The sequence below is a fragment of the Artibeus jamaicensis genome, unplaced genomic scaffold (genome assembly GCF_021234435.1).
Source record: "Artibeus jamaicensis isolate MK-2021 breed Jamaican fruit bat unplaced genomic scaffold, CSHL_Jam_final contig_685, whole genome shotgun sequence".
NCBI classification, from domain to species: domain Eukaryota; kingdom Metazoa; phylum Chordata; class Mammalia; order Chiroptera; family Phyllostomidae; genus Artibeus; species Artibeus jamaicensis.
This window is the reverse complement of record NW_026521924.1, coordinates 4326970-4399058: the sequence shown is the minus strand read 5'-3', so window position 1 is coordinate 4399058 and position 72089 is coordinate 4326970. Positions and strand designations below refer to the sequence as shown.

The window sequence follows — 72089 nt, the reverse complement described above, 5'->3', positions numbered from 1 at the left end:
TGCTGGGCAAAGAGAGGAATCACTTGGACACAAAAGGCTTTGGCCTGAATAACTAACTATAAGGATAGTGTTGTCATTACCTGAGAAGGGGAAACTCAGACAAAGCTTAGGGTGGGGAATAACAGGAGCTCTTTTTGAGTATTCTAAGTTTGATGTCCAAAGGGAAGTGTTAAATAGAAGTTTGAATATATTAACATCTAAAGCTGGGATGGGTGCCAAAAAGAACAGGATGCTGATTTTAATTTGGATTCTCCTGCAATTGATCCTGGGTGAAGCTAGAATCTTTATGGAATCATTCAGGGAATGACTCTGGATAGAAAGGAAAACAAGTTGAAGAACCAAATTTTGAACCATTTCATATTTAGGGGTAGGGGAGGAAGGAGTAAAGCAGAGAAGCAGATTTCACTCATATTTGGAATCTAATGAATAAAGAATGTAAGAAGGAAACCAAGGGAGAGTGGTGTCCTGGAAGATAAATGGAGAAAATGTGTCAAGGAATAGAGAGTGATCAGCTGAGAGGTCAAGTAAGATTTGACCTTTGAGCTTAGCTTTAGTGACACAGAGATCAGTGGTGATCCTGACAAGCACAGTTTCCAGAAAAAGAAGTAAGGAAACATGTGACTGGAGTATGTTTAAGAGAGTTTGGGAAGACATATTTTAGATTAGCAAGGATAGATAACACCACAAGGAGTTTTGCTGGGCAGATAAACAAGAAATGGATGAGCAGTTGAAGAGAAAAGTAGGTATCCAGAGAGAATGTTTTTAACATAGGAGACATAACAGGATACATTTATGTGATGGGAATAACCCAGCAAAGAAGTATATATTGAATACCTGTGTTAACCAAGGTTCCCAACTTCAGGCACAAATATTAACAATAAAGTGGTATTCAATGAGGAGGCAAAGATTTTGTTTAGACCAACTGAAGCTATCCGTATTACAAAGCAGCTACACTAAATTCACCATTTCAAAATGGCTACATCAAAATTGCCAAGTCATAATGTTTTGTAAACCCAGCTCCCTCATATCCTTTTCCTTTCTATTCTTTCTGAGCACCTATAATTCCATAGGACTGTATTTCTTGTAATATGCTTTCTTGCCCAGAAATTTTTGTGTTTTGAGTCTTAAATCTAAGTTTAGAACAAAAGCTTCTTTCTCTTTCGATAATTTCAAATACTAATAACTATGTTGTAGGAATATTTTGGAAGTCAAAGGGACCATTTTATTGCCTTAATCCTGAAATCATACAAGGAAGTAAACTGATGTGGAGAATGATAGTTCTGGTGGGGTGTTGCATAAGATTGGATTGAGTGGAGGGAAAGATGTATTTAATAAAAAACAGCTTCACTTTTCTTGGTAAGAAAACTCTCTGCTAGTAATTTGTAATCTCGAGCTCCTCTTGTTTTTAGGGTCTAAATAATTGTGTAAACTTCATTAGTTCCATTTGAAACTTGGCTGTCATTTCCTTTCAGGAGGAAAATAAGAGAAACTCTAACTACAGATTCATCCTCTGATTACCTGTCAGCCTCACAGGAACAAGCATCTTGCAATTTGTCCCTGCCCAGGAACTTCATCTTCAAACAGAAACTGCATCTTAATTATAACCTTTAATGGGCTGTTTCACTCCAGGATCAATATGCCTGACAAAAACCAAGCCCCACTAAAAGCTCATTAATTCACATCTGACTAATTCAGAATTTGTGGTGATTTTGGCAGGAACCAGGATGAAGTTTACCTCATGTATTGCTGCTTACAAAGGTGTAGGGTGGCACATTAACTGAAAAAAAAAAAAAAACCACAAAAAACCAAAAAACAGAATTGCCAGGGAAGAATTTACAGAGCATCTATTTGCATGGAGATAGCAGGCTGATTGTAGCTTCTAGATGGCTCTGTACCTACTATGCAATCCCAGTTAAAAACTATTTTCTATTGGCACCCTGGTCTTAAAATGACAAAGTACAGTGCCTCAAAAAGTGTTTACAGGACTTACTAATTTTCTCTCCTTGTGCTCAATTCCTTCAGTATATTAAATCACATCCTTCATCCCACCTCTGACTTCAGCCTCAGCTGCAGTGGCCATTTCTATGTGAGATCAAACTCATTTCTGCTGGCAGCATCTAATCTCCATTATGAACATGCATTTCTCATTGCTCTTTTTTGCTCATTGACTCCTCCGAACCCATTGGGAGGGCAGGACAGAAGTGTAGAGGGTTAATGACTGGAAAGGATAATGCTCCACCACCAAGAGCTGGTAGATATATTGATGAATACTGGAAGGCATTCTGTGAGATGCTCAGAAATCCTGGTGAAAGGGAGCTTCTATGGACAATAGCTATGACCTTGATCATGTGTACTTGTATTCGCCTTTCCTGCTCTCCTGTTTTACTCTCCCTGCTTCATAGCATCATTTCATTAATAAGTTACTGGCTTCCACACTGCTTTTAAAAGGACCCAAACTAAGGCATCCTCTCCTTCAAAATTATGTATGTATTTGAGATGCTTGCTTATTCCTTAATCCACTTATTCCTTGGTGAATACATATTTTCTTTGCAATTCCTATGTTTAGAGCTATCATTTGGCAATAATGTTGAATGGGCAATGTTTATCTTCTTTCTCCTTTTATCCACTTAAAGAACTTTTCACCTTTTCCCTGATGTCCTTTTCATGGGCTCTCACAGTATCTTGTGCAACCCTCTATCCAGCTCTGATCTGTTTCTGGTAATATTTCTCTGTCTCCTCCTTCCCCAATATCAACATAAATTATTTCCCCTTCCATTCTTTACAACCAGGTCTTCTTCCTGGAGAAGACTAGGAAGTCTCCTATAAATGTAGAATCTTGGGTCCCTGCAGCATATCTACTATCACAGAATCTATATTTCTAAAAGGACCTCAAGAGAATCATATACACATAAAGTATAACAAATAGTGCAACTCATGATGATTTCCTAGGTTTCCAAACTCATTGTTTTCCTCACTTTCCAAACTGTCCCAAGAAATGTCTGCCTCATAGCACCAGCTATGAGGTGAACTAATGACTACAACCACCTATTTCCAACACAGATCTCTACTCTAAGCTCATGCTCAGCTGTGCAACTGTCCACTGGACATAACATCTGGATATCTCATAGGTGAGTCCAACTCAAGATATGGAAGTGTAGTGACTCCAGTGAAGCAGTTGGTGATTGGACTGGCCTAGATATTAATTGAGACCAATTCAAAACTAGTTCAGGTGATTACTTGTTCTTATGGTAAAAAAAAATGTTCTTTCTTGAATTTGGAGACTAGACATATATTATTCTAAAAAAAAGTGATGACTTTTTTAAAACTCTTAGACTCACCAAAACAAAAACAAGAACAAAGAAAATACAACCTAGCCCTGGCTAGGTGGCTCAGCTGGTTGGATTGTTGTCCTAAACATCAGAAGTTTGCAGGTTACATCTCTGGTCAGGGCACATACCTAGGTTGTAGGTTCAGTGTTGGAGTACATATAGAAGGCAATTGATCTATGCTTCTCTCTCACATTAATGTTTATCTCTCTCTCTCTTTGTTCCTTCATCTCTCTCTAAAATCAGTAAATATATCTTTAGGTGAGGAAAAAACATAAACTTGTGGTGGATAAGGTGGTACTCTTCCAGGTTCAATAGAGCTGTTCTCTTCTGGAGGTATCTACAGCTGAATCCCGTACTGGAAATTGTCTTAGGCTGCAGAAAAACTCATTTTCTCAAAGATATGCCACATCTTGGAAGGTGACCTGAGGCAATTAACTTGCTGATATGGGGAGATAGAGATCTAGTGCCCTGGTCTCAATTTGGAACAACTCTGAAGGGCTCATTCTAGTTTCAGAGCTTTCACATGATCAGCTGGGGCCTCAGCTGCAACCACATTGTAAGGCATAACCTACCTCTACTTAGTACTGCCATCCTCAGTTCCCCATAGGTCTATCTCCTGAGATCACTTCCCACTACAATGTCTGCATGAAGTACACCTTCTCAGAGCCCATTTCTGGGGAATCCAACCCTAGACACTGCTGCTCCTCCATTACTCCCTGTCTTACTGAATGCACCAATATTCATCCTGGTTTAAGCAAAGCCAGACAACTAAGAATTGTTTTTGACTTTCCGCGCTGTCTCAGGTCATGTACCAGGGTGTTGAAGTTGCTTCAATCGCTCCTTTTCATCCTTAGTGACTACTGCTTTAATTGAAGCTTTTATGCATCTGTTACCTAGATAAATACAATAGCCTCAAAACTTGTTTCCATCATAATATTTTTTTAATTTAAAAAGAATTAATTCTAAAATATACAATTATGTAATACCTCCCATTTCTTTAGCACAAAATCTAAACTTTTAAGACACCATATTACACCTATTTGGTTCAGCAAATACCAGGCTTACTTCTCAGAGATCCACTTCATTATGTTACCACAGGTTATCAGATTCTCTCCATAAAAGTTGCTTCTTTGGTGTAAAGATGTGTTTTTGTATCTCAGTATTCCTTCAGCCTTGTTTAAAGTGTAGGATCAAGTAGAAAATTGAATGAAAGTTTTCTGTATACATTTACTCAATTCTCCTTTGCGAATTATTCCTCCCTACCCACCCATTCTAAATTCAAGCAATGAAATGATTTCACTGTTTGCTTATATATCTAACCTGTCACTTACCTTTACTTCTTAAAAACAACCATTTAAATTTGAGGGCATGATGGCCCATTAGGAATTTCCTGGAGTGACTGGGCAGCCAGGATTTATAGCACTCTTCAGATATGATTCATTTTATGCATCCTATAAATTTTACTTATAGCTACACTTGTCTGTGTCCAGCATGGACAAGGCTGACTCCTTTTTGTAATTTCATAATCACAATAAGTCATAAATCTCAAGTTGCCTTTTTTAGGGGGTAGCCTATTCCTGAAGCAAGGCAATGGACTTTCAAAGGAAAATGCCAGCATTAATAGACAGCCACTCACAATGACCCAGGAGTGCTGCTTCAAGGTTAGGGGAAGTTTGTCCCTATCTCTTGACTAAAGATTTAAGATTAAAAAATTTCTAGGATTTTCTTGAGAACCAAGTGTCTCCATCTTTCCAGAGCTGAGGGGTAGGTGTCCAGATACTAGTATCCAGGCATTGGTGATATCCTTATGCCTCACCCAGAGAGTCACTAGTTTTTAGAAGAACCATACCAAGCATTTGACAGCATGGAAATTTGCTCAGTCTTCCTGGAAGTAGTAGCCATGTATTACTTCATAATTATGTCAATCTGTCCCAATCTTGCAGTCTATACCCATCCCAAAAATTGATCTCACAGATTAGGATTATTATTTTTTAATAAACATTGCAGTTATAGATTTAAAGAAAAATGGGAAGAAAACACAATGAGTTACCACAATCTTTATGCCAGTTTTTCTCATTGTTAATCTTTTAAAAATATTTTATTTATTTATTTTTGGAGAGGGGGAGGAAAGTGAAAAAGAGAGGAAGTGAAATATTAACATGTGGTTGCCTCTCATGTACTCGCTACTAGGGACTTGGCCCACAACCCACACATGTGCCCTGACTAAGAACTGAACCACCGACACTTTGGTTTGCAGGCCAGCATTCAATCCACGGAGACATACCAGCCAGGACTTCATTATTAATCTTGATAAATTTGTTACATATAATAAACCAATATTGATACATTGTTATTAAGTAAAGTTGATGATTTATTCACATTTTTTAGCTTTTTCTTCTTTAATTTAATATTCTTTTTCTGTTTCAGAATCCCATTGGTGATACCAATTTTTGTTCACTTGTCATGTGTCAGGCTCTTCTTGGCAGTGACAGTTTCTCAGACTTTACTTGATCTGATGACCTTGAAATTTTTGAGGAATACTGGTATTTTGTAGAATTCCCTTCATTGAGATTTGTCTGATGTTTTTCTCATGATTTGGTGGGATTATGGATGTTTAGAATGATGACCACAAGGGTGGGGCAATTCTAATCACATTATATAAAAGTACATACACTTAACATGACATCACTATTGATGGTAAACTTGATCACCAGGCCAAGGCAGTGTCTATAGGTTTCTTCATGGTAAAGTTACTCTTTTTCTTTTTACACTACATCCTTTTGAAGGGAGTCACTATGTGCAGACCACACAAAAGGAAGGAAAATTAATCTCTATCTCCTTTAGGGTCAGGTATCTACATAAATTATTTGGAATTCTTTTGTGTGGAGATTTGCCTATTGTCTTATTTATTTATTTATTTATTCAGATATTTTCTTATATCAATATGGATTAGTAGATTTTTATACTTTAGGTAATAATGCAATACTACTTTACTTATTTTGTTACACAAATTGTTTTGAACTTGGCCATTGGGAGCTTTTTCAGTTGATTCCTTTGTCCCTTTAACACATTGCCATTATTGTAGGGATCTTTTTGTTTGTTAGAGCACTTCCTTATTTTATGACCATATATATATAATATATATATACACATACATATATACATATATATACATACATACACACATACATATATATGTATGGATATATATATATGGATATGTATATATGGATATATATATATATATATATCCATGCAGTTATATATATGTTGGGAACTGCTCTGCCTGGTTTCAAGAGTTGTAACTGCCCCCCATGGCTAAGACTGAATGAGCGACCTCTAGAATGCGAGCCACTAAGGAGACAAAGCTTGTCTCTGCTTCATCCCCTGCCCTCAACTCTTGGTCAGTTAGTCTATGATGGATACGACTGCTCAGAGGGGGGCAACCTAAGCCATACACAATCACTTGGGAGGCCGTCATGGAAGGACTTGGGGGGCTGCAACAAAAAGGAAGCGATGGACTCTCCCTGGCTATTCTGACAGAGCCTGAGTCCCCATTTCCATTTGGGAGAAGTGCTTCCAGGCTCTCATCCACTTAAGCCTAAAAATATATGATGAGGGAGGTCGTGCAGCCCTGTGCTAGAAAGGGCAGGTTCCCCAGGTGATCAGGCCTAAGAAAGAATATGTAGAATTCTGTGAAATCTGCTGTGTTTAGAATGCTCTCATTTAAATGATAAGGGTCCGAACAAGAAGTTTATTCCTCAAAGTTTTATGGCTTGTTAGCTATCTGACCTTGACTAAGAATAAGCCCTCATAATTCTTTGAATGATATCTATCGTTTGATCCTTATCTGTATTCTTGTGCAAACAAACCCAATAAAAGTCCCTTGAGGAAAAGGTTCTTGGCCTTTCTCCTCTGAGAGATTGGCCACCTTTCCTCCCCAAGCAGATCATATCTTGGTAGTTTCACTTTCATCATCCATGAAGGACAGGGGTGACAAAAGTTGCCCTCATATATATATGCAGTTACACACATGCACACACACATTCAGTTGACATGTCTTACACATTTTTGTCAAAAGTATAATTTATCAGTTAGCAGGAACTGAGTGAATAGACCTTTTATTGTGAGGTTTTAATAGGGCTAGAAGTGGTACTGTTTTTAATGTCTGCTGTAGCTATATTGTTTTAATCTCCACTGTTGACTTTGGGCTTTCCTAAGCCCAAAGGCTCCTTCTCCAAGGGCTCCTTCTCCAAGAAACTCTGCATCTTAGAGCTCTGTTATTACACGGGCATACTGTTGTTGTTGTTGGTGGTGGTGGTGGTGTAAAATGTGGCAGAAAGAAAACCTTTTATAATCTATGATTAAACCTCAATCTTTCAGTAGGTCTGTGTCCCTAGGCTGTGATCTTCATAATTCTTCCTTAGCTTTTCTTTTTCCCTCTTTTAGATGAAACAGGAGGCTGGAGGGCACCGAAGTGGGAGGAATGTCCCTCACCTAGGTAGGACTAGCTCTGGCAAAGCCTTTTCCTGCACAGTAGTCTTTCTTACGGAGAATGTTATGAGTATATTGCACAAGGATTACCTCCCCCACCCCCATCCCAGATCAATTAGGGGATGTTTCCTGAATGTTTACCGTGAGAACCTTGTGGGGTTCCTGGAGGTAAAGCCCATGAAAGTGCAGAGTCTATCCTAAGATCGTAGCTTCCAGGAATTTTTCATTCTCATACTAGTCTATAGTCAGTTTCCAATAGTTCTTCGAAATTCCCATTTAATTATTTCTACCAGCTTGTGGCTCCAGAAGCTTTGGTTCCAGGTAAGCAGATGTGGGCTATGGCTTTCTAGATTTGCCTGTCTCTCCAGATTTTGGTGTGGCAGTTTGCCTTGGTCTAAGACCTGAATTCTCTGATGGCTCCAAGTGTGGTTGATTTTAGTTTATTCATTTTTTTCTTGTTATAAGGATGAGACCAATGATTTCTAAACTCTTTACATATCAGAACTGAAAGTAGGAGTCAAGAATGGGATTTTAGGCAGAGCATAGCAAAGTCAGAAAAACCCAAAACACCTTGATGTCAATTCTATGATTTGTTATGATCCAATCAGACTTACACTGAGCATGCATGAGCACACATGCACACACATATACAACACAACAAAAAACCGAGCACCATCCAACTTTATAAAAAGCATTTGATAACTGAGTATCAGAGAGTTTATAATCTTATAGTAGATGTTTTTTCCTTTTGTATCTTTGGCATGAAATTGCTTTTAATTACTTTTTTAAGCTATTAAACTGACATAGAGTTTATTTTCAAATGTTTAATAAATAAACATTTTTAGTTAACTATAAAATTCATAAAATCGAATAAAATGTGAGGGAGAACACTTTCAGGTCAGTATATTAACTGATAATTAGTAACCAACAGTTGATTTTGGAAGTCACAAGTGAGACCAATCATCATTACTACTTTCCTGAAAATGTTGCCACACCAAAGAAAAGAAATGAGAACTGAAATCATCATAATTTTCTGTCTCCATATTAAATAGTAGTAAGACGGGATATTTTTACCTCTCCTTGTTAAATAGTTCTAAAAACAAGCAACATTACTTAGCTACTTGCTCCAGAAATACTTCTTTCAGGAAATAAGACTGTGAGCAACTGAAGTTACTTAAATGTCACGACTAATAGTGTGCTTGTCAAGTCTTTCTTCAATATAATTAACAGCTTTGCTGAGCAATCCAAATCTATTGTGTCTATTTCCAACCAATTCTCTACCTTCCAAAACTCACCATAAAATGGACTTTGCCCAGCCCTAAATCCCCATGTGTATATATGCTCCCTTTATTTCCCCCTACTTAGACACCACTAAGACCTATGAAGCTGCTACTCTACTTTCCGACAATAAGTTTAAGAACATTATCTTAGCTTGATCAACAGGTTTTTCTAATCAACTTTTGGGCTGAAAGGAAACTGAATGTACTACTTTTGGAAGCCTTTAATATAGTTTACATGGCAGAGCATATCATACCCCTTGAATTTAAAAATGTTTATGCAGAAACTCTCTCTAGTAACATAAACTTTATTAATTTTTTTTATTTTCTCCATAGACAAATCTATCAGAAAGTTTTTCCTATATTTTGGCTAAATTCCATGTCCTTTTATATTAACCACTGTAAAGCTTATGACAGACTCATGAATAATCTACAATGGTTTTTGCTTCTTCTGTGCACTTTCTAGGAACACTTTGCAATAGTTTTTCATTTGAAAAATTTAAAGAGGAAGAAAACTTATGACTGTTCTAACATTAAAAAATATGGATGACTCCCTAAAGACCTCAAATTGACAACTCTACAAAACACTTTTAACAAAATCTAAAGAAATATTTAAATATGTTATTTATTACTAAAGATGTAAATTTTAGTAACAGCCATACTAACAGTTACTTGAGATTTCTGTAAATTAAGCAAGCAACTCACAGTCAGGCACTGGTGAGGTCACCCCACATCTCCACTTACTTTTCCTCTGCCACATCCTCTCGAACATAGCGTAAAGATAGCTTGAGAAATAATTTTTCTGTCAAAAAACGATTGTACAATCTTATGGGATAGTGAGTAAATCATATTTTCAAGCTACGTAAGTTGTGTTATGTTTCTGATCAATAGTGTTTGCATTTCTTTTTTTCTTTTCAAATTGTGGTAACGTATGTTACATAATTTTTTTGTCTGCATGTCTTAGCCACATACACTTGTTAACAGGAATTCAGCTCTACATGTCATTCTGTTGCCTTTTGGCTTCTTCTCCCATGGTTTCATTTACCTGTTGGGTCACCCTCACAGCTTAGCTCCCATAGTCCTACCTTGAAGACTTTCTGTCATATATGGAGTCAGGTATCACATCCTCAGCAAGTCTTTCCTGATCCTCTCTTATTTTCTGCTATATCACCAGTCCCAGGCAACTCAATACCTATAGCTGTATTCAAACAAACAAAAACTGTGATTCTACTCCACAGCTTTCTAGATGCCTGTCATTTTTTACCTCATTAACTGCAGTTAGGACTATTCAGGTTTCATGTCCTGACAGGTCCTTTTTGTATAGATCCCATTATAAAATAATAGAAAGATCAGCTTCCTTCTTCCTGAGAAGAGACATTCTGATTTATACTCCTGCCTTAATTTCATCCATGGATGGCAGAGTTCCACTCAATAAGTAGACTACCATTCATTTTAGGCTAATAAAGTGATAAAACAGTACTTTTTATTACATTGCTTAAAGAATTCTGGTTCTGCCCTGTGCCTCAGTCCCCTTTCAAAGGGTAGCTACCTTTTGAGAAAAAACAAACAAATGACTTATATCTGAAACCCTAATGAATTCTGGAATTCAACATGCCCCAGTCTTGGTATAACATGGCACTCAAATTACAGAAGTAATTTAAAAACACCTCTATCCCTTACTCAGTGGCCCTTCTCTCTCTCTGAGTCATCATTTCACATGCCAAAACTCTTATAGGATAAAAACTAATATCACTTATGTATCACGTTGGAAGAATGCGTGGTATATGTGTATGCAAGTAAGTGTGGAGCTTGTTTTATGTTCACAGGTTTGTTTTATTTTGTAGTAGCTAACTTATTTTTTCATCATTAGTTAAATTCTGTTTCCAAAAACTAACATATCTGTTGTTTGCAATACAGATGGTTTTTGTATATGTGTGACAATAAGGGCTGTAAGTGGGGACAGGGAGTGAGAAGTTCACTATTTCACTATGCTCCTCCTTATTGATAATTCAGAGAGAGGATCACTGAGGTTTTACCAAAACATTTATATATTTACATGGCACTGACTCTTTCTTTCCCTAGGATTTTGTTGTGTTACAATCAGAAAAAGTTTCACTTTGAATAAAGTCAAATGAAAGATGAAATCAACTAGTAGCTGAACCAGAATATGGAAATCAATAGTTTTCTATAGAGTAAGGGAGAAATCAATAAAAATTGGTGGAACAACTCATTATGTTCAGAGTAATCAGAGTTGAGAAGAAATTCTTCCATTGGTTAATTGACAAAGGCAAATGTTATGTCTCACAGATAAGATCGTTATTTACAATTTGATACTTGAAGGAGCATAACATTCAGAGCTTCCAATTTTAAGAAAGCAGCATCAATACACATTCTATTTTAATTGAAAGTAGTGGTCAAATCGAAAATAAAAATGAGTTCAATCAAAAGATTGAAATTCTAGGTCTTTTGAGACCAATAAAGGAAAAAATGTGTATTTTCCTTTTACCTTATGTTTTGCTGTTACTTAACCACAGACTGTATTTGTTCTTAATTCTATGCAAATAGAACAACAGTTTCTACTTTTGTCTAAGTCTCCCCAAGAGTTCATCTGCCAGGAATTTCCCAGGCCCATGGCCTGCCTCATCTATCTTCTAGACAGAGGGTGATAAAAAGTTGAGTCACACAACCAATGGAGCCGCAAGCAGGTTTGTGCTCTTAATTACTTTTGAAACTTTGAGATCAGGATAACCTTTTCAAGGAGAAGTGTCTTTCATTTTAAATTATGTTAATATTTTTCCAAGATACTACACTTCATTTATGTCCTTAGCCCCAAAAACAGAAACCCTTTGATAAAGGAAATGAGAAAAGTCTTCTGCTTTCATTCCAGGAGTTGGAGGACAGCGATAATGTCATTTCTGCTAACTGCTAATATAGTAAAAGATTACACCGTAAATGATTTTGATGAAATAAAACTGTATTTTTTAAATCATTGCCCAAGGATGTCCTTTTTTATTACTGATTTGAGAAAGAGAGGGAGAGAGAGAAATATCAATGTGAAAGAGAAACATGAATCAGTTGCATCCAGCATATGCCCTGCCAGGAATCAAACTTGCAGCCTAGGTGTGTGCTTTGACCAAGGATCAAACACTTATGTGTTGGTGAATGGGACAATGCTCCAACCAACTGACCCACCCATCCAAGGCTGATGAAATAAAACTCTTGATACTTGGGTGTATATAGCCAAATGTTATATTAGAATATATATATATATGTATATGTGTATATATATATGTACACACACATACACACACACACATACACACATCATTTACCATTAAGAAAAATAAATCAACACCATAGAAATTTGCTACTAAAAAACACTGTGGGTCTCCTCCTTCAATAGTGGGACTGGTCTTTGACCAAATGAGAGGATTTTCAAGTGTAAATAACAGAAAATTTAGAGCAAGAAAACCCAGGTCAAACACTCCCTTTTTATAATCTGTGTATTTTGGCATAATGAGCCTGTTTCCATTTCTTTAAAGACAGGGAAAAATACTTTTACCTATACTATGTTAGGGAGGCCAAAATACGTAATAACATACATGAGTTGTATATGTGAATATTTCTATATTTTGCATCAAAAGTTGAATAGTAATAGTAGATTTTGCCTTTTGCCATTAAGACTCTCTAATTTCCTTCATGACTTTTCTAGAGTTTCACATTTTATTCTTCCTTCTCTTATGGAGGTTTCATTCAGTGTGAAGAATTAAGACTGTCTTAAATTACAGGAAAACTCTTTTTTTTTTAAACACAGCATGACTAAAAACTAAAGTGACTTTTAAAATATTTGTACCAGAATATTAACTTACAAATGCATATTCCTCTCTTGGAGAATTGTACACATGTTTTAGTGAGATACCAACCTTAACATTCTTGAAAATTTTGTTAGAATAGAATTCTCAGCTGTGGCTTGGCCTTTCAACAAATAGTTATTGAGGGCCTACTGTGTGCCTGGAGCTATATCAGAACAAGTTTTGTGATTGGAATATAATCAAACTAATTTTTCTTATTTAATCCAAATTTAATCCCAGACTAAGAGAAAAATAACATTTACTGAGTGCCTAGTATGTTCTAACCATTATATTTTTAAATTTTATCTTGGAAAATTCCTTCAAAAGTCCATCATCTATACCTGCCAAGAGACTTTGTGGTTTTTGTAAGATCATATTACTAATATGAGGCAGAAGCAGATCCAAACTCAAGTCTCTTTGTCAAGGGGACTTCCAGCCAGTTATAACTGTTTTGTATCCCTAGGGGGTTCAAGTGTTTTATGAGCAATGGTAATAAAATTAGAATATTTACACAGATTCCCAAGGGAATCTCTTAGAAATAAGGAAGCTTTGGGACCAGTAAGTTTAGAATCATTTGCCAGAGAACACCAGTTTTCTTAATAAGAGGATCTTGTATGTCCTTGCTGCATTAAGACCAATTTCCATTCCAGCAAGAGATAGCAAATTCCAATGGAAGGATGATGAGATGAGATACACAATGGCTTACCCAATGGACATTGCCAGGCATTAGTTCCAATGTGATGAGGTCACAAACTCTAACAAGCCTCAAATCTACTATTGTTGCCACTTTAGTGACTTGACTTGTACGATTGCCAAAGCCTTACCCCAAGCAACACTATGTAAACCCTATTTGTTGTAATTCAGAGTTTCCTAGCAAAAGCACAAAACCCCCAATTAGGTTTCTTAGCTCCTTCATAGCACTGTCATCACTAAAAACCAGTTAGCTAGCCTCCAAGGTCATAGCCTCTATAATCACAGAATTCAAGTTCAAAAATCATGCTGCGTGGGACCATAGATCACATTGCTGAAGTATGCAGATGATTTGGCTGAGACACTCTTGATTGACAGAACTGTTAAGAACACAAAGAACTCAGTAGGATAAACATATTAAGATTAGTCTTTGCTTTTGTTGGAGCATTTTTCTATAGGAAATGAGTTTCATCCATCATTTTTGTCAAAGTCAAGGACAGCCAGTGTTTCTGTCAACTGGCCATATTTATTTAATAAGCAGCATGGTGTTGCTTCCTAATCACCAGAACACATACTGTTTCTAAGTACCCTTGCTTATTTCTCCCATCTGTGTATTGTTATGCCCTACTTACAGCTGACTCTCTGAATTAGAAAATTTCAGATTAGAAAGCTGCAGCTCCTTGGGGCTAGAAACAGGATTCATGCACATCTTGGTATTAGGTCCACAGCAATCAATCAGCAAACATTCACTGGGTAGTTTCTATCAGTACACTCCTCCCTCAGCTCTGAGGGTGATATATGGCCATATGTTTACATAGGAAAGGTTCTTAGAATAATATTGCAGAGAAAATAACGATAGCCACTGTCTATTATCTATTTATTATTGAAATTTGTATATTTATTTTTTAATTTATTTATTGTAATTGTTGTTCAAGTACAGTTTTCTGTTTTTTACTCTCATCCCAGTCCACCCACCCCAGTGGTCCCCACCTCCTCCCCATTTCCACCCCCTCTAGTTTTTGTCCATGTGCCCTTTATGCTTGTTCTTGTAAAACCTTCCCCTTTTCCCCTGAAATTCCCTCCCTTCTCCCCTCTGGTTCCTGTCAGCCTGTTCTCTATTTCAGTGTCTTTGGTTATATTTTGCTTCCTTGTTTGTTTTGTTGTTTAGGTTTCTGTTAAAGGTGAGATCATATGGCATTTGTCTTTCAATGCCTGGTTTATTTCACTCAGCATAATGCTTTCCAGTTTGATCCATGCTGTTGCAAAGTGTAGGAGATCCTTCTTTCTTTCTGCTGCACAGAATTCCCTGTGTATATGTACCATAATTTTTTGATCCATTCATTTACTGATGGGCACCTAGGTTGCTTCCAGCTCTTGGCTATTGTAAATTGTGCTTCTGTGAACATTGGGGTGCATAGGTTCTTTTGGATTGGTGTTTCAGGGTTCTTAGTATATAAGCAGAGGAATTGCTGGGTCAAAAGGCAGATTCATGTCTGTTCAAGTCCTTTGCCCACTTTTTAATGGGGTTGCTTGTCTTCTTAGAGTAAAGTCGTGTGAATTCTTTGTACATTTTGTAAATTAAACCCTTGTCTTAGGTATCATTGGCAAATATGCTTTCCCATACACTTGGTTGTCTTTTTAATTTAATACTGTTTTCTTTAGCCATGCAGAAGCTTTTTATTTTGATGAGATCCCATTTGTTTATTCTTCCCTGTATATTCCTTGCTCTAGGGGACATATCGGTAAAAATGTTGCTGCGTGAAATATCTGAGATTTTCTTGCCAATGTTCTCCTCTAGGACTTTAATGGTGTCACAACTTACATTTAAGTCTTTTATCCACCTTGAATTTATTTTGGTGTATGGTGTAAGTTGGTGCTTGAGTTTCATTTTTTTTGCACGTAGCTGTCCAGTTCTCCCAACACCATTTGTTGAAGAGGCTATTATTAGTCCATTTTATGTTGCTGCACCCTTTATGGAATATTAATTACCATAGTGACTTGGGTTTATTTCTGGGCTCTCTGTTCTGTTCCATTGGTCTATGTGCCTGTTTCTATGCCAGTACCAGGCTGTTTTGATTACAGTGGCCTTGTAATACAATTTGATATCAGGTATTGTGATTCCTCCTACTTTGTTCTTCTTTCTCAAAAGAGCAGCTGCTATTCAGGGTCATTTATGGTTCCATACAAATTTTTTAAGTGTTTGTTCTATGTCTGTGAAATATGTCATTGATACTTTAATAGGTATTGCATTGAATCTATCTATAAATTGCTTTGGGTAGTATGGACATTTTGATGATATTAATTCTTCCAATCCATGAATGCGGTATATGTTTCCATTTGTTTGTGTCTTCCTTGATTTCTTTCTTCAGTGCTGTGTAGTTTTCTGTATACAGGTCTTTTACCTCCTTGGTTAGGTTTATTCCCAGATATTTTATTTTTCTTTTTGCTATATCGAATGGGATTTTTTCTTGATTTCTGCTTCTGCTGTTTCATTGTTAGTATACAAAACTGCCTTTGATTGCTGGATGTTGACTTTGTAACCTGCTGTTTTGCCAAATTAATTTATTAGTTTGAACTGTTTTTTGGTAGACTCTATAGGAATTTCAATGTACACTATCATGTCATCTGCAAACAGTGACAGTTTTGTTTCCTCCTTTCCAATTTGGATGCCTTTTATTTCCTTTTCTTGTCTGGTCACTGTGGCTAAAACTTCTAATATTATATTGAATAGAAGTGATGAAAATGGACAACCTTATCTTGTTCCCAATCTTAGGGGAAAAGCTTTTAGTTTTTGCCCATTGAGTATGATGTTGGCTGTAGGTGTCCCTTTATTATGTTGAGGAATGCCTCCTCCATTCCCACTTTGCTGAGTGTTTTTATCATAAATGGGTGCTATACCTTATCAAATGATTTTTTCACATATGATGATGTGATTCTTATCTTTCCTTTTATTTATGTGATGTATTACATTTACTGATTTGTGAATATTGAACCATCCTTGCATCCCTGGGATGAATCCCACTTGGTCATGGTGTATGATATTTTTAATGTATTGTTGGATGCGATTTGCTAATATTTTGTTGAGGATTTTAGCATCTATGTTCATCAGAGATATTGGCTTGAAGTTTTCTTTATTTGTTGTGTCTTTAACTGGTTTTAGGATTAGGATGATGCTGGCTTCATAAAAAGAGTTTGGGAGTCTTCCATCATTTTGGACTTTTTGGAATAGTCTGTGAAGAATAGGGGTCAGCTCTTCCTTAAATGCCTTGTAGAATTCTCCTGTGAAACCATCTGGTCCAGATCTTTTGTGTGTCAAGAGTTTTTTAACTACTGCTTCAATTTCATCTGCTGTTATTGGTCTGTTCAGGTGTTCTGCTTCTTCTTCACTGAGTTTTGGAAGATTATATGTTTCTAGAAATGTGTCCATTTCACCTAGGTTTTCAAATTTCTTGGCATACAGTTCTTCATAGTAATTCCTTACAATCCTTTGTATTTCTGTGGTATCAGTTGTAATCTCTCCTCTTTCATTTCTGATTGTGTTTATTTGGGTTCTCTCTCTTTTTTTCTTGTGAGCCTGCTTAAAGGCTTGTTGATTTTGTTTATCTTTAAAAAAACCAGATCCTGGATTTATTGATGCTTAGAATTGTGCTTTTAGTCTCTACGTCATTTAATTCTGCTCTGCTCTTGGTTATTTCTTCCTTTCACTTTCTTTGGGCTATCTTTGTTGTTGTTCCTTAAGTTCTTCCCGGCTCCCGTAGCTGGCTCCTCAGGGTCCAGGCCTGTCTCTATGGTGGCGTCACAGGGCCCTTTGGTGTCCCAGCTCCTGCAACTGACCCTTCCGTTGCCCAGGCTAGTAGCTATGGCATCGGCACAAGGGTGTCCCCGCTTTGGTTCCTGACTCCTCTGTCTCCCAGGACCGTCACAGGGGCTTGGAGTGTCCGGCTTCCGTACCTGAGGCCCCGGCTCCCAGGCCTGTTGCTCTGGCGGCAGTACAGGGGCCGCGTGAGACCCAGCTCCGGTAGCTGACTCTGCCGCCGTCTGGTGTTTCAGCGTCGGTCACAATCTCTGGTTTTTTAATTTCATAAATGCTGGGTAACCGATGGTTTATTGTGCTGTTTTTCCATAGATCTGCCAGGATTTTCACCCATGAGTACAGGAGCTAGTATCCGCTCCATCTTACTCCGTCGCCATCTTCCCAGCATCCCTCTGTTCCTTAAGTTCTTATAGGCATAGGGTTAGGATATTTGTTTGAAATGTTTCTGTATTCTTTAGGTAGGCCTGTATTGCTATGAACTTCCCTCTCAGGACTGCCTTCACTGTGTTCCGTAAATTTTGAGTTGTCATGAGTTCATTTTCATTTGTTTCCAGAAACTCTTTGATTTCTTCTCTAATTTCATTCTTGGCCCATTCATTGTTTAATAGCATGCTATTCAATCTCCATGATTTTGAGTGTTTGGGGGTTTTTCCCTTGGGGTTGGCTTCTAGTTTCAGTCCCTTGTGGTCAGAGAAAATACTTGGTATGATTTTAATTTTCTTGAATTTGTTGAGGCTTGTTCTGTGTCCTATCATGTAGTCTATCTCTGAAAGTGTTCCATGTGCATTTGAAAAGAATGTGTATTTAGCTTCTTTGGGATGAAGGGCTCTATATATATCAGTTAAGTCCATTTCCTCTAGGGTGTTGTTTAATGCCGCAATATCTTTGTTGATATTTTGTTTGGAAGATCTGTCCATTTTTGAGAGTGGGGTGTTAAAATCTCCTACTATAATTGTGTTGCTGTCGATATCTTTCTTGAAGTCCTGTAGGATATTTTTATGTATTTGGGTACCCCTATGTTGGGTACATATATATTTAGAATGTTTATGTCTTTTTTGTGGATTCTTCCCTTGAGTATTATGAAGCGACCTCTGAATTTCTCTTCATGGCCCTTTTTTTCTGAAGTCTATTTTCTCTGATATGAGTACTGCTACCCTGGTTTTTTTTCCTGGCCATTTGCTTGGAAAATTTGTTTCTAGCCCTTCACTTTCAGTCTGTGATGGTCTTTTGTCCTGAGGTGGGTCTTTTGTAGTCAGCATATGTGTGGGTCATGCTTTCTTATCTATTTAGCTATTCTATGTCTTTTGATTGGAGCATTTAATCCATTCACGTTTAAGGTTATTATTGATAGGTACTTATTCATTGCCATTTTTGTATTTGTGTTCCTCTTTGTCTCTCTCTCTTTTTTTCTTTTCCTTAGAGCAGTCCCTTTAGCATCTCTTGCAGAGCTGGTTTGGTGGAGGTGTATTCTTTTAGATTTTTTTTTTGTCTTGGAAGCTCTTTGTTTAGCCTTCTATCTTGATTGAGAGCCTTGATGGGTAAAGTAGCCTTGGTTGCAGGCCTCTGGTTCTCATTACTTGGAATATTTCTTGCCATTTTATTCTTGCTTGGAGTGTTTCCATTGATAAGTCAGCAGCTAACCTTACTGGGTCTCTTTTGTATGTTACTTCCTTTTTCTCCCTTGCTGCCTTTAAGATTCTCTCTTTATGTTGGAATTTTGCCATTTTTATGATGATGTGTCTTGAAGTGGGCTTCTTTGGGTTCTTCTTGATTGTGACTCTCTGTGTTTCCTGGATTTGTGTGACTTTTTCTCTCATCAAATTATGAAAGTTTTCCATGATTACTTTTTCAAATAGGCTTTCTATTCCTTGCTCTACTTCTTCTCCTTCTGGTATCCCTATTACACTGATATTATTATGTTTCACATTGTTTTGTATTTCTCTTTTTTAAAAAGTATTTTATTTATTTTTTTATTTTCAGAGAGAGGGGAAGGGAAGGAGAGAGGGAGAGAAATATCTATGTGTATTGCCTCTCACGTGTCCCCCACTGGGAACTCGCCTGCAACCTAGGCATGTGCCCTGAATGACTGGGAATCGAACTGCGATCCTTTGCTTCACAGGCCTGCACTCAATCCACTGAGCTACACCAGCCAGGGCTTGTTTTGTATTTCTCTTAATCCATCTTCATTCTTTCTGAGCCTCTTTTTCTTTTCTTGATCTTTCTGGAAGTTTTTTTCTACTTTGTCCTCCAACTCTCTGATCTGATCTTCTGCTTCATCAACCCTGCTTTTGATTCCTTCCACTGTGTTCTTCAGTTCAAAAATTGTATTCTTCATTTCCTCTTGGCCCTTTCTGATAGTTTGTATTTTCTTTTTCATGTTGATATAGTTTGCAGTGAGTTTATTGTAGTGCCCCCGTAGTTTCTGGTAGCTCATATTGAGCTCATTGAACTTTCTGATAACCAGTGCTTTGAATTCAACATCTGATAGTTGACTTGCCTCTATTTCATTTAGCATTCTTTCTGAGTTTTCCTCCTTTCCTTTCATTTGGTGATTGTTTCTCTGTCTTCTCATTGTTTGTGAGACTCTTCTTGTTGGCCTCAGCTTCCTAAATTGATTTGTTCTGGCTTCCTGGGTTTATGGTGTGAACTTCTGCGGTATAATATCTGTGAGATTCAGTGGTGTAGTCTCCTTGATATCCCCAGCTCACTGGTCTTGGGCTTTCCTTTACATTGGCTTGAAGTTTATCTTTGGGTTTTGGTTGTTTTGAGGTCTTTCTTTTGTGGGTTCTTCTAACCAACTGCTGAACTGATGGTCTCTCTGTCCACCACCCATTTTAATTTGTTGTGCTGGTGAGAGCAGGTTGTGTTGAAGCTATTCTTCTGTGTGTACAAAGTTTTGAGGATTATCTTTTGCTCTTGTTCAGTTCTTTGTACTGGGTAGTTTCTCCACTATTTATTTGTATTTCCACATAGGTCCTTGATTGAGGTTTGTGTGGTTTCCACTTCCTCCACCACCTTCTTCTGTTATTACATGTTGGTTATTCCTTTGTTCTTGGGTTAACTCTTCCAGTGGGTATCCTGGTGTTCATCGTTTCCACCTACTCTTTTTCTGTGCTCAGTTGGAGGGGAAGGCAAAATAGTTTATGACAGCAAAAGAGTATTCTATGATATTTACAGTAGCAGCCAGTAGAGAAAAGATAGAATATCCTTTGACTATGTATAGTGTTAACCATGATCTTCAACCCAACTAGCCACTTTTAAGAAAGGATGAAAAGAAGATAAAACTCTTATTGGGGAGGGAAGGATTGTGAGTTGGATCTAGAAAGCAGTGAGGTTTTTGGAGGTCAGATTCTGAGATGAAGTGAGAGTAAAGGATAATAAATAGGTGTAGTGTGTGAGAGAACAGAGTTAACCACTAAAGTAATAGAGTTCAGGAAACTGTGAAGTGGGCTAAGATCCGGGAGGGGTGTTGCGAATTATTTACAGTTGTATAGATTAGCTATTATTTACAATAATATTAGAGCAACAATCATATGACAGAATTTATGTGATCTGGAGAACATGAATAAAGGGTATAGAACTTTGAGTAGTATGCTAATGGAACACAAGTGGCGTGAAGAATAGTAAATTAGCAATACGCTGTGGAAGAGAAAACAGGAAAAACCTGTCAAATGATACAATATAACCAGCCAAGAAAAGACGACTATACAGAAAGAAGAGGAATACAAAAATATTATTAAAATAAAAGATGTAAGAATAATTAAAAATAATAACACAAAAATGCAGTAACTTGTAGTTTCTCTGCAATAGCAAAGTGAAATTTGTCTGACTGTTTCAATTGCTAGGATGCCCTCTCTTTGGGTCCAACTCTGGTCTTTTCACAGTTCCAAGTTTTTTGTCTCACTTGTGGGTATAAAGAATAAATAAATAAATAAATAAATAAATAAATAAATAAATAAAGGCAGGAGAAGGGAGGAAGAAGAGATAAGATTGGAAAGAAAATAGGAAGGAATAAAACAAGAAATAAGGAAAGAGAGGAAAACGGTATTGAAAGATGAAACAATAATAAAAATTAAAAAAATAAAAGATTACTTAAAAAAAACAAAAAACAACAAAAAAAACACCTCTTGCTGATTTCAAACTGGCCAAACCTGTTTTTCTGGTCTTGCTGGCTCCTGCAGGCTGAGGGGCGATTGGTGTAGCTTTTCTCCCTCCCCAGTGTGTACTCAGCCAGTCTTGTAGGCACTCTCCCAAGAGCTAGTCTGGTGCCTCTCCCTGGCGCCTTAGGTGGGGGATCCAGGTCTTCAGAGAGCTCTTTCCCCAAGGGTCATCGCTATGGGCTGGGGTGCATGCATGCGCGCCCGGCCAGACTGCCTCAGTCCTGTAGGTTTAGGTATGAACTCTTACCTGTGCTATGGGGAAACACAGAGCCTTCTGCCTAACCTCAGGATTGCTACTGCCTGGCCGGGTGGGGAATAGGCCAAGTGGCTGTCACAGGAGAATTCCCCAAATGGTTTGTCTTTTTGAGAAATTCATCCTACTCAAGCCTGTCACTCAGTACAGCCCAATTCTCCAGCCAGACCGGTGACTATTAGGGTCAGTGCGCATCACTATGGGGCTCTCATCTCTCCCAAGTCAGTGACCACAAACTCTGGGTGATCACAGCCCTTGTGTGTTTGCCTCTTTGTCTTTACTTCCCTCTCTGAAACTTCAAGCAACCAGGTTTCTTCTGGTACTGCTCAAACCCTGCTTGGCTGGGGAGGGAGGTAGCAGTTGACCCGGCTTTCTTCGAAGGACTCTGTGGCAGACCCATCGCTGGGTGCCCAGCTGAGATCATAGCCACCCCTGTCCCCGTGCTGCTCCCTGGGACCCTATTGTCCTGCAGCAGTTTCCTTACCGTCTGGTTTTTCAGTGTCGGCTACAATTTTTGGTCTCTTATTTTCATGTATGCTCGGGTACTGTCGGCTGTTTGCTTTGTTCCTCCGTAGATCAGCCAGTTTTTTCTCCGGTGGGTAGGGGAAGTAGAATCTGCTTCCTCCTACTCTGTTGCCATCTTCCAGGATCCAATCATTACTGAAATTTGTCTATTTAATCCTCCCAATAAAGCTATGAAGCTGTATTATGATGCCCCTGTTACAGATGAGTTTCACATAAGATAAAGAATGTGTGCACAAAAAAAAAAAGAATTTGTACACAATACAAACTAAAAAATACAGGATTTGAACCCAGATTTATTTAGCCACAAATCTTAATTACTTTAAAAATTTTTTTAAAGATTTTATTTATTTTCAGAGAGAAGGGAAAGAAGGAAAAAAGAGAAGGAGAGAAACATCAGTTGGTTGCCTCTCACACATCCCCAATGGGGACCTGGCTTGCAACCCAGGCATGTGCCCTGATAAAGAATCAAACGTGTGAACTTTCAGTTCATAGGCTGGTGCTTAATCCACTGAATCTCAACATCCAGGGCCACTAATCATAATTTTATCTATTATACTATTTTACTATAAATGCAATAAAATTTTTAAAAAGTAAAACATAAAGAAGTAAGTAACATCAGTAAAGGAGATAAATATCAGTGTAGTACTAAAGCACAAGAAATGAACTGACCCACTACCAAGTATGTGAGACTGTGTGGGGGCTGCTAAAGTTTGGGAGAATGTGTGAGCCAGTGTTGGAGGGGGTCATTGAGAAGATGTGACGATTGGCTGACCCTCGAGGTAGATGTGGGTAATTAGAGACTCTACCCTCCTACCCTGTCTTTGGAATGTACACTCTGCCCACCTTTCCCACAGCTGAAGCCAACTTAATGGACTCAGCCTTAAGAGAACAATATGTTTTTGAGAATATCTAGATAGTGCACATGACTGAGCCCCTTTAAGGCCTCTGTATAAATGTTAAAATTCTGTTGAAGAGATCTATTCCTCTTGTGGCTGCCTAACACAAGCCTCCTAGGTAAGTTCCCTTGCTTACCGAATCTGTCAACTAGCAATCTGGAGGGTTCTGCCTCTTTCTCCCATCTCTTCTTACCTTCTGTATGTGGGGACCAGTGTGCCAACCAACAGCCAGACTTGAGAGAAAAAGGTTGCAGGCTCTTGAGAAGACTACCTGTGTTTAATTGAAATAGTCATTTACCAGTCATCACTTTCTCTCTTAAATTTTCAGGCAAAATTTTTATCATTAGTTAGATGGTATGCTAATTGTTATTTCATTCAACAAGTAGCAATGTATTAAAGCAAGAGGGCTGGCCATTTCAGTGCAATGTCCTTTCATCAACCCAGCTATTATCTTCTTTAGTTTTATTTAATTCTTCCTCTTTATTCAGTAAAGATATGGCCTAAATAATGGAACTCACAACTATAGAAGGCTGAGCTAGCACTTGCTAACCTCTCTAAGGTTCCAAGCATTTTCCCAAATCCCTACAAACACCATCCCAGTTAATTTTCTCAGTGGTATATTGTCTTTATTTTCCAGATGAGGAATGTAAATAATGGAACACCTGTCAACCTTAGAAGATTAAGCAAAAAATTTGCCTCCAAAATTTCCTTCCCTGATACATCATGAACCTTGTCTCAGAAATAAAGTGGAAGCACCTTTTACATGGTGCCACAAACAAAGCACATGCACACTACTCAGGTTTATATATATGAGGCAGTTCCCATCCTGAACCACACATTTTATTTCCTAGAGAATGACTTGACCATGCTCTTCTCTCAGTTAAATAATGGTCAGCTCAGGAGTTGTTCTGGAGAAATAAAGCAATGAGAAATCTTGCTATATTTTGTCCCTTGTGTTATTATAATTATGGTTGACCAGGCTTATGGCTCTTATGCTTCATGATCTCCAGTAAAGCCTTCCAACATCCCATAACTTTCTTGGTGGTAGAGACAAAGGCTTATTAAGTTCTATGCCCCCATCTCTTAGTTTAGTGTCTGGCACATACCCTATATATCATAAATTTCTGGCATGGTGACCTTGATTGTATAAAATTTCCACTAGCTGACATGAGTGCTTAAAATTACTTAACATAGGGCATTACATTAAATTTTATAGTAAAATATAAGGATTCAAAGATATTATTATCATGAAAATCACAGTATATTTTATCTTTAAGGGGAGGTAGAGAACTCCCAATGGCAGGGGACGCACACACAGTAGGCTGTTGAGGTAACATTTTATTTTTTGACTTGTGTAGTAGGTACATAACTATTCAATTCTTATTACTCCTTAGATTTTTGCAAGCATTTTCCTGTATGTTTTATATACTTTATGAAAATAGCATATGTGTATAAAAGTGCATGCAACAAACAGAAAAGTGCTTGCAAAATTTAAGATAAATTACAAACCAAACATTTGTCTGACTACCAAACCTTTTGTGTTTTCACCAAGCTAAAAAGAAAAAAAAAGTGACTTAAATTAACTGCCCCTGGGTAAAGTAATAATATGAATTAAAATTCTTTGTTACTGTGCATGATATTTTCTTGTGAGCATAAGGAAAGGAGGAGCTCTGTGAAGATGGAGAAAGAACATCAATAGTGAAATTGAAGGATGAGACAAAATAGTCTCCATACATGGGTTTAGAGAGCAGATTTTCTTTTCATATGAGACAGGAGACATATTTTCACTGTTCACCAGGATGGATGCTCTGTCTTCAAAGGAAAAAGAGAAGTCAAAGTCAAATTTGGGGGGAAAGAGAGATGATATTAGATAAGATATTGGTAGATCCATCGATTACAGTGCAAAACCATAGATCTCCCAGATTAAGATTATGATGCTTAAATAAAGATACAGTATTAGTTCAGCCCTGGCTGGCATAGCTCAGTGGATTGAGTGCGGGCCTGTGAACCAGAGTATCACAGTTCGATTCCCAGTCAGGGCACATGCCTGGGTTGCAGGCCAGTTCCCAGCAGGGGACGCATGAAAGGCAACCATACATTGATGTTTCTCTCCCACTCCTTCTCCTTCCCTTCCCCTCTCTTGAAAAATAAATAATTAAATATAATTTAAAAAAAAGATACAGTATTAGTTCAATAAAGGAAAAGATAGGAGACTAAGTCTTGGAAGGTGTCACATAAGAATTATTGATATATCGATCACCTTAAAAGGTTACTACATTTATAAATCAAACATGATATACACTATTGATCAGAGGATGGCTGACTGGCATTATAAAATGACATCAATTTACTATGGTGGCTTGACATTTATCTCTTTGTTCTGTATGAATTATTTTACATGACAGGCTATGATTATGAACGTCTGAGCATTGAAGTGATCCAAGATAAACAGTTGTCCTGCAGAAACAAAATCTCTACCCCTGTTTGCTGAATGAGCCCTTCTTCGAAGGTGACACTTCTTAATGGGATGTATTCCACTTGGAAAGATAATAATTAAGTACTTTTCACCAGTGGAGCAAGATCCATGTTTGGGGATAGTATTATCTCCAATGTAGAATCTGTTCCAAGTTCCATGTTTAAATTCAGAAAGCCAGTGAAATGAAAACATGAAATTAACTTGATTACAGCAGAAAGCATTCCAGAGTGAGACCTTTTATTCTCTTGGTCTGTCTTAATGGGGAATCAAATGTGATTTGTGTTGTGTGGGGATGATTACTGAATGGGTAATTATTCTAAAATATCTCTTTTCAAATCCTTTGCACAGCAATCAAGGGAGAATATGCAAGGTTAGGCATTATATTACCAGAGTTATCAGCAGCATATAATTTCTTAATTATGCATAAAAATGAATAACAACTATCTGCTGAAGGAGTTCCTGAATTTTCTTTTTGAAATAAAGTCTGGAGTACTACACATGGACCTCTGGGCCTTATTAGAGAACCTGTGGTTTAAAAGACATGAACAAAGGTTCCTTCTCTCTAGTAGCTATGAGACTGAACCTCAGTTTCATTATGAGTAACATGAGACTAATGGGAATAATAAATAAGAAAACTTTTTCTTCTCAAGGTTGATTGATATGCATTAAGTCATATCACAAGCTGCTTATTGTGATTTCTTACACATAATACAAGATACTCACTAAATGGTAGCTTTTGTTCTGGCCATTATTATTAGTATCATCCACCTTAATATTACTACTACTTCTTGTTTTTAAATTTTATTAAATTTCCTGGGGTGGCATTGGCTAATAAAAATATAGGTTTCAAGTATTTAATTCTATGATGGTGAACACATCGTCTGCATATTGCATTGTGTGTTCACCATCCACAGTCAAGTCTCCTTCCATTACCATATATTTGAACCCCTTTACTCTTTTCTACTTCTCCCATCCCTCTTTTTTTGTGGTAACCACCATACAGTTATCTGTATCTGGGAGTTTTTTGTTTGTTTGTCTTCTGTGTTCATTTGTTGCTTTCAGCTTTATATCCTGCATCAGAATTAAATCTTACAATTCTTGACTTTTTCTGTCTGACTTATTTTCCTTAGCATGACATTTGTAGGATTTATCCATGTTTTCACAAATGGCAGTGTTTCATCTTTTCTGATGGTTGAATAGTATTTTATTGTATGTATGCAGCATATCTTTATCCACTCATCCATTGAAGTCAATTATCTCATCTAATAAAGACAGTCTATAACAAACCCTCAGGTGATATACTAAATAATGAAAAACTGAAAGTTCTTTCCTGTAAGAATGAGAAAAAGACAAGAATGATTATTCTTATCATTGCTACTAAACATAGTACTTCAAGTGCCAGCCAGAGTATTTGGGCAAGAAAAAAATAAACAACATCAAAATTGGGAATGAAGAAGTAAAATTGTCATGTTTTGCAGACATGTTTCTTTATATAGAAAACCTAAGGACTCTGCCAAAAAGCTATTCGAAACAATAACAAATACTGTAAAGTAAAGGAATATAAAATAATTGTGTAATAATCCATTGCATTTCTATATACTAATAATAAAATTTGAGAAAAATAAATAAAAAGAAACAAAATTTTTGCAATTGAAACAGAAAGAATAAAATGCCTGGGAATAAACTTAACAAAGGATGTCAAAAACCTATAAAATGAAAACTACAATACATTATTAAAAGTAATTGAAGAAGCCATGAAGAAATGGAAAGATATTCTATGTTTATGGATTTGAAGGAGTAACACAGTTTTTTAAATATATTTTATTGATTATGCCATTACAGTTGTCCCATTTCCCCCCTTTATTTCCCTCCACCCTGCATATCCCCTCCCTCCACATTACCCCCCCTTTAGTTCATTCATGTCCCTGTGTCATAAGTTCTTTAGCTTCTACACTTCCCACACTACTTTGCCCTCCCCCTGTCTATTTTCTCCCCACCCTCTATACTACTTATTCTCTGTACCACCCCCTCCTCCCACTCCCCTGTTGCTAACCCTCCATGTGATCTCCATTTCTGTGGCTCTGCTCCTGAACTAGCTGTCCACTAACTTTGCTTTTGTTTTAGGTGTGCTTTTTAATAACTGTGTTTGCTGTCTTTTCACTGTTTATATTTTTTATCTTCTTTTACTTAGATAAGTTTCCCTTTAACATTTCATATAATAAGGGCTTGGTGATGATGAACTCTTTTAACTTGACCTTATCTTGGAAGCACTTTATCCACCCTTCCATTCTAAATAAAGCTTTGCTGGATAGAGCAATCTTGGATGTAGGCCCTTGCCTTTCATAATTTGGAATACTTCTTTCCAGCCCCTTCTTATCTGTAAGGTCTCTTTTGAGAAATCCACTGACAGTATAATGGGAACTCCTTTGTAGGTAACTGTCTCCTTCTCTTTTGCTCCTTCTAGGATTCTCTCCTTCATTTTAATCTTGGTTAATATAATTATGATGTGCCTTGGTGTGTTCCTCCTTGGGTCCACCTTCTTTGGGTCTCTCTGAGCTTCCTGGATTTCCTGGAAGTCTAAATTTCCTTAGCCAGATTAGGGAAGTTCTCCTTTATTATTTGTTCAAATGACTTTTCCAGTTGTTCTTCCTTTTCTCCTTCTGGTACCTCTATAATTCAGATGTTGGAACATTTAAAGATATCCTGCAGGTTCCTAAGCCTCTCCTCATTTTTTGAATTCTTGTTTTTTCATTCTTTTCTGTTTGGTTGTTTCTTTCTTTCTTCTGGTCTACTCCATTGATTCGAGTCCCAGTTTTCTTTCCATCACTATTGGAACCCTGTGCATTTTCCTTCATTTCACTTAGTGTAGCCTTCATTTTTTTCATCTAATTTGCAACCAAAATCAACCAGTTCTGTGAGCATCCTGATCACCAGAGCTTTGAACTGTGCATCTGATAGGTTTGCTATCTCTTTGTCACTTAGTTGTATTTGCTGTGGAACTTTGATCTGTTCTTCAATTTGGGGCATTTTATTTTTTGGTCTGGTGGCACCTGTTATGTAATGAGGGGTGGAGCCTTAGGTGTTCACCAGGTCAGGGTGACCCTTGCCCCAGTTGCTGGTTTGTGATGCTGTATGTGGGAGTGGGGTCAGAGAGGGAACAATGGTGCTTGTTCCATGATCTCTCAGATTTCAGTCCCCTCTGCCACTTCCCACAAACCAGCACCTTTTCCATTGGTGATTTTAGGCTTTATTTCCCATCTCTGGGGCCCTAGGTTGCTCAGTCTGTCTTGCTGCCCATTTTTGCCTAGTTTATCTGCCCACGAATGTGTGACTATGGTCAGCCCCTCACTACCTGCACTACCAGGTCTGGCAGCCACTGCCTTTTTCTGCCAGGATCCCTCTCCACTGGCAGCCCCTCTTACTGGTCTGGCTAAATGGTCATTGGACTACTGTACAGTTCAATTTTCTGTCTGTTCTGGTTGTGTTTTTGTTTCTAAATCTTTGTTGTTCTTATTTTTGGTTGTGTGAGGAGGCACAGTGTTTCCACCTATGCCTTCATCTTGGCCAGAAGTAAAGAAGTCACACAGTTTTAATGTTCATATTACTCAAAGAAATACATAGAATTAATGCAATCCCCATCAAATCCCAATGGCATTAAAGAAAAATAGAACAAAAATCATCAGATTGGCATGGAAGGACAGAAGACCCCCAAATAGTCAAAGCAATCCTGAGAAAAAAGTACAAGACTGTAGATAGATATCACACTTCCTCATTTCAAATTATATTACCAAGAGACAATAATCAAAACAGCATGGCATTAGAAGAAGGGCAGACACAGAGACCAATAAAATAGAACTTAAAGCCTAGAAATAAACACACATATATATGCATAAGTAATTTTGGACAAAGATGCCAAAAACATACAATCAGAAAAGAAATCCTCTTCAATAAATAGTACTACTACTTTGTATACTAATAATTTTGATTAGAGCCACACACAATTCAGGTAGAAATATATTTAATTGAAATGATTGTTAGTTGGATATTTCATTTTAGAATTAAATCCTGGACACAGAGGTGAACTCTAACATGGGTCATTAAGGTGAAGCATTTTAAAGAATAGCATAGGAGCCTCCCTGTGTTTGTATCTATGCATTAGGTAGCACTGCTTTGACTCCAGGTCTTGGAAGCATGGTCAAATGTAGTAGGTGTTTTGAGACAAAGAAACATGGCCTAAGTGAAAGAATTGATCAAAACTCAAAAAAAAGAAATAAGCAAAATGGGGATAAGCAATCTATCAGATGCAGAGTTGAAAACACTGGTTATTAGGATGCTCAAGGACTTCAACAACATAAAAATTGTCAGGAATTAAGGATACACTAATTGAAATAAAGAACAACTTACAGGGTAACAACAGTAGTGTGGATGAAGCTAAGAATCAAATCAATGGTTTTGTTTGAAAGAAAGCAAAGTACTATCAATCAGAACAACAAGAAGAAAAAAGAATCCAAGAAAATGAGGATATTGTAAAGAGCCTATGGGGCAATTTCAAACATTCTGATATTCACATCATAGGGGTGCCAGAAGAAGAAGAGAAAGAGCAAGAAATTGGAAGTCTATTTCAAAAATAATTAAAAAAAACTTCCCTAATTTAGTGAGGGAAATAGACATATGCATCCAAAAAGTACAGATAGTCCCAAACAAGATGGATACAAAGAGGCCTTCTTCAAGACACATCATAATTAAAATACCAAAGGTTAAAGATAAAGAGAGAATCTTAAAAGCAGCAAGAGAAAAGTAGTTAGTTATCCATAGGGGAATTCTCCTAGCACTGTCAGCTGATTCTTTAAAAGAAACTTTGCAGGCTAGAGGGGATTGACAAGAAACATTCAAAGTCATGAAAAGTAGAGACCTACAGCCAAGATTGGTCTACACAGCAAACCTATCATGTAGAAGCAAGTGCAAATAAAGAGCTTCCCAAACAAACAAACAAAAAAAAACTAAAGGAGTTCATTATCACCAAACCTTTAACATTCAACATAATCAATATATTTAACATATATTAATCACACTTATTTTTAGAAAGAGGAAGAGAGAGAGAAAGACAGGGGGAGAAACACCAATGTCTGATTGCCTCTCAAGCACCCCCTACTAGGAAACTAGCCCGCAACCCAGAGGTGTACCCTGACTAGGAATTGAACCAACGACCCTTTTCTTTTTAGGCAGGCACTCAATTCACTGCACCACACCAGCCAGGGTCACCAAACCATTGTAATATGAAAGGTTAAAGGGATTTATTTAAGAAAAAGAAAACTAAAACTATGAACAATAAAATGACAACAAATAAATATTTACCAAGAATTGAAAATAAAAAAAAAAAAACTAAGCAAACAAGAACAGAGACAGAATCATGAATATGGAGAGTGTTTTGATGGTTGCCAGACTGGAAGAAGGTTTGGGGGAATGGGTAAAAAGGTGGGTTTAAGTACAGATAGGTAGTTACAGAATAGCCATCAAGGTGTAAAATACAGTATAAGAAATGAAGTACCCAAAGAGCTTTATATGCATGACCCAAGGACATAAACAAAAGTGTGTGAATTGCCTGAGGGAGTAAGGGGTGCTGGGTGGAGGTGGGCAAAAGAGAAAAAAATGTGACAACTGTAACAGCATAATCAATAAAATATAATTAAAAACATTGTCCAACATTTATTATAACTAGTAAGTAGTCATAATAAATATTGATAATTTTAATGCTTATTGAAGCATCTACATAGACTAAATGTTACAAAAGCATTTTCAAAGCCTGTATTAGTTCCACAGAACATACTTTTTAAACTCTAAAATGCTCTTCTGAAGCATTACATAGCTGAAAGTTCAGGACTGACAGAGGTCTAGAAGAAAATTGAGGTGCCCCACTCAGGTTTTGAAATATACTTCTCCAGTTAGCTCCACTAGTAGCTTTGACTAGTTCCACCATGATCTCTCTTCTAGTCTGAACTTTTATAATACCTATAATACTTTTATAATACTTGTTATGTAAATTACAAGTTAGTATTTGATCAAATGTAATTGTATCATACTTAGGATCTCTCTTATATGTGAAATTTCCTCACACACTCACATACACACATAAAACCTAAGGTCATAGACACAGAGAACAGATTGGTGGTTGCCAGATTATGGTGGTGGGGTTGGGAGGAAAAATAAAGAAGAGGAGAAAGGATTCATCACAAAAATTAGAGATTTTCCAAAGAAGATCTCTCATTTGACTTGGGCTAAATTGTTTTTCCCATGTCTTTTAGAGTGGCATGTGCTAATTGACTGTGGCAAGCTTAAAATGTATTAACATATTTACTTACCAATCCCAACCCTGAATCCTCTACATTTTTTGGAACAAGATGTATATTTTTGATCTGTTATAAAGACTTGTCAAGAAAAAAATGAAGTGTTGTGAATTGTTACTATTTGGGTTAGTTTCTTCTCAAAGTAAAAAGCGGACTTTACTTCTTTGCCTTCTTTCTTAGTTGTTCCTACAGGGCCAGTGAGCTTCTTGGAGACTTTATGCTCTCAGTGGGATGGCTATGCAGATATTTGGAGTCATGGTTTATGAAGAGTAACATGGTGGAGAAATTATCTGCAAGTTCTTATCATTATGTTTGATTGGTAGACAGGAGTGGAATCTAATAAAAAAAAGGTTTGTGTAGTGAAGATGACACAGGCTAGAACACATTTTTCGTTACTTATGTCACGTCTCCTGTATGCTTTCCCCTCCCAGCAGGCTGCATGAAGCTAGTGCGGACACACTGGCAGCTTTTCTACCTCCAAGCTAGGAGAGTTGAGTTTTCCATGGTAAATTCCCCCTGTTTGAAGCCACTGAGTTATTGAAAAGGTGCCTCTAATTATGATTTCCAAAAGTACTGTCTGTCCTCCATGGAAGAATGCCATTATACCTCAGAGAGCTTATAATGAACTGTAGTTAAAAAAAAGAACAAAGGGAGCAAACCCAAGAATGGGGTGTGTTAGTGTTGTCCACAGCATTATTGGTGATTAACTAAAGATTTCTTATGAAAATATTGTTGAACCCTGAGTGATTATTCACATAATCATTTTCAACTACCAGAGAGTCATTCTTCACAATAGCATAGTTTCAGATTGTATGTCACTCTAAAGCATATTAAAAATTAATTAATATTAAGAAAAGAGTAGATATTTAACAACATACAAGAGAAAATCATGCTTAGAAAATTGAATTTCAACTCAGTCAATATAATGAATTATTGTATAGATACTTTACATAAATATAAATGAACTAGGATATTGTTTAGAAACATTGAACTCCAATATCAATTACTCAGAATATTAGTGCATGAAGGATGGCAATTTATTGCACTTTTAAGCCTTCAGGGTGAAGAGACAATTTGCATTCTACCTCCTATGCTATATGTACATTAAAATTATGGTTTAATCTGAAAGTGGTGCTTTTGTGGCTTCAAACATATAACATTTGAGGATGAAGAAAACATTGGAAAACCAATGACTGCTGTACATTTATTGCATTCTAAGTTTGTGCAGCCCTTTTATGCCTAAAAGAAAGAAAATAGTTTTGGAATTAGATGCTTCATAAAACTTCTCCTCAAAGTGGAAGTTCAAATTTTTTGAGGCTGTTTAATAACATTTTTCAGTAATATTGGGAAAGCCATTTGGTCATTTGTTTCAGATACAGTAATCTGGCTCACTTTTTTTCTATCAATTTTCTCCTGTTTTGACATCATCTTGTTTAGGTCAAGGTCAAAATAAAGGGCAAAGTAATCCTTTATATCTATTGCAACTCTGCAAATTGAAGGTAGTCAGAAATATATTGTTTTTGAGTGTTACAAAAGAGCTGACATGAACACCCACTCTCATATCCACTGAAAGAGAAAGTTGAATATGTGAGTCCTGGATGCAAAACATGTGAGTACAATGACCCCAAACCTCCAGATTAATGTCCATCTTTCATTTCTAGGTCAAATCAAGTAGGATTGCAAAAATTCATTGTTTCAGCTTTTGCAAGATCTCCAGGGCTATGAGGAATCAGCAAGTACCCAATATTTTGGAGACTTTGGCTTTGTCCAATAAATTTCTCCAATAGATGTCCCCAATATGAAAGGGTTCTTTTGTGAGACATTCATTATATTCCTGATATAATCCTTCAACAAAGATTGAGTCACAGTGATAAGTGCAGGTCTCTTTTCCACATAAAAGCACATACATATGATCATAATGCTTCAAACCTCTGGAAGCATGTTCATGACTTTGCATATAATTTTGCTGTGGGTCATATGTGTGATGGTAGTTTATGTGCCTCTTTATTTGCAAAGAATTTATAGTCTTGCTATGAGAACAATTTTCTAATCATACTTTCCTATATTCCGACATGGACAAAATATACAGAAAGCCAGGTGAATACCCATGAGAAATGTCATTTTCTACTGGTAGCATACCACTTGTTTCTATTCTGTTCTTTCTTTTTGCTTTTTATCCTCCTTTTGGCTACAGTGACTCTAATTTCCATTTATGATATTCCCTTAACTTGATTTGAATTCTTGTTTCTCAAGAGGTCCCATTACCAATCAAGGATAGGTAATCAAGCCTTGTAGAGTACAGCAGGGGAGAGGAGAGGAAAGAAAGCTATGACAAAAAGCATGCACAAAGATGTGGAGTACACAGACATGAGACACACAGTGGAGCACGCAGGCACAGAATAAACAGATATGAGGCACCCAGATGTGGGTCATATGGTAGCCCTAATGCTTACTATCTGTGTGACCTTGGTGACTAGTTTGATCAACAGGTATCTCCATTGCTTTTCATAGGAGTCTGAGGATAATAATGTCTTCTTCACTATAAACTCCAAAGGAGGTAATGACTGTGAAAACTCAAAGAAGTCAGTGTTTGACTTAGTAAGGACTCTTAATTAATCTCCACTTTTTTCCTTCCTTCTTTCTCCTGCCATTGTGTCATTCCAGTCTTCAGTCCCAAAACTGGGTTCAAAAAACAACATAAAATTTCCTACTTCTAACCAAAAACTCTTCTACCCTTTGATTACATAAGACATTTTTTTTATACCCCTCTGATAATCTGTTTTCTCAGTGTCTCTTAGGGAAGAATATGGGAAAGAAGTGGGGAAATAGGAAAGAATAATCACTCCTTGTTTATTTTTCCAATATAAAAGTTAATGGTTTTACACATTAAAAATTGTCTTTTGTTTCAATTACCACACAAACAATAACTAATACTGTTAATGATACTATTACAATCGACTATATCACTATCATTGTTTTTTAGAATTTTGTGAGCAATTACTTTGCATCAAACACTATATCTAGCATTTGTACAGAAGCAATGCTGAATGTCTCCTTCACCATTGTTGCCTCCATTGTTGACATAAGAAAATAAAAGCTGAGCTCATGAAGAAAGGAGTATAGGAGAAAGTCTGTAACATTATAATTGATCCATAAGGGGGCATAACTCTGGTCAGATCAATAGGTGGTGACCATAGATGGAAGGTAGGTGAGTTTTATCTCTCAGAAGGAAAGGAGCGGCAACCAGAAGCCTATCAGCCTGAGCAGAGTCTCAAGCATCACTCCAAGCACAAGCCTTTTCACTTGCACTCAGATGCTCCATCTACACTATGCCAGGCCATCAATTCATCACTATTGGCCTAGAACTTGGAGCATCTCTGTGCCTAGCATGAGGCTGTGGAGAACAAGTAGGAAGCCTGAATGATTTAATCCCAAAGGTTGGGAGGGGTAGTGAATAATTCAATTCCCTGACATGGTTAGTATCTCAGGGATAATATGGCATCTTATGAATGTTGTCTACAAAAATAGGTGCAGATTTATAAATAGAAAACTTGCAGGCAGCCTGTTAAATATGATATTTGAGAACTGTGTGTCCTTTCTATTGGGTTTTTTTTTTTGAGATACAAGACCTTTAAAAAATTTTACTTGTGTAATTTGGTACTGTAAAAAGAGAAGTAGACACTGAAATCATGAATCCTTCTGTCTGTCTGGAGGCCATACGGTAGCAGGGACCATACCTTTGCAGTATCAACCACAGAGCTTAGTATTATGGTTTGATTGGCTGTTGATAATTTAAAGCAGGATTTTCACATTTTAGTGTGCATCCGAATCACCTAAGAAGCTCATGAAAATGGATTTTTGGTCCTCCTCCTAGAGATGGCAATGTGTATGTCTATGATGAAGCTTAACTTCCTGCATTTTTAACCTCCCAGCCTCGAGGACATGTTCATTGATTTTAGAGAGAGAAGAAGGAAGAGCAAGTGAGAGAGAGAGAGAGAAACATTGATGCGAAAGACAAACATCAATCGATTACCTCCCGTACATGCCCTGACTGAGGATTGAACCCACAACCTAGATATTTGCCTAGAATGGGATCTAATCATCAATCTTTTGGTGTACAGGATGACATTCTAACCAATGGAGCGCCTGGACTGTGCACATTCTGAATTTTCAATGATCCCTCAGGTAATGTTGATGTTGCTGGCCTTTGGATTATGCTTCCAGTAACACTGTCATAGGATACCCTGGCAATCTGCAATTTTCATCATCAGTTTGTTTTAGAAGACCCTAGTCTCAGTTGCAATATATTACTTGGACAGAGACCAGATTGCATTTCACGCCCACCTCTCATGTACTTCAGGTCTCAGTATGACTCTTGGACATGTTTTAGATGTCTGTTATTCTAAGAGCCCTAAGCCAATATAGCCTGAGATGCAGGTGCACTGGGGACCTCTGAACCAGCTCCCTCTACAACTTTGGGAGTAGGAGAGAAGGCAATGTATCTGGAATACAGAATCATGGAAGTGTTTTTGCATGGACACAAAGGTATCAAATTACAGGCCTACTTTGCTTCACCCAAAATAGTTTCATTCTGGTTTATAAGGTTAGTAACACATGCTGTTGGAAGGAAGATGACATCTGGCTAAATTAAAGCTGTGTATGATGCAGAAATCTTTCAGATATCGCCTGAAATCCAATCATATCCTAACTGATTCACAGCCTCATTTTTGGCTTGGCTGTGGCTGTTCATTAAACATATTGAAGCATTTATGAAACAGGTGAGGCAAGGTAAGGGAGAAAGGATATAGAGGTACCCAGATAAGCTGTGGGTTAATACTTTAGGTTCGATTAACCTCTGTATCCTTATCTAAAATATAGCAACATAAATGATATTAAAGTCACAGAGTTCTTGTAAGGATTTTATGTAAGCATGTAGAAAACCTGCAGGTATAACCCCTAGAACATAATAATATTCAATTCATATTACTTTTCTTTTCTTATTTTTCTTAGTGTCTCCTGCCTACAAAGTTGAGAGAGTATGGAGGCTAGAGAAAGAAAATAAATATTAGATTCTTAGAAACTGCTAAATGGTTAGATCCCTGGCACATAACTGAATTAGATTTATTCTATTTTTTTCTAAAAATTAATGAAACTCCAAGGACTGGCCTAGAAATCTAACAGTCATTGGTGACAGAAAATCTATAAAATGGCATCACACTTTCAAAGTAGAAGACACTTCTTGGGGGGAAAGTGGTGGTAGGAAAATGGAGGCAACTGTATTTCAACAATAATAAAAATAACTTTAAAAAGATAGCGGTGGAATATGGATGGCAACTATTTGTATAAAGTCTTTAAGGTTTAACAATGAAGCATAGTAGTACCTAAAAATCCATATTAAGGTGCAAATTATATGTAATTGAGTGAATAGGTATATGACACAGTACTGTATATGAAAAGGGAATAGAACCAGGCCTTAGATTTTAATTCCAGCTCTGCCTTTAATCAGCCTTGTGACTTTGGGAAAGTCATTTAACCTCCTTCTACATGTGCACATATATATACACACATACACACAAACACACATTCCAAAACCAGCTACAGGGAGTGTTTTCACTCAGGAATGTTATGCTCTGTTTATAGTCATCAAGACCATACTTTGAGTGCTAAGTATTCCTATGTGGAGAAGCATTTCAGAAATGAAAATTGGGGGAAATAAAATTTTGCTATTAGGATGCTAACTTTTATGACTGTGGACAGCAACTCTGAAGATAAAACTTTGCTGAAAATCTTCACAAACTCCCTGATTCCTTGGCTTTTCTGTTCATAAAAGATCATTAGCAGGAAGGTAAGCCACAAGGTTCTTCCTGGAGGTCAGAACCCCACTCTATTAGTACCATGAAACTGGGCCTATATGCCCCACCAATGGCCCACTGCCTGCCATGTAGTAAGAACTCAGTCAGCATTTGTAGACTAGTGAGAAGATGGATGCATGGAAAACAATTCCGATACTCTAACTTCAAGAAGATTGTCCAGAGAGCCAATAAAAATCAAATTGTGAAAATTTCTACCTTTCCTGATTCTATATAGACACAACTCAAATTTTTGCCTCTGCCTGAAGGATAATTACAATGATCATTCATGTCTCCATGTGGAAATAAGGTATAACATTCATACTCTCCCAAGGCGTGTTACCACACATTGTTTTGGAAAAAATAATATGGAAAATTAGCAGCTCCACCACAATGCTAATGATAAATATTGGCAAAGCATTTGAAACAATGGAAAAAATATGTTTTGCATCATAATCAATTAAAAGTATGTAGTAGAAAACCATAATGGAACCACACTCCACATCAAGCAGCACCTTTGCCATACTTTATTTCAATTTTCTTTTCTCCTTTATTTATTCAGTTACTTTGTCTCAAAATATAGACTTTGAAAGCAAATTATGTGCATTACACTATGATAAATAAGTGATAATAAATAACATATAAGATATTTTATCTCTATAAGAACTGTACAGTCAGCTGGGGACATAGACATGAGCACATCTGTCTACACATAGAGGGTCTGATGGTTCCCAAGCTAAGCATAAAGAGTCCTGATAACTAAGATTTTTGAAATGTGCAATAAGCTAGGGTAGTGGGTAGTAGAAGCTTGGAGAGGTAAAAAAAACCATTTATAATGGAAAGATCGAAGTTGAGGTAGAATATACACGAATATCTGTGGGGTCACGTCAGCCCAAGAGTCATGATGTGGAGATGGTCAAGGACCATCCACAAGGACCATGTGGCATTTATGGTAGCTGCTAGGTACAGTAAAAGAAGCATTAGTTTTGGAGTCTAAAACATACATAGGAAATCCAGCTTTGCTACTGCCCATCAAACAACTAATCTTGAGCCCAATCTATACTCCAATTTGTAAAATAGGTTTATAGGTATGTATCTCAGAGGGATCTTCAGGAAACCAATGTGGTAACATATAAAGTAAAAAGCATATTGTTAGCACACAGAGTAAAGGCAAATTTTGTCACACTCTAATGCATAAATGATGCTTACGAATAAATGGAAGCTAAATTGAAGGCACAGTCTGAAATTTGGCTGAGGTGTTTGTTCAAACCAGTTTTGACAATGTCGAGTCAATGCGGTTACCCATCTTCAAGACTTCTTTAAGACAATTGATCAGGAAGCCAAATAATCCTGATATCCATTTTTGCCCTGTTTTTACACAATGCGTTTAGCTTCCATTTGAATACTAACCTGCCCAGTGTGGAGAACTACAGCAGGTAATTCAGCCCGTGTTATTTTTATTTTTGGACCAATTCATTTTGGCTGGCAATACTGAAAGAAATAAGCAAATAACTGCCAACTCTCCACTTAGCTTGGTAAAAATATACACGCAGATCCTAGCTATGAATAAAGGTAAGTCTGGGAGGAGGGATATTGTTATAGGGTGAGAAAATTTCTAAGAGAAGAGGCAGAGGTTCTCTTGGGATGTCTTATTCTTAGAGAATTCCCCACATGCACATTCAGAAAAACGTGCACATCTGTCTGTGCTTCCTATTTAAGTCACTGGGCTATTATCTGCAAGTTCCCTGGATTCAGTTTCACTTACACCTTTTAAACAATTTCTGACCCTGGCTTGCAACTTCATTTACCATTTAATAATAATAACATTTACCAATGAAGGTATTTTGTTTTACAGTTTACAAAGCATTTTTACTTACTTATTCACTTGAGTCACGTAAGAGCCTAATATTGTTTTTACTTTACATATGAGGAAAGAATTTTAGTAGGAATTGGAGAAATAGAGATGGAAAAAAATATAAATCAAGGGTGGGAAGAGGAAGGCAGCCTCCTAGAAGTGAGGGAGGCAATGGAAAGACAGAAAGTCCAGTGCGGGGGCTGAGTCTCTGTGACCACAAATTGTGTGGTTGGTTCTGAGCACAGTGTTTGTTCCTTCTTTCTTGACAGCTGAAATCAAAGCTCAAAGTGCTCATGCACCCTGACCAGTGTGGCTCAGTTGGTTAGGCATCATCTTGCAGAACAAACAGTCACTAGTGATTCCCTGTTGGGGCACATGCCTGGGTGCGGGTTCAAGTCCCTAGTTAGGGTGTGTACGAGAAGATGATTGATTGATGTTTCTCTCTCACACTGATGTTTCTGTTCCTCTCTTTATCCTGTCCTTTCCTCTCTCTCTAAAAGTAAAATAAATAAAGTCTTTACAAAAATGTGTTTATGTAATTTTGACTTAGCTAGAAAATGGCTGAGTCATGGGTCTTACATGATACCATGTCCCTGACCCACCAGACCTGGGACCTTGCCCATCTTCACCAAAGCATGTTCTTGGGTGTTAAAGGGGTAAGGGAATATGGTGGTACATCAGAAAAAAATTTATTGTAAAAAAAATTTTGTACAAAAAGCAAGTGCAGGGAGCAGTGATGGGGAAAAAGATTAGTACTTGTCAGATGATAATCTGTTGCTGCTTAAATACACATTCCTTGAACAAATGTGCTGTGATGTGCACTCTAGTCATTGACAGCACTGTGTCCATCCACATGGACTTGTTTCTTGAATTCCTGTCTTCTGATATCTTTAAAATGTTTAACAAACTACTTATCCTGTAAACTCCAAAGGTATACAGATTCTGGGAAAATGCTGACTGCAAATAATATAAAGCATGTATGCATATAAAGCATTGTTTTTGCATTAGTTTTCCAAGCATATATTTATTTTTAAGTTCACATTTTTCATTCAGAATGTTTCATGAAGATGAGTATCTTGTCTCTCTGAATCCTCAATTTACTTTTGTCTTCTAGTTACAAAATAAACCTTGGACAAATAGGCAAAGAGTCCTATAGGTCTTTGTGGCAGAACTGGTGTATGTATTCACATCTGTCTGTCCAGGCTGCCATAATAAAAATACCAGAGACTGAATGGCTTTGGCTTAAAAAATGAAAATTTATTTTCTCACAGTTCTAGAGCTTCAAAGTCCAAGATCAAGGTGCCAGCAAGGCTGATTTCTGGTGAGACCTCTCTTGTGACTTGCAGATGGCTATCATCTTGCTGTGTCATCTCATGTTCATGAGTGGAGAGGGAGAGAGCTCTGGTGTCTCTTCCTCTTCCTACAGGAACACCAGTTCTAGGGGATCAGGGCCCCACCCTTATACCTATTTAACCTGAATCAACCCTTTAAAGAGCCTGTCTCCAAATATAATCCCTTTGGGGGTAAAACCTTCTACATGTGAATTTGGGATGAAGGAGACACAATTCAGTCCATAACAATATCTTAAGACAAAAGCATGACCCACAGCCAATATTCCCTGAATATTCCGTCTCAAAGCATCCCCATCCAAGTGGCCCTTTGCCTTTTCCCCCTCCTGCCATTCTTCATCCTGAGCTTCTCACTGAATTCTATTTCTCCTTCTGAGATTTTTACCTGCATTTTACATCTGGCATATCTCAGGAATAGTTGTTACTTTGTGGCAACATAAGGAACTCCATCCTGGAGTGAAGTAAGAAAGACCTGATCACCAGAAGAAAATACAAGGACTTCAAAGCTCTCAGTTTGGGGGCTTGGGTATTTATGTATTTATCTTCCTCTATTATGAAAAAAGAGATTTGAAGGCAAGATGGGATCATTGGCTATGCAATGAGACTTGGTGGAAAATAGACCCAGATGGTATGGGGAGGGAGTGGGTAGAAGGTGCTAGCTTGTAATTGAAGCATTTGAGGGTGTGAGGAGAGTTCCATCTCAGTCTGTGGTCTGGAGGCCAGAATTGAACTAGGACTCAGTCAGATAGGACAACAAGCCAGTCAGTAAAAGGGTGGAGAAGCCAGATGAGCAAAAATATTTATTTTGAGTGAGAAAAGAGTTGGGCTCCTAGTCCTGAGGGTGGCCAGGGACTCAGCCAAGAGCAGCAATATGCCAATAAGTAACTACAAATATTGTCTGCTGCTACCTTTTGCTCTTATTAACCTTTATGTCATTCCGAGTCCAGATAATAGCCTTAAGAATGTGTATAGTTTCAAAAGTGTAATTATCTATTGTCTAGCTTATACTACCATTAGACAAAGAAAGTAAAGAAATAACATGCTCTAAATTTTTTTTTGTCTTTTTGTGGTGATATGGATTACTGACATAAAAATCCTCCTTTCTTCATTTAACTATTGAGCAATAGAAAGAATGTTTACTTTAGGTGGATTGAAAAAATTGGGAGAAAATAATTCCGGAAACATCTATCTAGTCTTTATTCACTAATGTGTGCTTGCCCCAATTCTACCACATTGTAGTGATCAGGGTGCCTTGAAAACCTCTTTAAAATGTCAGCATTTATTATTTAAGATCTTTTCTAAAGTGTATTCCTCTATTTTAGGCAAATAATGAAATCTTTGATTATTTATTTACCCACGGAGTTCCAAAACCAATCCTTGTGAATGCCAATTCTTGTATAATATTGTGACAATAAATAAAAGAAATGCAGGGTTCAGGCTGCAAGTGCGTGCCTGGTCATGCACAGAGATTTGTTTTGTTTGTTTTTGTACAAAGTCCTTTGTATGGTTTTATTTTGCTTTGGATACATTTGGGGTTCATTTTCCGAATGTATTCCAAATGTATTCCAAAGAACAACAAATTTTGGTGGAGAGCTCTGGATTTCTAGCTAAGGAATTTTTTATTGTGTTATGTCACGTTGGTATACTTTTCTACCAACTCCTCATCATCACTGCACTTAGTTAGGTCTCCTACCCCTTATTCTCTTGGTCTCCTTTGCTCTAGGGTTCAGTGTCCCTGATTTCTCAAGACAGGAGTCTCCCAGGGCTCACTCCCAGTATAACTTTGATATTGATATTTATCTAATTTCATCCAGTACTTTTGCTTTTTGATGGTTCTCAAAATTATATCCCCAGTCCCCACTTCCCCTTCTCCCAACTTAGGCCAGTTTTTCCAACTGCCTACTTAGTGTACACACTTTGAGAGAGAGAAAAAAAGAGTCTCAAACAAAAAAGCCAAGATTAAATTATTGATTCCCCCTTAAATCTCTTTCTCCTACAGTCTTTTTCCATAATAGTAAATGCTAAGTCCATTTCTTCAGTTATTTAGGTAAAACTCTCAGAGTTATTTGACTTTCTCTGACACCTCACATTTAATCCATCAGAGAAAAAAAACATGTTGTCTTAGTTACAGGATTTATCTAGACTTTCAACACTGGTGCCCTTCACTGCTGTGAGACAAGTTTGTTCCATCAACAGCAATAGATCTGTAACTCTCCCTGCTTTCCTCTGCTCTAGACCCTTAGAGTCTTCACATAAAAGCCAGTGTTTTTTTTTAATATAAGTTATATCATGCCATAGTCTACCTTAAATCCTCCACTGACTTCTCAACTTACTTGAAATAAAATCTTATGAAACTGACCTAGCCACTTGTTACCTTTCTGACTTAACTCCAACTTCATTCCTCATAACTTATTCCAGTGCATCCCAGCTGTCTTCACTGCTGGTCTTTAATAAGTTCATGCCTCAGTGCCTTTGTATGTATTGTCAGCATTCCCTACAATTTCTTCCTCCAGGAACATGCCTTGTTCCTTCAGGTCACTTAAGCCTCTGCTCAAATGTCACCTTATCAGAAACATCTCTGATCAATCTTTCTAAAGTAGATTCCTTGCCCTTTCCCTCTCCATTCTTTCCTTGTATTATTGTGGCACATAGGCCTTATTTCTACCTGATAAATACCTCCTTTTGCCTATTTATTGTCTATCTCCCCCCATTAAGGTGTCAGATCCTTGAGAACAGTCATTGTGCATGTTTATTTGATGACAGATCTCCAGCCTAGTTCATTGTAGTTAATCAGAAAACCAGCTTTGGAGAAAGAGGTATTTTATTGATTGATTGATTGATTGAGCCTTGCTGCTCAAATCGTGGCATCACCGGGAAGCTTCGTTTGAAGCAAATTTTCAGTGCTCATCTCAAACCTAATAGGACACAATCTTTAGCAAAATCTGTTTATTTGATCCATTTTGTTGGCATTTGGATAGTTGAGATGTGGATGTGTGGACACTCCTTGTACCCTGGACCAGGTTTGGACTTCAAGGTTGAAAAGGATAGGGCCCAGAATACTGAATCTAACAAGACTCTTGAGTACCTTGTATGCATGATAGCACGAAAAGCACTGCCCTAGAGTCCCCAGATGCAGCCTCTTATTTCCTCAGTGAGAGAATCCCATCTTACTTGAGCAAGAGGTCAGCTTGCCTGATATCTAACATCAAGTGTCTTTCTGTAGTGTCTGCCTTCCAGAATTTGTGACTTACAAATGGTTGATAAATGAGAAAAGTGATAACATCAGGGAAACTAATAAGACTGGACACCCTGCTGTCATTTTTGACATAGGGAAGATCACACCCAGGAGGTTCTGCAGGAGAAAATTATCATTCACAAGATCACGGTACCCTGTCAAGGAGCAGGCTGCCAATCTGAGCCAAAATGAGTGTCCCTTGAGAATCACCACAGGCTCAGCATTCCTGCTGCACTGATTTGGGGAGACAGATACCAAATGCAACAGAGCCTAACCTTCAGACTGGCCGGAGGGAGACAGTTGCATTTACATTGTGTCTCATTCCTCTCAAGTTGTCTTATAAAGAGCGTCTGCTCCCTTGGTAGCTGCCGTAATTAGTATATTGTTATCTTGTCATTGTTGGAATTCGGTTTGCTAAATTATCTGATTTTCCTTGACAGGCTGATTCTGCAAGGTCAGAAAATAACATTTCATACTTATCTTAGGCAAGCTTTCCTAGAAGCAAACATGGAATGACTGTAATTATTTGGGGAGTGAACTTAGGAGAAAGGGAGTGAGGAAAGTAGAATATCACAGAGAAAAAGCCAAGCAAAGATAAGGGTTTTTCTGAAGCTTAACTCAGCCTGATTCCTCAGAGGTTCTGGAGCATAACATGCAGGACACCAGAGACTAGATCCCACCTTTAGCAAAGAGTCTGCTTATTTTTCCTCTCTAATCAGTCAACTGCAAGCTGTCCCCAGAAATCATGAGTAATCTTTTCTCAATGAGGCAACTTCTGTAGATCACTGGCAAGTCTCAGGATAGGGAGGGTGGCAGTGAGTTGCAAGCAACCATCACTCACAGCCTCTGGGGGATGGGTGCACCACAGGTAAAAGCTGACTTATAATACTTACTAGTAATTATCCATCTGTAGACCCCCAACTAAAAAGCAGTTTTTTCATCTGGATTGAAAATCTGCCTGGTTATTCCAGGCAAAGAAATAAATTCTTCCAATTTGAGATGTTAACACTTTTTATTTACCATGTGCTGTTTAAAATGCACTATAAATTTAACTCATTTAATCCCATGACAACCCAGAAATTTAAGTGCTATTGTTACGCCCATTTTATTGGTGAAGAAACTAAAGTACTACAACTACAAGCTTAGGAAATTTGCTCAAAGTACCCAGCAGAGGTATACCTGAGTCAAGGCAATCTGGCTCCAGACTCCTTGTTTTAGCCACTAGGCTGTGCAACACCAACTGAGTGACTGCCACTTTGACCATAAGCATGGCATCATAAAACCTCACTCAATGTTTGACACATTGCAGGTGCCCATTTGTGTTGGCTAAGTGCATTAAATGATTTGAGAGAAAGAATATTGGATAAAAATATGGATCCCTTTGATTTGTATACATTGTCTTTTGCTGCACAAGAAAACATCTCAAACCTTAGTGGCTTAAAACAACAAATATTAATTGAGTGCTCAATTCTGTGCATAGCCTGTTCTTGATGGGCTCAATCTTGCATTGTGTGGTCAGCTGCCAATTATCTAGGTGGATCTACCTTTTGGTTTGGTTGTCTAAAGTTGAAGTGTTGGGAAAAAGAGGGCCATGTTTTTTTTCATCAGCTCATTGTCTGTGCTGAGCTTATTCACCTAGCACATTGGGAGTGTGTAACAAGGAGAATAAAAACTTGCAAGGGATCTTGAAGCCTAAGCTAAGAATTGGGACATCATTACTTTTTTGGCATTCTGTTGCCAAAATGAGTCACAAGGCCACCTCAGATTCAAAGGATAACTGACTTCATATTTTGAATGTGAGGAGCTTCAAACTCAAAGTGCAAAGAGGCAAGAAAACTGGGAGGAGAACAACTATTACTATTTAGGCTTTTTTTTACTGTTGTTACTATTTTTGGTGATCTCATTGTGGACCTGTTATTATATGTAAATATGAAATATCAGCCCTTCTTTCATATTCATGGCTTTCTTTTATATATAAAATATGAATAATATTTGATTAGGATACTTACAAACCATATCACTACTATTAATTGATTTAAAAACACAATGTACACATCTGAAATAAGCAGCCTGTCATTGGGTGCTATCTTTTCAATGAAAACATTATAAAAAACAAAAAATATCACACCAGCAGTTTTACAGTCTTACAATAAACCTCTATTTTAATCAAGGATAAAAAAAGAATAGAATGTTAGACAATAAGATTTGAGTCTTTACCTACCCATCGCTTTCAGACTGACCAGTGTCAAAAGATGACTGCATGTGTTTGCACATATTATCTCCCAAAATGGGAATATACTATGCATGCTTTTCTCCACTTTGCTTTTCCTCTTAGCCTTATATTTTGAAGACATTTTCCTATTAACACAAATAGTTTTAACTCATTTTTTAAAAAGAAAAGCTGTATAATTGTCCCTCTGAAGTTCAAGGATATTCTTAACTCATTTTAATATCGTGTTGGTGTTTTCAAGACAAAGTTTGTATGAGACTTTAAAATTTTTTATTTATTGTGGTAAGCACACTTACTTAAGATTTACCCTTCTTAAAGTTTTAAGTATATATTGTTGTTGACAATAAGATACAGTAGATCTCTAGAGCTTATTCATGTTGCTTACTGAAAGATATGCCCATTGATTAGTAACTCCCCAATGCCCCTTACTTCTAGCATCTGGTAACTACTATTCCGCTCTTTGATTCTATAAATTTGATTAGCTTAGATGCCTTATATGTAAGTGGAATCATGCACTATTTGTCTTTCTGTGACTGGTTTATTTCATTGGCATAGTGTCCTCCAGGTTCATCCACACTGTTGCATATTACATTTCCTTCTTTTTAAGTCTGAAGAGTATTCCATTGTATTTATACACCACATTTTTTATTTGTTTATCTGTTGATGGGCATTGAGGTTGTTTCCACATCTTATCTACTGTAAATAGTGCTACAGTAAACAAAGGAGTGCTAATCTCTCTCTGAGACCCTGATTTTAATTTTTAAATAAATATCCAGAAGTGGGATTGTTGATCATATGGTAGTTCTATTTCTAATTTTTTGAAGAACCACCTCTATAGCAGCTGCACCATTTTGCATTCCCTGAAACAGTAAACAATTTTTCCACACCCTTGCCTATTTGTGTGGTTTTTAACCATTTTTTTTTACAATAGCCATCCTAACAGGTTAGGATGCTAAGTTAAAGTCACAATGTACAGCATTTTAGTTCATAAAGAAAATTAACTTCTTTGACTATAACAAATATTGCCACTGTTTTTTTTATCTACCTTATTGAGAGGTTTGATATTTAGTTAAGGAAAACATAGTAATCTTAAGAATATATTTTAATCAATTTTAGCAAATATATGCACCTATATAACTATTACACAAATTAAGACACAGAATATGTGCCGCAGTCCAGACAGTCCCTTGTGCACCTTTCTAGTTGATTACCTTCCAGTCTCGCAGAGTCCACCACTATTTTGACTTCTAAGAAAATCAATTAGTTTGCCTCTCCTTGGTTTTGATATGAATATAATTATATAATATTTACTCTAAACATGTGGATTTTTTGTTCACCATATTATTTTCAACAATGACATTTGACTTATGAGTAGTTTGTAGCTTCCTCTTTTGGAGTAGTCCTGTATTATGTCTTCTTACTGCAATTTGCTTAATCTGTTCATGTTTGGATGGATAAATGAGATATTTTGCATTTTGTGCTATTGGACATTAGGCTGTTATGAACAAGCCATTTCGTGCACATTTATTTCACTTCAATATCTGTGTAGGAGTGAAATATCTAAATCATAATGTAGACATATTTTTAACATTACTAGGAGTTGCCAACCTTATTTTAAGTGATTTACCATTTTATACTTCTAGCAATTCATGAGATTTCCAGATGCTCCACATGCCAGCACAATACTTTAAGTCTTCATAACTTTAGATATTTTGATGTGTGTGTAATGTATCTCCTTATAATGTTGTTTTGCATTTCCTTAATAACTAATAATGTTGATCATCTTCTCATGTGTTTGTTGGCTTTCATCTACCTTTATCAAGTGTTTTGTGAAGGTCAATCGTTTTGTCCATTTTGAAGGGGTTCACTTTATTTTCACATTGATTTGTAGAAATTCTTTACTTATTCAGGATATGAGTTCTATATGCAGGCCTTACACATATTTTCTCAGCCCAAAGTTTGCCTTTTATTTTAATAATGATATCTTTTTGGAATAGTGAAAGGTTTTAGTTTTTATAAAATCCTATTAGTGAGATTGTTTTTCCTGTGGTTACAATTTTTTATGTTCTTTATGTCTTTTGCTTCTTCTTTTTCTATGCTTTATTGACTCAAATTGATTTTTATGTATGGCATGTGATAGAGTTCAAGATTTTATTTCTATATGGAAATGCAGTGGTTCCAACATCAGTTTTTTAAAAGACTTATCCCATTAAATTAACTAGATATCTTTGCTTTATTTATTAGCTTTTTTATTTGATTTCATGCTATTCTGGTATATCTTAACCAAACAAGTCACACTTCATGATTTACTGCCACTTTTTAGTAAATTCTGAAATCATGTTGTCTAATTTCACAGATTTTATCTTTCTTCTAAATCATTTTTGCTACTCTAGATCACTTACAATTCATATGTGGAATTAAAAAATCAACAGTTTATTAATTTCTACAAGGAATACTTCTAAGATTTTAATTGGATTGTGTTGAATCTCAAATAAATTTGGGGAGATTTTATATCTTAAAAAATTTGAGTCTCTGAATCCATAAACATCATATATCTCTCTATTTAGGACTTATTTAATTCCTCATAGCAATATTTTGTCATTTTCATTGTAGAAGTCTTGCACATCATTTATTAAATTTATTCTTAGAGTGTGATGTTTGATGCTATGTAAATGGCATTGTTTTAAATTACAAGTTGAAGAAGTCTTCTATATTTAATTTTCTGAGACGTTTAATTATGCATGGTTGTCAAGTTTATCAAATGATTTTCTATGTCTACTTAGATAATTATATTTTAATGTTAATTTAGCACATTATATTCATTGTTTTCCGAATGAAAAATTATCTTTGTATTTCTTTGATAATCCCTATTTTGTCATGGTTTATATGGTTTGAGTTCAATATACTAAGACTTTGTAACAAATATTTGTGTCTGAGTTAGTGAAAGATATTAGTTGGTGATTTTTTATGTTTTGGTATCAAGGTTATGTTGGCCTCATAAAATTAGAATATTAGCAATAACTTGTACCTACTACTAACAGCAGCTATATATGTATGAATCTTGAAAACATAAGTTGGAGTAAGAAAAATCCAATCCTACAAGATTACATGTTAAATGATATTGATTATAAAATTAAATAATTTATATATAATTACTTAACTACTCTTGATCTAGATTAGTTTTTGTGTTTGCATTTAAAACATGAAAGTTTTAGAGCTCAATCCATAAAACTTATAAAGCATGAATTTTATATAATAATTTAATTTTTGCAGTTTGAGCTCTCAGAGAAGAAAATTTTATTTAGATATAGAACATATATTTATTCTCAACTCTTATATTTTTATAATCTAATACCTTTTCTTTAACCTTTGCTCCTTGGTCCCAATTAGGGAAAAAAATCCTGAAAATTAGGTAAAATTCTGTTTCTTCAAGGAAACCATGAAAAAAATAACATGAGGCAACCCTTCTAAAAACTGCAGTCTTGAATAAGATGGGAAGCAATATAAATGCTCCTTGTCACTTGCCACCAGAGTACTATCCTGAAGCCAAATACAGTTTGTCCTTTGTTCTAGGTGTCACCCATCTGAAAAGGCTCATGCAAATATCCATTGGTTGTGATGGTGTGATTCAAAACCACAGAAGGTTCCAAAAGGGGACTAAGACTTTCCTTTGGAGTCCAGGTTCAACCACTGATTTTAAGGATAGAAGAAATCACGTGGCTATCCACAACAATGCTAGTAACCATAACAAAAACTAAATGAGCATGAAAAGGAAATTATATACAAAGTCTCAGAGTCTCCACAGAAGTACCTAATGCTGTAATACAGGGGAACAAATTTCTAAGGTATTGAAAATGCAGTTTCAAAATTTGTGCCTAGCTATATTTTACTTAGTATAATATCAACCCACAGACACATTTGAATTTGTAATACTGAAAATCAAAACAATCCCAGACCCTGCTTATAAAAAAATACCAAGTCAATCTAGAAGTAAATCCAAGTTTAAAACCAGGAATGAGGAAAAAAAGAAATGGTAAAAGTGATAGTCATTGAATCCACTGAACTTCTAAAACCAAAATTAAACAATAATGATTATATTGATCAGAAAACTTTTATAAATGGCAAATACATATTCATAATATATGAATCCCAAATATTGGGAGGAAAGGTTATAGTTTTCTAATTTTATATATTTTCTTGTTTTCTAGTTTTCTAAGTTTTCAGAGCAGAAAGTCAACAAAGCTTGTTTAAATTTGAAACACAAGGCTAAAAAATACTCTAAGATCTATTTTTCATTATGTTCAAGTACAGCTGTCTCCATTTTCCCCTCCACCAAGCCCTCCCACCCCACCGGTCCCACCTCCCTATATCAAACATACCTACCCTCTTTGGTTTTGTTCATGTGTCCTTTCTACATGTTCTCTGATGTCCCTTCCCTTGTTTTCCTCCCTTATCCCTCTTCCCCTCTCCTCTAACATCTTAATACACTCTAATTTATTGATTGAAGGTTGCTTTTTTGGCAGCTAATATGAGGTAATAAAGAAACATTTATCTGAAGCTCAATATTCCTTAATTTCAATCCAGTTTTTGTCCCCTACCTTTTGTTAAATGTAATTAAATTTTAAGCAAAATGCTAAATATGTGTAGCAATATAGTATGATAACAATCTTGCTAAAATAACTGATACTTATTTATATAGACACACTTAAAATAATATCTTAATATTATTAAATATTTAAATATTATTAAATATTAAATCATTGTCAACCTTAAATGTTGACAATGATTATTTATGAGTGATAAGATATGAAATAATTTTGAAAGTATTTTCTTTGGGGTTTTTGGAATTGCATAATTGTTTTTATATAATATTTTTCTTACTTATAATTCATGAAATCATTCTCCTCAATTAATTATAAATATTAAGATAAATAATACTTGATTTAATGAATACAAACTAGAAATCATAATAGTCAAAAACAATTTTAAATTATGTGTATAGAATAGTACTCTAATAGAAAAAGAATGAAGCACAAAAACAAAAGGTGAAATATTATTGACTAACACATTAAGAGAAAATAGTGAAAATTTTCTAGTAATCAAAATAACTCAAGTTCAAATCTGTCCTTTCTTTTTTACCTGCTGAAAAAGATTTATTGAGATAGGCCTTCTCACATTCTGGTGGTGGAAGTACAAAGTGAAATAACTTCTCTAGGATGCAATTTGACAATATTTGGCTGGGTTTTTAAAGTATTAATAGTCTTTTGCAACTTCAAAAATTTAAGCTTTTAAAAATATTAAAAAATATAAACAAACACTTATAAAAATATGTCTATATTTCACTGTGATTTCTAGAAAAGAAAACTAGGAAATAATCTACAAGCCCAAGAATAGAAGACATATTCAAGTCTATAATAAATAATAATTTTCACTTATCGAGCTTTCATAACATGCCCAATTATTTTACGCATGAGAGATTGCCCATCAGAGAGTTTAGGAAACATAGTACTGACAATACTCATGCATGACTAAAAAATGAATGTTCCTCAATATTATGTACTTCCTCTGTAGTGATATGTTCCTTTTGTTGAGTCATGTTTGAATTTGTCTGTAAACAATGCCAGTCAAGGGTAAATTTTATTTTATTAAACCTTGGTTATGGATTTTTACAGATATAAAAACAAATCACTACTGACATGGTTTTCGGTTTCTCATGTTAGGAGTCTGGACATCGCCACTTTCTCCCAACGAAAAGTAAAAAGTTGAACAAACTGAATACCCAACATAGCTTCTTTTTTTATGCTATTTTATTTATTTATTTTTAGAGAGAAAGGAAGGGAGGGAGAAAGAGGGAAAGAAACTTCAATGTGTGGTTGCCTCTTGTGTGCTCCCTGAATGGGAACCTGGCCGGCTACCCAGGCATGTGCTCTGACTGGAAATAGAACCAGCAACCCTTTGGTTAACAGGCTGGCACTCAATCCACTAAGCCACACCAGCCAGGGCTCAATAAATCTTCTTGAATCCATAAGTGAGGGGAGGACATAGGGCAGACTCCAAGATTGATGAGACAGGCAAGTCATTATAGGGAGTCATGACATGTCAGAGCAGACACTTAGTTGCAGAAGCCTCCACAGGCATCAGTGCCAAGGTAAGAAAACCTGACCCATAATTGAATAATTGATGAAGACTCAGTGTGAACAACTCTGAGAGTTAAATATTCCATAGTGACCCAGTCTTGCGGTGGGGACTTCCCCACAATTTTGTGAGATTTATCTCTAGGCACTCAACCAGGTTCTTTTATATTTTTATGATGAATTCTTTTATATATTTTATTTTTTAAATTACAGCTTACATGCAAGATTATTTTGTATTAGTTTCAGGTGTGCAGCATAGTGTTTATACAATCAGATAATTTTCAAAGTAATTCTCCTAATATTTCAAGTACTTAACTAGCACCAACAGAGTTATTACAATATTATTGACTATGTTCCCGATGCTATACTTTACATACCCATGACTATTTCATAACTACCAATTTCCACTTCTTAATCCCTTCACCTTTTCCATCCAGTACCCACCCTCCTGCCACTCTGCCCTGGCAACAGTCAGTGAGCCCCCTGTATCTATGAGTCTGTTTCAATTTTGTTTACTTATTGTGTTCTTTAGATTCCACATATAAGTGAAATCATGTTACTTGTCTTTCTATGACTCATTTCATGTAGCATAATACTCTCTAGGTCCATCTATGCATCACAAATGGTAAGATTTCCTTGTTTTTTTTAATGACCATGTGTATATATGCACCACAACTCTATTTTTATTTTTCAATTAAAGTTTACATTCAACATTACTCTGTATCAGTTTCAGATCTACAGGATAGTGGTTAGATAAACATGTAACCCCCCTGGGGCTTTCAGCAGGAGGCTAGTGAAAAGAGTTATTAATCTTTTTGTGTATTTATTGAATTCCTACTATGTGCTGGCCACTGTTCTAGACAGTGACAATGCTGTTTTCTTCTGAATCTTTACTCCATCCTCACAGGTAGAATGCCCAGTGTATAGATAAGGAAACACTCAGAGAATGTTTTTGTTTGCATCTACAGGTACATTATTAATAGCCCTGTCTTTTTTTTATTAAATATATAATATTTATTATATTTTTCCCATTACCATTCAATCCTCCTATGCTCCCCTCTCCCCCAGGCATCATCGCACTGTTGCATGAAAGGAGTCATTGTAAAATACACCAGAGCAGGCTGATCTCAGTTGGTACTAAGGCCTGCCCTCAGAAACAGGGCTTAACTTAAAGTATTATCAGAGCCTAACTGACTAAGAAGGAAATACCCAACTCCAGCCCAGTATAGCCATCCTGCCCCATCTAAGAGGTGAAAAAAAAAACCTACAAACACTTTTGATTGTTTGTTCACAGACCAGAGACATAATCTCAATAAAAGACCTAATCGTAGGACCATACACATTTCTCAGAGATATTGCAAGTTTGGTTCCAGACCATCACAAGAAGCAAATATCTCATAAACCATCACACAATTGTTTTGGCTTCCCAGTGCATATAAAAGTTATATTTACACTATATTGTAGTCTCTTAAGTATGCAATAGCATTATGTTTTAAAAATATACCTACCTTAATTTAAAGATGCATTATTGCTAAAAAAAATGCTAACCATTTTCTGAACCTTAAGTGAGTTGTAATATTTTTGCTGGTGGAGGGTCTTAACATCGTATCTGAGAAGTACGATAAAGTGAAGTACAATAAAACAGGGTATGCAATATTTTACCTACACCCAACACCTCACCACCACATTAGTAAAGGTCCATTTGTGGCGGTTCCTTTTATCAGGTTCAACATATCTGGCTATCAAGAAAAATATGCAAAACCAAAATAAGGCAAAATCAGAATAAAAACTTGAAGAGACAGCGAGTATAAAACCCAGACATGGCAAAGATATAGTAATTATCAGACTGGGAATATTTTTTAAAAAACTGATTAATATGCTAAAGATTGTAATGGATAAAGTGGAGAGTAGATGGAGCAATGTAAGCAGAGCAATAGAAATTGTAAGAAAGAACTGAAAACAACCCTAGAGATCAAAAGCAGTGAAACATAAATGAAGAATATCTTTGATGGCTCATTAGTAGATTGGACATGGCAGAAGAAAGAATCTCTGAGCTTGAGAACACTTCAATAGACACTTCCAAAACTGAAAAACAGACAAACACGAAAAAGAGAACAAAGACCAAAAACAAGGAGAGAATATCTAAGAACTGTGAAACAACTACATAAGGTGTAATGGAAATATCAGCAGGTGAAGAAAGAGGAAAAGGAGCTGGAGAAATATTTGAAACAATAATGAATGAAAATTTTCCCAATTAAAAATGTTAGTATATAGATATTCATCATAATGCTATTTATTTTCAAAACTATTATTAGACTCTAGATTTGCACAATAAAAATAGATTAGCATATATTTATATGTGAATCTGCATCCATTAAGACTTTTCAAAGATTAATGTTTTAGAAAAATAAAATATGAAATTAAATAGAAAAAGTACAAAAATTTATGTTAGATCTCAGTTCTAATTATATATACAGAGAAATGTTTTTAAAAGGCAGAAAAAATAAAATGTTTTACATATTTTATATCTGACTGGGTTTGTATCTAATGTTTACTGCTCCATATCACTTAAAATTCTATAACACATACACATACTATTTTTATATTTCAAAAAATATGACACTTTTTTTTAAAAGATAGTATATTAGAGTATTCTGAAACACATCTCCAACAAAATAAATATAACTTTTAAATAAAAATGCCATTACAATAAGTTGGGAAATTGACTATCATTAAATAAATGGTTATAGGTTTGTTGGATATCCATATAAAATAACAGTTTGCTTTTTAACTCACACCATACACAAAAAATATTAGTTCCAGAGAGATCAAAGATCCTGGTGAAAAAAATGTAAAATGGTTTTTTAAACAATTCTGGTTAATATAAATATAATGTTAGCCAAATCTTTATTGAGGCATAATTTATATGCTATATCATTCATCCATTTAAATGATAGAAGTCAATGATTTTTTATTGTATTCACACAATTGTGCACCCATTACCACAATCAACTTTAACATTTTATCAGTATCCCTCAAAAAGACTGTAACAACAGCATTCACTCTCAGTTACCCCCAAACTCTCTAACCCTAGGAAACCACTAATCTGCTTTCTATATTTGTATATTATGGACATTTCTTTGAAACAGAATCACAAAATATGGTCTTTGGTGACTATTTTCACTTTGCATGTTTTTAAGATTCATACATATTACTGCATGCATAGATACTTTATTTTTTTATGGCCAAACAGTATTACATTTTAAATATTGCATTGTATTTATCCATTCATAAATTAATAGATATTTGGATTATCTCTGTTTTTGGCTATTATAAATGATGCTGCTATGAATGTCCACATACAAGTTTTTGTATACATATATTATCTGCATGACTCTTAGGTATATACCTTGGACTAGAAATTCTGGGTCATATGGTAACTATGCTTTAACTTTTGAGGAAGTGTTTTCCGATGCATCTGCACTATTTAGTGCTGTTTCAAAAACCGTTGCCTGCCACAAGGTCACAAAAATGTATGAATGTTCTTATTTCTCAGCCAACACATTATTATCTGTCATTTTGATTCCAGCTACCCTCATGTGGGTGAAGTGTTATATCACATGTGGTTTTAATTTGCATTTTCTTGACATTTGCATGTTTTCACATGTTTATAGGCCCGGGGCAATACATATATTCTTTAGAGAAATGTCTACTCAGATTTTTTGGCCAATTTTTAAGTTCTGTTGTTATTTTCATTGTTGAGTTTTCAGAATTCTTTCTATGGTCTCAATACTGTTATCAAAATTATGACTTGAAAATATTTTCTTCTCTTCTCTGTGTTAATTTTTCTTTTTGTTTTTCTTTTTTTTTTGCATTCACAATATCCTGTTAAGTGGTTATTAAGAGTTTATTACAAATTTGTTTCACAGGCCACAAGGAAATAAAAGGACTATGTACAGTCTTTCGGGAAACAGGCAGGGAGCTGAGGAGGGCCAAGATGAGTCTAGGGCCTTGGTGGGTGTATTCCCGGGGGAGGGGGCCCTGTAAGGGAAACCAGACAATTGTTAAGAAATAAGACTTGCAGAATAACAGTGAGACTCCAAAACAAAGGTAAAACAAATAAACAGGTCTGTGGAAACATGGCCCTGGAGAAATGGGCCCACACCTTTGTGGAGCTACTTTCATAATTCTGAGACCAAGGGTCAAAGAAGGCCTCACATTCCTGGGGGGAGGGGGCTGCATTCCTGGAAGGGGCATGCCCATCCAAGGTCCTCATCCAGGAAGAATACCCATTGGGGGACCCATCAGAGGCCTTATATCAAAAGGTGGGATTATCATGGCTTGAGGGGATGCCCCTCGGCCTACACGTGTAGGAGAACCCCCACGGCCTGGTGGGTACTGGGTTGGGGCCCCTGCAATACCGGCTGTGGCAGCAGCCACAGCAGCTGCAACAGTGCCTCTTCTCTGTGGGGTCATCACCTGTCGGGATAACCAACCCACCCCAGGAACTGGCCCAGCAAGTCCTGCAGGGGCCTAGGGCGTGAGGACACTAGCTGGGGTTCCTCTGCCTGCAGCTCTGCTGATCCCTGGGCCCCCAGCAGCTCCAGTAAGTGGCACTTGGGCAGTGCCAGTATCTTTGGGAGGAGGTCCCTTTATTGTCATTGAGACCAGGTTCTCCCCTAGAAGCAGCACCAGAGACTATCTTCTCTCACTGCTTGTTTTGAGTTCTTTGGCTTGATCTTCCAGAATTCATCACAATCACCTAAGATCAAGAGCACATGCTTGTTGAAAGCCTTGAAGGTGCCAATGAAGATACCACCATCTTGCAGGATGCAGCTCATCCTGTAGTCGATCCCCTGCAGCATCTTCCTGCTCTTGCCCACAGTCATGGTGGCAGTTTTGATGGCTTTGATTCCCCTGAGATTTGCCTGCCCATAGACCCAGCTGCCCTCCACCATCCCACTTCCTGCCACCACTGCCAGAAATCAATTTTTATTTCTTAATATTGGCCTTTGAAACAACAACAAAAAATGTAACTTATTTCTCTCATTAAAAAAAAAATTTTGGCACTTGTGCTTCTGGTGTTGTAAGAAGATGTTGTCAAAATCTAAGTAAGGAATATTTACTCATATTTTCTATTGCACTAACAGTTTTGTAGTCTTAGCTCTTGTATTTATGTCTATGATCCATTTCAAATTAATTTTTTACATTGTGTGAAGAAAGGGTCCAACTTCATTATTTTGCATGTAGATATACAGTTATCCAGCAAAATTCATTGAAAAGACTATTCCTTCCTTTTTGAATTGCCATAACCCATGGTTGAAAACCAATAGACTATAAATATGAGGGCTTATTTCTGGACTCTTGATTTTATTCCATTGATCTAGATATGTATATCTTTATGACAGTATCATATTCTTTTCTTGAAGTTCTCAATATTTTTTATTTAATTATTGTTCAAGTACAGTTTTCTGTCTTTTACTCCCATCCCAGCCCACCTCCCCAGTGCTCCCCACCTCCCTCCCATTTCTACACCTATTAGTTTTTGTCCATGTGTTCTTTATACTTATGAATATTTTGACTGTGAAGTAAACATTAAAAAGAAACAAGCAAACTTAATTTTAACTCTGTATTTTACTTAACCCAATAAATCTCAAATATCATCATTTTAACATGTAACCAATATTAAATTTTTTTATATTTTAATTTTTTCAAAATTCAAAGTTCTATAGGTATAGCACAGTTCAGACTGTGCATTTCTAGTTTGCAATAACCATATGTGGCCAGTGGCTACCATATTGAATAGCACTTCTTCAGAAAAAACATGGATAAATATTTTTATAATCTTGTGGTAAGCAATGATTTTTAAACAATAAAATAATGTATTTCTGTTTATCAAAAATATGGCTATGCTATTATTATTGAATGACTATTAAAACATGCTATAGACTGGAAGTATAATTTCAATACATATATCCAACAAGGACTCATATCCAAAACCTATATACTATTTCTTCAAATCAGTAAGTAAAAGAGAGACAGCCCTATTATTTTTTGAAAAACTAAAAGTCTTAATTGAGGATTTCACAAAAGTGTATGAAAGTTTGTTGAACGTTATTATCACAGAAATGCTATTACAAACACAAGAAAGTGCCAACACTATCCAACTCCTATAATGGGAAAAAAAGTGACAACTAAGTGTAGAACAACCAGAACTCACACATTGCTTGTGGGGGATATATCTTTATACAACCACTTGGAAAAATTATTTGGAAGTGTCCGTTAACACTAAACATTTCTCTATACTGCTTCAAGTATCACATATACCAAACAGAAATGATTACATATGCTCAAAAGCATGTTCATTTCAATACAGTTTAAAGTTGCCCCAAATTGAATAGACCTGAACACTCATCATCAATGCAATGGATAATAATATAATGGTATAGTCACCAATGGAATAGTAAACAGCAATGAAGAAAACTGTCAAGTGGTAAGATTTATAGGCCCAAAGATGTATAGTGCTCACAGATGCACTATTCAGGAAAGCAAGCCAGATGTAAAAGTAGACCTATTGTATTATCCCATTTATATGAATCAAAGGAGTAGTAAACAAATCTATGGTATTAGCTGAAAGAATAATGAATATTTCATGGAAGATACTGACTGGAAAAGGGCAAGAGAGAGCCTTTTAGTCTGTGGGAAATTTTCTGTATCTTGATTTGTGTGATTGCACAAAAGTAGGTGTATGTAAAATTTCATCAGTTGGTGCACCTTAGATTTGTGCATTTTACTGCATGCATGTTACACGTCAATATAATGTTTGAAAAATTAAAAAGTATAATATGAGGTAATAAAAGATTTCTCTAGGTCAAACAACCCAGGAGTGATAGGAATAAAAATTTAATGATGTAGAAGATAAGTCTTTTCAAGGAAATAAAAATTGGTTGGACTAGAGCATGATATAGACTTCTTAAGCTGTTTTATCCCTCATTTTAAGTAAATTTGGTTTGAATTTAAATTATTTTTATATTATGGCAGTTTGATAGCTAAATTGCTTTCATGATTTGAAATCTCCGCATATATTTAAGGGCAGGAAAAAATAATTGCTATAATGAGTAAAAAAGAACTCTTTCTGCCTCAAGCTTACAAAGGTAAGAGGACATTAATGGAGCTTTTCATTTAACTTTAAAAACACCCTTCATGGTGGAAACCTCTTTCCATATAATTTAATGACTCAGGAAGAGTTTTTGTGAATGGTGAACTAGTATGTTGGATGTAGCTAGCAAGGAAGAAGAAAGAGTAAGTGGGTTGATTTAGCCATTAAAGACACAGTAGCATTTATCTTATTGGAGCTGGGCTACAAAAAGACAAAAAGAAAGAAAATACATGCACATTAGATGTGGCATAAAAAGAATAGTTAGTACTTTGTTGTGGCTCTTTAAAGGATTCACTGGCTCTTAGATAGGGAAAGAAAATAAATAAAATATGTCAGATTATTTACCAAGACCCAGGAAACTAACTGGCCAGTTCCTTTCTATTCTATGTGGCAATTATTTAAGACTTGCATCTTAGAAGAGACTCCCTAGAAGCAAAGCTTGAAATAGGAATGTATTTGCTTGTGATTTCTTGATGGAATACCTTCAAATGAAATTTGTGAAGAAATGAAGGAGGAAGGATAAGGCAGCTTAAGAAGTTAGGCATAGATATGGGCCCAGCACTGTCAGGACTAGGCTTAGACTAATACCGTATAGGGAGCCCTGGAGTGGGAATCAACCACAGAGGAGCCATAACTACAGGCAAAGCAGATGTGTTTGTTAACTGGTATCAGTTAATCCTATAGCCCTGGCAGAGGGAGAAGGGGAAGCAGTGAACTGTTAGCAGCATTTGCTTTCAGTATATGAGAAATGGGGCCCTGGCCAGACAAAATAGAAGTGGGAGGGGTGGCAGTATCATACACTTGCGGAAAGCATGGAAATAGATATCTTAAACTAATGATCATGAGCCTACCTGACTTGAAGTTTAAGTTTAAATAGTCCATTTAAATTGACTATTTCTTTCTATGAAATTACACTTTTGTTTAAGCAATACTGTCTATGAAACTATCTGTTTTGGTTGCTATATTCTTAATACATAGTCAAAAAGTTGTATAAACATTGAGGAAAGGGAAGGATGATTAAGCTACTCTGGCTTGACCAATAACCAAGAGAGAATAATGAGTTTCCCTATATTTCTCACTAAAATATAAACCATGGTGTCTAGACACAAATGCCTTCTGCAGAATTTCAAAGTTATTGGTCAGTGATTACAGAAAACAGTGGCAGATAAGAAGGCATCTCAAAGAATTTCAAGGCAACTTAATTGTTTCTAGACCCAACCTTATCTCTTCTATGCATTCTTTCCATTTGATGTAAAGCTGTCAATAATTGAAATATATGTATCAAAATTGAAACTTCTTATGTACCAAATGCACTTCTGCTTACTTTTCTGTCTATATAAGTATCACTCACTCCTCTGAAGTTGAGGTACTATTTCAAGGCTTCTTGGAGCTCTACTCTTGAGCTAAAGACCACAGTGAGGCCTAAATAAAATTCTTTCTTAAATTTATAGAGATGCAGTTACCTTTTTGTTGACAAGGTTTAGACAAAATATTAGGTTATTAGTAGTACAATTACCATTATTTTAACAGTATTGTTTTAAGGGGTGCTAAATGTCACACTTGATCTCCAAATGTGGTCTTTATTATAGCAAACTTATTATGCTGTTTGAAGCTATCATTACAAAAGCTTCATCTTTGCAGTAAGGTAGTTCCCTAGAAGTTTCTAGATTAAAAAATGAGTCAACAGAGAAGGGAAATCATTATCAGACATTATCATAATTAATCTTACTGCTCATTTAGAGCAGGGCTCTCAGGAGAAGGAATACTGAAGAGGTCAGTTTTGTGGTGAGGATATCATAGATCCTGCCCAGGGTGGTATGCTGACAGAATTTAAGAAAAGATTGAGAATATTGGTGTGTATATATACATAAAGGAGGCTGAAAAGAAGTGATCGTGATGTCAAGGGAAGTCTCAAAATGCAGCCTGGCTACCCTCCAATCATTAATTAAGATGATTAAGATATGTTGGTGTTAGTGAAAATACAGACATGTACGTTCATGGAACAGAATAAAATCATACCTGTACAGTCAACTTGTTTATAATAAGATTTCCAAGGCAATTAATGAGCAAGGAAAATCTTCCAGAAGATAATCCTGGATAAACTGAATAGTCATACAAAAAAATCCTAGACTATTACCTGACTCCACACACATAAATTCCAAATAAATTATTAGCATAAGTGTAAATTTAAAACTACAAAACTTGAACAATGAAACAGAAAAATATATTTGCGAAATTAGGGTAATAAAAATTGCTTCTACAAGAAGCATTAACCAAAAGAAAAAAACTGGGTAAATTTGACTGCATCAAGTTAAAACTTAAAGAGCTCTTTAAAAGGCATTATTAAGAAAACAAAAAGATAAGCCACAAATTTAGAAAATGTTTAAACACACACACATCTATATATCAGACAAAAGACATGTATTTAGGATGTTTAAAATTTTTTACAATTCAATAATAAGACGCAAAACCTCATACAATATGGGCAAAATATAAACAGAGAATTCACTAAAGAAGATATGTAAATGATTAATAAGCACATGAAAAGACACTCAATATCATTAGTTATGAGGAAATGCAAACTAAAACCAGAAAAAAGATAGCAATACATATTGCTTTGCAAGGGGAACCAGAGAGAGTGCTCTGATTTAACTTTGGGAGGTTTCTTTCTATATTTTAATATCAGGTCTTTTCAATTTTCAGGGACAAATGTAACTAGAAATCATTAACAAGGCAACTGCAATCAAACATACATGATTTCATTAAGCCAATTAAAAAATGATAATTCTAAAGGTGCAGTTTTTCATATTTTCCATACCGAACTTGGCCGTTGCAGGATGCTCAGTTTATGTGTCATTTCAGGATCTCCTGGGTTCTGACTTTTAGGCTAGAAAACAAGTAATACCAACTCACATCCCTGGCTTTGTCATATCTATGGCTGGATATGCTTTTATATAGCTGATTCTAGAAATTTGAGGATTTAAGTTCTGCTGCCTGAATAATTATCTCAGACAAGTGGGAATTTTAGATGTTGGATTGTGAGGCTGAGAGGAGAGAGAAGATAAAGGGTATTACTAAATAAATGTCCTGCTTCTGCTTTTGGGATAGATACATCATCATCCCAGCTGTCACTAGTCACCACCAAATGAGTGTGCATTTGTCACACTTCATTTAGCAGGACTGGCTGGGCTTGAGCCTGGCCAAGATCATAGCTGTTTAAAGTCTGTATACCAGACTTCATAATAAATCCCACTGCAAAGCCAGGGCCAGGAGTGAAGAGAGTTAGGTTATTGCAGGGCTTTGTGAAAGGGATAAAGGTGGGATCAGTATAGCAGAAAGGCACTAGGAAAAAGAAGGGAGAAAGGCAGACCTTTTGTGAAAATCAGTCTGCACAAATTTTTCTATTTCCATGTGAGCCTTACTAGCTGGAAGCAAAACACTGACATCACCTTCATAATTATCATCTCCAACAGCCACTAAAGGATAACAAAAACTGTGTGACTGTCCAAGGAGTTGGGAGGAGTTTTCTCAAGGGGAGTGAGACAGGAAGTAAGAGTCAATGCTGGGAGTCAGCATTGCTACAACCATGCTAGTCTATAAGTATGAGCCTGCAGTCAGTGGAAAGAAGCTGTTGCATAGGAGAGGTGTGGTCATTTGTTGTAATCAATTAAAATATTTTTAAGTCAAATATGTAGATATCTATTGCAAAAGCTAGAAAAATGTGTGTACTAAGTAGCTAATCTCCTTTTGAATGGTCTGAGCAGTGTAAATTAGGAGAAATCCTCATCTCAAACTCATCCCCTCCTCTCTGCTCTGTGATGTAGATGTCAATACCAGCAGAAATATACAGAGTGAAAAGTGGAGGGGAGTCTTCACGATGCTTGCTAGGGAGTGTGAATGGATGCCAGGTACTGGTCTGTGAAGCAGAGAGGAAGGCACAAGAAAACGAGTAAAACTGTATGGTGTAGCAGGGGCTGGAGCAAAGCTATGTAATACATAGATCTATCCAAAACAAGTTTGTAGGGAAGGTAGGCCAGGATAGAAAAAATTATGTGGGAAGATTAGACAGAGTATAAACAATATCAGGAGGAGGACTTCTGAGGTTAGCCTGCAGAAGTGGGCAGAGGCCAGATTGTGAAAGGGCTTTACATCCATGCTAAGGAGTTTCAACATCATGCTGAACATAGTGAGAAGAGATAGGAGTCTTAACACATTAAAGCATTGTAGGTGTGTTAGAAGGGAATGACTGTACTTACAATGTGGAGAGTGGATTAGATGGAACCAAACTAAAGGCAGGGAGCTTGGTGGAGACGACTACACTGGATCAGATAATAAATGATGATGAACTAACCTACTAATACTAAAGAGGCAGAGGTAGAAAAGTATTGCTGGGTGTGGATGGAATTGAGGAGTCTGGATTGTCATGGATTTGTGATTAGTTAAGTCATTACTGTTTCCCTGTTTTTGTGTTTGATGTTTGACTGATAGTACAATATCTCATCCTCTACTTGCTCACACTCATGAGAAGTCTAATGCTTCTTGCTAAGGTCACCATTCACTGATATGTTCAAGAATCTTTATAGAGTATCCTCATGCATCTCTCCTTGAATCCAGAAGACCATAGGACCATTGTGAGAAGCTGGGTCATCTAGTCTAGGAGAATATATTATGCCAGTTGTGTTACCTATACTAATAGAGGCCTATGGATTGCAAATGACATCTAGTAGAGATACATAGTCAAGAAATATTTCCCTGCCTCAATAGTTGCAGATGCTGTCACCTTTGTGTCATTCCCTGTTGTGTCAAAGAAATGTGAGCTCATGCTCTGTCCACTACATCTGTTGCTTCAATCCCTACTGAAGCTACAGTGATTTTTTTTAGTTTTTCTTCAGTCCCAGTGATAATTTGCTCAATGAAGAATTCACGCGGCAGCACTTTTGTGGGATCCTAACATTTAAATTTACTTAGACTCCCTCACATTGTTTCTTCCTCAGGGTGTAGAAATGTTCCATAAAGTGGGATGGGAGAATTTCCACTCTCTTCAATATCAGGAAGCCAGAGTGACTGTTTCTGTACAACACCTGTATCTGAGGTCAGGTTCCCAGAAGCTGACCCTGAGATGGTTATTCATGTGAAAATGTTTTTTTTTTTTTGAGAAAACGCTTCTAGGGAAAAACTATAAGGTAGTAGAGCAGGGAAAGGGGAAGAAGGTAAGCAAGGGTATGGTTTCAGGTAAAGCCCCAGTCTCAGTCTGATCCTAAAGGTAGCTATGAAATGTAAGTTACATCTCAGTTTTCCTTAACTCAAGGGAAGAGGACTAGAGTTTCCTACTCATTGGCGAAGGTCCATTCCAGTAGATGTAAACTACCAGCCACTTCTCAGTCTCTATTAGTAACAGTCCTGAAATGGTGTTTGCAGGTGTGAGTCTTAAAGCTACAGCACACAGAGCTAAGGGATGGGAACAGAGAGTAAGAGGCACTCAGAAGGAATAAAGAAGAGCACTAATAGTGCTCAAACTATAACTAGTTTTGTGCATGAAAAATGGTCCACTCCATTTTTTTTCTATTCAGTCATATTTTAAGGGCTTTGACCTTGAAGGAGCAAGTGAAGGGCTCTTGATTCCTCCTGTCCCAAAGCCTTCAATTCTTTATGCAAATTTTTCTATAAACTTTGATCTCTGTATTTTAATATTGTTTCTCTCATATATGTCCAACTGTTAGGTTCTCACCTCATCAGGATCTCTGTTACCATTAAATTTGAGAATGAAGAAAGAATCTAGAATGATATCCATTATTTTTACTTCATCTACTGGGTCTCAGAGCACTAGCTTCTCTGGGTATGCCTTGTGAGTTGGAATTCCTTATAGGCACCTTCCCTGGCTCATACAACTTAAAGGGCAAGGAACTTATTCTTTGAGAGATATTCTTAGAATTCCTGAAGGTCATGAAAAAGCTATAAGAGAACTTAAGACAGGACTTTTAGCCCAGATCCTTTTCTGAAACTAAAGATATAAAGGAAACTCAGGTATGTTTGTTTCCCTAAGGCACACTATCCCTAAAATCATAGTGTGATATAGCTGGAACGAAACTATGAGATCATCTGGTTGTTTCCTTCATGTTACTAAGGAAAAACCTAAAGCCCAGAAAAGTTAGGTAACATGCGCTGGTCACCCAGTTAATTGATTGCAAGGCCAATGCTACAATCAAAGTCTTATGATTTCTATTACAGTAAATACATTGTTGAATATGAAGATTAAAAATGGCTATTAAAGTTTTCTAGATTATACTACCATAATTCATCATTTTAATCTATTAGCTTTTTACCTCCAATCTCCTACATAACATAAAAATTTTTGAAACTTTTGATGTATGGGACTACAACCAATTGAGCTACCCAGCCAGGGTTGATTTACATTTCTTAATAATTAATGATGTTGAGCATCTTTTCATGCCCTTGTTAGCCATTTGTATGTTTTTTTTTTCAGAATTGTCCTTTCTGAATTGTCTATTCAAATCCTTTGCCCATTTTAAAATTAGTTTTATTTGTCCTTTTATTGTTGAGTTGTAAGAATTTTACATATTTTTACTGGTTATTATGTTATGGATCAGGTAACATTCTAGAAGTTGTAAACACAAAGGTGAAAATACAGAAAAATCTCTGCTTTTATAAACTTACATTCTAGTGGCAGTATAGAAATACCCCCCCACCCCACCCCCCAAAAAGTAAACAGGTAAAAGAACAAGAAAAGTGTCTTAAGACAGAAATTGTTCTCAGGATCATTAAATAAAGAAGAAAAAAAGATAAAATAGTGACAGGTGAGTTGGGGACAACATAATGTATGGTGAACAGGAAAAGATACACTTTGAGTTGAGACTTAATAGCAATAGAAAGAACCTATAATGGGAAAATAAACTATTATTGAAAAGATATACCAAGATTTTAGCAGCATAGGCCAAAAAAGCAAACAACAAACTCTATATTTCAAAATAAAATAAAATGCATAGCTGAAAACGTCCCCTTTAGCTTAGTGACATGCCTGATTAATTTTTTGGACAATTTGGCCCTATACGTGAAATGACACAGACATAAAATTCTGCCCAAGATTCCTTTCACATGTTATTAGGTAGGCAAACTTTGCCTTGATATATTTTAGGAAAATATATTGTACCTCTTGAATTCAGGCAGGGAGCATACAGTGCTTTTTACAGTTTATTGGGTAAGTACGTACATTGCAAGGCTAGTCCTCACCAGTTGATAGTAATGAGGCCAAAGGGCAAAGTATAACTTAAAATTATCCTCTTTGTTAAGAACATAACTTACATGGTAAAAAAAAATCGGGTATTCAGCAATGTTAGAAATAAGTTCTGTATGCCTAATATTGAACTTTCTTTGAAGCATTTTCCAAAGTAAATCTATAAACTATAAAGGTACATAATTCCTACTCGCCAACAATGCATAAAACATAAAGTAACAGGCACAGTATTCACATTTTAAAAGTGCAGTTTGGAATGTAGCTGCCTTGCTTGTTTTGAAACCAGCTGCTGGAGATGAATAACAAGTTCAGAGAAATTTAATAATGCTAAGTGTGCTTGTGGGTAATTCCCCCTCATTTTGGTATAGTTCCACCTGGATGAAGAACAGATACCTGAAACTCCTGCATACATTTCACTGGAATTTAAGCATAATAATAATAACAACAATAATAATAATAATAAATAATGTTCCTTCACACAAAATTCCAATTTCATACAACTTGAACTATTCAACCAAACATTCAGCAATACCTTATGTCAAGGTTGGTGCTCCTACTAAATTTATTAAGAGCAGAAATTTAAACCCAAAAGTTGACAAAAATGCCTCAAGAATAACTAAAATGTGAAATGTACAATCTATTATTGGTAGCATTGGACATTGACTTTTATTTGTTTAATGACTTTATTGTTGTTCAATTATAGTTGTCTGCATTTTCTCCCCACCACTCCTCCCCATCCCAGCCGAACCCACCTCCCTCCCTTGCTTCCACCTTCCCCCTTGGTTTTGTCCATATGTCCTTTACAGTATTTCTAAAACAGCTATTTGTTTCATTTCTACCATGTGCCAAACACCCTTTACTGTTGCTTGGACACAAGGGTGAGAAAAACAGACAAAACCTTGTGTTCCAATGGAGAAATCTGCCACTCTAGTGGAGGAATCCATCAAAAGAGAAATAAATAAACAAACAAGAGAACTATGGAATGTAAAAAAAATGTTATTAAGAAAAAACAATGAGCCTTGGCTGGTGTGGCTCAGTGGATTGAGAAGTGACCCATGATCCAAAGGGTTGGCAGTTCCATTCCCAGTCAGGGCACATGCCTGGGTTGTGGGCCAGGTTCCCATTAGAGGGTGCTCAAGAGTCAACCACACACTGATGTTTCTCTCCCTCTCTTTCTCCCGCCCTTCTCCTCTCTAAAATAAATAAATAAACTCTTGAATTAAAAAAAGAAAAGAAAAAAGAATGAGGTTATGTACAGGGTTGGGCAAAAGTAAGTTTACAGTTAATATGAAAAATAATTTAATAATTAATAAATGAAAATACAAGAATAAACTCTGTGTGTTGTGTACTAACAACTGTAAACCTACTTGTGCCCACCCCATATAGTAATAGGATAGGTACAATGGGAGCAAGACTATTAGCATGATTAGTGGGGATCTCTGTATAAAACCTGACTTGAGATTTGGATGCTTAAGCTTGAATAAAATATTTTATATTGTAGTTTTGTACGTGTTAACTTCTTTGTTACAATTAAAAAATAAATCTGGTTGGTGTTGTTTTTTACTACTTAACTCCCCCCATGTTTCATACTATGCATATCTAAAAGGGATTAAAACAACTACTATTATTGAAAAAATAGCATAAAAACAATCTCTGCATTTGCATGTCTAATATTTTATAAAAACTATCATAACAAATATTGTCTTATTCTTATGCTTAAAGATTTTTTGCTTACTTCTTGTATCAGTTAGCTATTGCACAATAGTGCTGTGTGAAAAAACACCCAAAACTCAATGCTTAAAACAATCATTTATTCTAGTTTGTGTATCTGTGGGTAGGCTGATCAAGAATTAGCTTACTTGGGGTTGGCTCAAAGCTGGATAATGGATACAGGTCTACCCCATGTGTTTCTCATTCTCTTTAAACCAGTAGCTACCCAAGGAAACATCATTTCATGTAGAAATGTAGATTCGCAGAAGGCCAACCCCATTCATGAAGCACACTTTATGCTTTTGATTTTTTCACATATGCTAACATCTCATTGAGCAAAGAAAGCCACATAGCCACACCCTAAGTGGTGGAGACTATACCTTGACCATTATATGGCCTGAGAAAGTCTAATTGCTAAGCCCAATATTAGTGGAGTACAGCTGTAAACCCTCCTTTACAGGTAAAGAGAGAAAGCAAATATTTTTCATACAACACTGTGGTCTATTACACCATTCATTCACCAAATAAATACAGGGTGGGGGCAAAAGTAGGTGTATAGTTGTCCATATGGAAAATAATATACAATTAATTAAAATGATATAAGAATAAACTAAAAAAAAGAATAAACCCAGTTTCACATATTTGCAACTCTAAGCCTACTTTTGCGCCACCTTGTATTGAGCATTTAGTGCATTTAAAACATTGTATTATGTACTGTGGGATATAAAAAATTAGAAGTATATGCTATGTGCAAAGAAACTCTAGGTATTTGTATTTGAGTCAATAACACAAGCTACAGATTAGGATGTCTATTCTCAAAGACTCGGGTAAAAGGTTTTGGACATTCAGGCAAGGATGAGACATCCAGTCAGGATGACATCAGAGGTTAACACAGCTCACCTCCTCTCATAACCACATAAAAATTAAAACTATGGAATTAAACAAACCACATCCATCCAGACTGGTAGGAGGGGAAGAGACATGGAATAAGCTAGTCCCACAACCACATGTGGTAGATGAAATTTCAAGAGGTATATCTCCAGAGTGAGGAGACCCAGCCCTACACCAGGCCACCCAGCCTAGGGCTCCAGTACCAGGAAGATAAATTTTGGCTGCAAAAGCCAGTGGGGATTGAGTTGGTAGAAGAAATTGCTGGAATTCCAAGCATTTCTCCTTAAAGAACCAACACGGTCTTACTCAAACTCCTCCCTCTGAGCTCCAGCATTGGGGTAGCAGCCTGAAAGGCACCAGTGATATACAAGGAGGAAATGAAATGTGTGGCATCAAGGTGAGAGTTGGGGGTCACCTTACTTCCAGATGGAAGGGCCAGTAGAGGCCATTGTCCCTTTTCTGAACCCTTCCTCCCATAAAGCAGGCAGGCAGGTGCCATATCTGAGACTCCATCATCCTGGCTAACACTGTTTGCCCAACCCTGGAGACCCCATGAGACTTCATCCCACCCAACTTACTAGCTCACCCGAATAGTTAACCCTGACTTTTCCATATGAATGGCTGGTCTTGGCTTACGCATCGCAACTTCCTAATTCTTATCAAGCAAGCAACAGCTGACCTCAGTAAGCCCCCAGCCCCTATGCCTATTGTTAAGTGGCCCCAGGCTCAGTACTAGCAGCAGCCAGCCTAGATTCACAGCTTAGCTTTGCTTGGGAATCTCCAGCCCAGCACAAGTAATAGCCATATCAGATTGCTTTATAGATTATTCAGGGTGGCCATGGGCAGAACATGGGTGGGAGCTGACCTTGGCCTGCACCACTCAGAAAACCTCAGAACTGGTGCACCCAGTGGAAAGCTACAGAACACATTGGAGCACCACTAACCTGCCTCTCCACAGCTGATACTCCACAGAGGGCAGAGGTCAGTGGTCAGTGGTTATAGCCAGTCATTGCAGCTGACAGGCCTAAGTAAATCCATCCTATTGACTTGCTAACAGCAATCAAGATTCAAATGCAAGAGGAGGCTCTATGAAGCCCACATGAATGTCAAATTTTGAGTACCCAGCTTGGCTGATAGGGGAGACTGTGTTACTGGATCCTATAGGACACCTACTACTTTAGGCCACACTGCCAAGATACAGAGTCATAGAAGCCCTACTTAATACATAGAAACAAACTTTGGGAGGTTGCCAACAGGAAAGAACAAAGAAATATGGCCCAAATGAAAGAACAGATCAAAACTCAACAGAAAAAGCTAAATGGAATGGAGATAAGCAATCGATCAGATGCAAAACACTGGTTATAACGATACTCAAGGAACTTAGTGGGAACCGCTGCAGCGTAAAAAAGATCCAGACAGAAATGAAGGATTCACTAACTGAAGTAAAAAAACAATTTACAGGGAAACAACAATAGAGTGGATGAAGCTGAGAGTCAATCAATGATTTAGAACATAAAGAAGCAAAATATATAATCAATTAGAACAATAATAAGAAAAAAGAATACAAAAAAATGAGGCTAGTGTAAGCAGCCTCTGGGACAACTTCAAGGATTCCTACATTTGCTTCATGGGTGCCAGAAGGAGAAGAGAAAGAACAAAAACTTGGAAATCTATTTCAAAAAATAATGAAAGAAAGCTTCCCTAATTTGGTGAAGGAAATAGACATACAAGTTCAGAAAGTACAGAATCCCATACAGATGGATTCAAAGAGGCCCAATTCAGTACACATCATAATTAAAATGGCAAAGTTTAAGGATAAAGAGAGAATCTTAAAAGCAGCAAGATAAAAGCAGTTAGTTACCTACAGGGGAGTTCCCATAAGACTGTCAGCTGATTTCTCAAAAGAAACTTTGCAGGCTAGAAGGGATTGACAAGAAATACTCAAAGCCATGAAAAGCAGGTATCTACAGCCAAGATTGCTCTACCTGGAAAAGCTATCATTTAGAATCAAAAGGCAGATAAACAGCTTCCAAGACCAGAAAATTGCAAAGTAGTTCATCATCACCAAATAATTATTATATAAAATGTTTAAAGGGCTTATTTAAGAAAAAGAAGAAGATCATAACTATGAACAATAAAATATCAATAAACACACATATATATATATATATATATATATCAAAAATTGAATTTAAAAAACAACTAAGCAAGCAAGAAAAGAGACAGAATCATGGATATGGAGAGCATTTTGATAGTGGCCAGGTGTGAGGACAGTGTGGGGAAATGGGTGATGAGGTGAGAATATTAGGAAGTACA

General features: G+C 36.5%; 1 pseudogene; it reads right to left on the bottom strand.

Annotated features, from left to right (window-relative positions):
- Positions 1–56764: 56764 nt before the first annotated feature.
- On the bottom strand, positions 56765–57650 carry LOC119062498 (small nuclear ribonucleoprotein-associated protein B'-like; annotated as a pseudogene).
- Positions 57651–72089: the final 14439 nt, after the last annotated feature.